At 45.5% G+C, this 72,089-nt stretch overlaps 2 protein-coding genes and 3 pseudogenes across 2 annotated transcripts in view; 1 reads left to right on the top strand and 4 right to left on the bottom strand.

The window, feature by feature from the left end:
* Window positions 1-11,271: 11,271 nt before the first annotated feature.
* On the bottom strand, window positions 11,272-12,639 carry LOC123087725 (glutathione S-transferase 4). The gene is made up of 3 exons (XM_044509823.1): window positions 12,456-12,639; window positions 12,244-12,292; window positions 11,272-11,968 (listed from the first exon to the last, which is right to left on the bottom strand). Exons 1-3 carry the CDS (start codon window positions 12,603-12,605, stop codon window positions 11,499-11,501), a joined length of 669 nt encoding a protein of 222 aa, XP_044365758.1. The 5' UTR covers window positions 12,606-12,639; the 3' UTR covers window positions 11,272-11,498.
* Window positions 12,640-25,636: 12,997 nt separating this feature from the next.
* LOC123084129 (disease resistance protein RPM1-like) lies at window positions 25,637-34,954 on the bottom strand (annotated as a pseudogene).
* Window positions 33,950-55,166, bottom strand: LOC123087724 (uncharacterized; annotated as a pseudogene).
* An 8,888-nt stretch (window positions 55,167-64,054) lies between these two features.
* On the top strand, window positions 64,055-68,340 carry LOC123087726 (disease resistance protein RGA4-like; annotated as a pseudogene).
* A 784-nt stretch (window positions 68,341-69,124) lies between these two features.
* LOC123087727 (trafficking protein particle complex subunit 5) overlaps window positions 69,125-72,089 on the bottom strand; it is a 5,379-nt gene continuing 2,414 nt past the window's right edge. The window contains exons 3-9 of the mRNA XM_044509824.1: window positions 72,051-72,089; window positions 71,360-71,423; window positions 70,780-70,857; window positions 69,800-69,876; window positions 69,648-69,714; window positions 69,455-69,562; window positions 69,125-69,368 (exon numbers count right to left, since the gene is read on the bottom strand). The exon at window positions 72,051-72,089 is cut by the window's right edge and continues 50 nt beyond it. Coding sequence (XP_044365759.1) covers window positions 69,339-69,368; window positions 69,455-69,562; window positions 69,648-69,714; window positions 69,800-69,876; window positions 70,780-70,857; window positions 71,360-71,423; window positions 72,051-72,089 — 463 coding nt within the window. The 3' untranslated portion in view covers window positions 69,125-69,338. The remainder of the gene's footprint in view (window positions 69,369-69,454; window positions 69,563-69,647; window positions 69,715-69,799; window positions 69,877-70,779; window positions 70,858-71,359; window positions 71,424-72,050) is intronic.

The following is a 72,089-nucleotide window of genomic DNA, read 5'->3' on the forward strand; positions in this document are numbered from 1 at the left end:
CTAAAATTTCTATTTGAACATTATTTAAAGAAAACAAGCAATACTACTTCATGTATTTTTAAGAAGGAAGAAGAAGAAAAAGAATGAGAGGAAAAAGGAAATAAGAAGAGGAAGAAAGGAGAAGAAGAGGAGAGGTAGAAGAGGAGAAATAAATAAGAATAAGAAAAAAGAAGAAAAAGAAGAGGAGAAGGAGAAAGGAATAGAGGAGAAGAAGAGAAAATAGAATTTATCGGGTCTGTCGTCGTCGATATACCCCTCCCGATAACTTCAACACGAGGGGGGGTCGATATACCCCCTCCCCGATAATATTATTTTCCCATGTACGTATGTCGTGTCGATATAAACTCCCGATAACTTCAACACGTGGGGGGGGTCGATATACCCCCTCCTCGATAATATTATTTTCCCATGTACGTATGTCGTGTCGATATAAACTCTCGATAACTTCAACACGTGGGGGGGGGGTCGATATACCCCCTCCCGATAACTTCAACACGAGGAGGGGTCGATATACCCCCTCCCGATAACTTCAACACGTGGGGGGTCGATATACCCCCTCCCCGATAACTTCAACACATGGGGGGGGTCGATTTACCCCCTCCCCGATAACATTATTTTCCCGTGTATGTATCTCGTCGTTGTCGATATTACCCCCTCCTTGAAGCGTTCTCGAGGCCACCCCAAACCCTTGCAGCATTGTCGAGGCCACCCCAAACCCTAAAGAAGCAGCATCGACGCCACTAATTAATATGATTCCTTACTGTGATTAGCTAGCTAGTTCTATGTTTGCCACTAATATATCCATCTGTCATGTTTGAATAATAATTGCCATGTTGTAAATATTTGTAGAAACTATGGACTCCCCCAACCGAGACGAAGCACAAGAAGCGTTGTTGGGGGACATAATCGCACAAGGAAGTGAATCCGTCTGCTCGTTGTTTCTAAACGACACCGATGGTCTGGAAGGAGAGGGTGAAGAACCACCTGGCTATGATTATGATGGCTCCGGTGACCCAATGCCGGTGCAAGAAGGAGACTGTGAGGACGTCTCCGGTGACCCAATGTCGGTGCAAGAAGGAGACCGTGATGATGGCTCCGGTGACCGAACCGAGTCCGGCCAGGTATATATATTAGTTAAGCCTGTGCTGACTAGCTAATTGATGCATTCATTATTTTGGTATGTACACATATTAATTAACTCTCGTCTTTGTTCTTTTTTCTAGCCCTCCGGATCGAGCACAACTTCGGTAAAGAGACGAGGCCGAAGAAAAAGTTGAGCTCGGATGAATGGTTTGAGATCATAGCAATCGCGCGCGACAGCCAACCGATTGAACCCATCCGGACAAAGAACGCATTTGTTGCTCAGTGCGGGGTTCTGGTTAGGGACAAGATCCCGATCAGCATCCAGTAATGGTTAAAGCCGGCTAAAGAAGACCCTGAGGTGTCTTATGTCAATGATATGCAGAAAAATGATCTTTAGACTGAGCTGAAGTCAAATTTCACCCTACCGCCAGAGGATGATCCGGAGAAGCCAGTTAAAGAGCAATTAATCAAGTCTTTTGCTCTTAAGAAGATGGCAGACCTATTTAGGAAGTGGAAGAATGACCTGAAAAGGTTTGTCGACAAAGAAGAGACACCAGAATTCAAGGGAAAATATGAGAAGGTCAGAGATCACTGGCCCGCATTTGTGGCCCACAAGACATCGGAAAAGAGTAAGAAGATGTCGGTGACAAACAAGCAAAATGCTGCGAAGAAGAAGCATCACCATCGCACGGGGTCAGGTAGCTACCTCAAAGCCCGGCCTAAGTGGGCCAAGGCTAAGAATGATCTGCTTGATAAAGGGATCGAACCAGAGAAAATGAACTGGCCAGACCGTTCCGGACTTGGTTCTTCGGGGCTGGCGGAACCTTGGACCCTGTATCAGGGAAGTGCATTTGGACAGACAAGAAAATGGGAATACCGGTCAAGAGGCTTCAGCACTATATCGATGCAGCGCAGAAAGGGATGTTCGTTTCAGACAGAGAGAACGACGAGCTCACAATGGCCCTCGGGAATCCTGAGCACCCTGGACGGACACGAGGCACGCCAGGCTCCGTTTCGTGGAAGGCTGGTTTTCCGGACGCAGGCGGTTACAAATGTCAGGAGAGGAGGAAAAAAGTGCAGCAGACCCAACTGCAGGCGCTGCACGCAAGGGTACAAGCGATAGATGAACAAGAAGCAAATCGCAGCAAACGAACTGCTAAAGCTTCCCCCGAAGCTACCCCGCTATCTCAGCGGAGAAGCAGCGTGGCTTCCACCGAGCTGCTTCAGCCGGAGCATGTCTTGATGGCTCCTGCCAGCTATCCCGTGGATGCTATCACGGAGTCTCAAAATTGCCACCTTATGACGCAATGGATGAATTTGAAGGTCAAGGCGGCTGTTGGCTCTGTTTTTTCTATTGAACCCGGCGCAACTTTCCACTGCCGGCCGATTCCAGAAAGATATGCTAGGGTGATGGTGGATGAAATAACGGAGGGATTTGAGGACCTCCAGCTTGACCACCCTACCGGTGAAGGGGAGACTCGGCTGGGTTCTGCTCTGAAGACTCCATGGCTATGGCGGAAGGAGCTCATCATCCTTCCGAACTGGACGCCTCCGCCTCCTCCTCCTCCTCCGGCGAGTCAAGGCACTCCACCTCCTCCACCGCCTCCTCCTCCGGCGAGTGACGATCAGGCCACTCGGCCGGCTCCTTCTCCGGCGCGTGGCGGCACTCTGCCTCCTTCTCTGCCTGCGCCGGTGCACCCGAGCAGCCAGCCTCCTCCTTCTCCGCCTCATCAGCAAGGGCGGAAGAGACCCGCCGCTGCTCCGGCTGCTCCGGCGTGTCGTAGTCCTTCTCCTCCGCCTCGTAAGCAAGGAAAGAAGACAGCCGCTTCGTCTGCTCTGCCGACGTCTAGTAGTACAGCCAGAGGCGGGAGCAAATACAGATTCGGTCCTTCTCTGAAGACTCCAGAGAAGTTACCATACGAGATGACCCCGGAGGAGAACGCGAAGATCGCGTGAACCGAAGTGAAGGACTGGTTTCAAGGGTTGAAAGCACAAAGGCATCCACCTCCGGAGGATAAGGTAGATCCGGTGAAAGCGAAGCACACTCTGGCTGCCCTGAGAAAACCACCAAAGTCTCTGCCGAAAGGCAACTATGAGTGCATTATTGGTAAGACATTTGTCGAAGCGGAGCGGTCGGGAAGTACTGTCAGTGATCAAAGGATAAAAGAACGATGAGCTGGGAAACAAATTGCCCAGCTCGACGAACAAGCAAACCAATCGTTCCCCCCACTCAAGGTGCCTAGCGACATCGTCGCTAATGATTCGACGATGGTGCCCGGTTATAGCAATCTTGGAGATACTATATGATTCACGCTCGACCTTTCGGTCTCCGTGTTCCGGGGCCATATCTATTATATGCTAGGCTCGTCAAGTTTAACCTGAGTATTCCGCGTATGCAACTGTTTTGCACCCGTTGTATTTGAACGTAGAGCCTATCACACCCGATCATCACGTGGTGTCTCAACACGAAGAACTTTCGCAACGGTGCATACTCATGGAGAACACTTATACTTTGATAATTTAGTGAGGGATCATCTTATAATGCTACCGTCAATCAAAGCAAGATAAGATGCATAAAAGATAAACATCACATGCAATCAATATAAGTGATATGATATGGCCATCATCATCTTGTGCTTGTGATCTCCATCTCCGAAGCACCTCCATGATCACCATCGTCACCGGCGCGACACCTTGATCTCCATCGTAGCATCGTTGTCGTCTCGCCAATCTTATGCTTCTACGACTATCGCTACCGCTTAGTGATAAAGTAAAGCATTACAGGGCGATTGCATTGCATACAATAAAGCGACAATCATATGGCTCCTGCCAGTTGCCGATAACTCGGTTACAAAACAAGATCATCTCATACAATAAAATTTAGCATCATGTCTTGACCATATCACATCACAACATGCCCTGCAAAAACAAGTTAGACATCCTCTACTTTGTTGTTGCAAGTTTTACGTGGCTGCTACGGGCTTAGCAAGAACCGTTCTTACCTACGCATCAAAAAACCACAACGATAGTTTGTCAAGTTGGTGATGTTTTAACCTTCGCAAGGACCGGGCGTAGCCACACTCGATTCAACTAAAGTTGGAGAAACTGACACCCGCCAGCCACCTGTGTGTAAAGCACGTCGGTAGAACCAGTCTCGCGTAAGCGTACGCGTAATATCGGTCTGAGATGCTTCATCCAACAATACCGCCGAACCAAAGTATGACATGCTGGTAAGCAGTATGACTTATATCGCCCACAACTCACTTGTGTTCTACTCGTGCATATGACATCTACGCACAAAACCAGGCTCGGATGCCACTGTTGGGGAACGTAGTAATTTCAAGAAATTTCCTACGCACATGCAAGATCATGGTGATGCATAGCAATGAGAGGGGAGAGTGTTGTCCACGTACCCTCGTAGACCGAAAGCGGAAGCGTTAGCACAATGCGGTTGATGTAGTCGTACGTCTTCACGATCCGGCCGATCAAGTACCGAACGCACGGCACCTCCGAGTTCAGCACACGTTCAGTCCGATGACGTCCCTCGAAATCCGATCCAGCCGAGTGTTGAGGGAGAGTTTCGTCAGCACGACGGCGTGGTGACGATGTTGATGTTCTACCAACGCAAGGCTTCGCCTAAGCACCGCTACAGTATTATCGAGGTGGACTATGGTGGAGGGGGGCACCGCACACGGCTAAGAGATCAATGATCAATTGTTGTGTCTATGGGGTGCCTCCTGCCCCCGTATATAAAGGAGCAAGGGGGGAGAGGTGTGGCCAGCCTTGGGGTGCGCCAGGAGGAGTCCTACTCCCACCGGGAGTAGGATTCCCCCCTTTCCTAGTTGGATTAGGACTTGGGAGGGGGAAGGAGTGGAGGAGAAGGAAGGAAGGGGAGCGCCGCCCCCTTCTCCTTGTCCTATTCGGACTAGGGGGAGGGGCGCGCGGCCAGCCCTTGCCTCCTCTCCTCTCTTCCACCTAGGCCCACTTAGGCCCATTAAGTTACCGGGGGGTTCCGGTAACCTCCCGGTACTCCGGTAAAATCCCGATTTCACCCGGAACACTTCCGATATCCAAACATAGGCTTCCAATATATCAATCTTCATGTCTCGACCATTTCGAGACTCCTCGTCATGTCCGTGATCACATCCGGGAATCCGAACAACCTTTGGTACATCAAAACATATAAACTCATAATATAACTGTCATCACAACGTTAAGCGTGCGGACCCTACGGGTTCGAGAACTATGTAGACATGACCGAGACACGTCTCCGGTCAATAACCAATAGCGGAACCTGGATGCTCATATTGGCTCCCACATATTCTACGAAGATCTTTATCGGTCAGACCGCATAACAACATACGTTGTTCCCTTTGTCATCGGTATGTTACTTGCCCGAGATTCGATCGTCGGTATCTCAATACCTAGTTCAATCTCGTTACCGGCAAGTCTCTTTACTCGTTCTGTAATACATCATTCCGCAACTAACTCATTAGTTGCAATGCTTGCAAGGCTTAAGTGATGTGCATTACCGAGTGAGCCCAGAGATACCTCTCCGACAATCGGTGTCACTCGGTGTGACAAATCCTAATCTCGAAATACGCCAACCCAACAAGTACCTTTGGAGACACCCGTAGAGCACCTTTATAATCACCTAGTTACGTTGTGATGTTTGATAGCACAGAAAGTGTTCCTCCGGTAAACGGGAGTTGCATAATCTCATAGTCATAGGAACATGTATAAGTCATGAAGAAAGCAATAGCAACATACTAAACAATCGAGTGCTAAGCTAACGGAATGGGTCAAGTCAATCACATCATTCTCCTAATGATGTGATCCCGTTAATCAAATGACAACTCATGTCCATGGCTAGGAAACTTAACAATCTTTGATCAACGAGCTAGTCAAGTAAAGGCATACTAGTGACACTCTGTTTGCCTATGTATTCACACATGTATTATGTTTCTGGTTAATACAATTCTAGCATGAATAATAAACATTTATCATGAAATAAGGAAATAAATAATAACTTTATTATTGCCTCTAGGGCATATTTCCTTCACCTTCTTGATACATTAACACACATGAGCAGTTCATGAGGATGGCAGTCACACTTTGGGCCATTTGGACTTTGCGATGAAAAGCTATTCATGAAGGGATATTCCAAACTCCGGTGGCATTGCATGCTTTTGTGGCCAAATTCATATAGGAACTCAATACAGAAGAAAACACCTAGGACAGCTACTGCAGGTCCGGAACCGGTGCGCGTGGAATCTCAACGGCCGAAGGCGCCACCCTCGGGCCATGCTAAAATTCACGTTGATGCGGCTGTTAGGCCAGGCAAGGGTGGATTGGCGTCGGCTGTGTGTAGAGAGAATGACGGAAACAATCTAGGGAGCTCTTCCCTTATACTAGTACTAGGAGTTTGTGACCCTGTGGTGCTGGAGGCAATGGCATGCCGAGAAGAGTGCTGCTATGCACACGATACTCTTGGACGATTCTTGGACGATAGTGCAAATCAGACCATCTATATAAAGGACTAGGTGCAACACAGCCAGTGGATTAAACATGTCGTCTCTGAATCGTCCAGCAGTATCGTCTGTGAAGTAATTACGTGCCGAGAAGCTCTTCCATTAGCACAAGACCTTCATCTATACGATCTTGTCAGAGCATCTGACTCAAAACAAGTGGTAGGAGAGATCAACCAAGGAAGTTAGGGAAAAGCTGGAGCAATACTCATTGAGATCAAAATCAGAGAAACGGTGTTTAATTGTATCTTTAATGTTGAAGGTCGCGCGGTCAATGTTAACGCACATAGTTTAGCTAGATTTTCGCTTTCTTTAGCTTCGGGTCGTCATGTCTGGTTTGGCCAACCACATGACCCAAATTATATCTGACTGTTTGTGGACTTTGATTAATAAAGTACGGCCTTACCCCTAAAAAAATAAAACTCGTGACTTCCTGAAAAACAAAAATCAACTCGTGTCGGGTACATAGACGATGTACCCGGGCGGCAGTTAGCCCTAGGAGTACCAATCGATCTGCTGCTCGGCCTCCAATCGCACACGGATCGAAAGAAACATGGCCGAGGAGACGGCGGCGTCCCTCCCGTACGCAGTGGCGTAGCTAGGGGTGGCCACCCTGGAATTTCCCCATAGCTTATGTATAGTGTAGTAAAAAACATTTTGTTTAAAATAAAACAAAACTTGCGTAAATATTTCTATTACCGGACCACCCTGACAAATCGGGCTGGCTACGCCACTGCCCGTACGACGTGGTCCTCCGGATCCTCGAACGCGTCAAGGACGTGGCCACTCTCTTCCGCTGCGCCACGGCGTGCAAGGGGTGGCGCAGCCTCGTATTGGCCGACCCCTTCTTCCTCCGCCGCTGTCTGCCGGAGGACGCGTGCCGCTCGGCCCCTTTCCCCGGCTGCTTTGTCCAGCGACGGCCCCGTAGAGGGTCCCCGATGCCGTGTCTCGTCCCAGCGCCACCACCCGTTTGGGGCTCTCAATGCCGCTCTCTGAACTCCTTCTTCCCCAACCTAGACAATCCTGGCTTCTTTGACCATGCGGTGCCCCTTGTCTCGCGCCACGGCCTCCTCCTCGTGCGCCTTGACGTGCACAGCGTCGGCGTCCGCTCTGTTGTGTTCAACAGAGAACTCCTGGCCGTGTGCAACCTGGTAACTGGTACGTTTGATGTGCTCCCCTGGCTAATTCATAGCTTTGGTGTCAACTTGGACGAGACCGGCTATGCCATACTGACCGCCATGGACTGTTCGAGCTTCAATGACGATGCCGACGACGACGAACAAGACCAGCAGTTGTCCCTCTTCAAGGTGCTAGTAATCAGCATCTGCCAGTTCACAAGGTCGTACCATCTCCACACGTTTTCTTCGGGCGGTGAGCTAAGATGGAACACGTCAACACGTGCTCCGGTTATGTGGGGGGCGGCATCACCTCCAAGGCGCTCAAGCAGCACAATGTGGTTGTGTGTCGCGGCATGGCACACTGGCTCTTTGAGAAAGCTTCAAGCTTCTACACGCTTGACGTGGGCGCCAAGACAGGCCAAGCCTTCTTTACCGAGGTCTCAATCCAACTCTGCGGCGCTGAATATGATGGATTATATCTTAGTGCTAACAAGGAGGGAAGGCTCACGTTGCTCCAACTGCGAAGGGACGGTCTCCAGCTGAAGACGTGGAGGTTGCACGATAACGGGGGGTTGATTGATATGAACCCTCAGGTGTTCTCGCTAAAACATCCGAACCAGCAGGAGATTCATGGCGTGGTATACACTTACTTGGGAGAAACGAGTGGCACACTGCTCATGAAAGACAACTATGGACATGTCTATGCTGCCGATGTCAAGACCGGGGTGATGCATGAGGTGACAGGTTGGCCACGCAGGTCCAACATGAGCCGTAAGAAAACAGTGCCCTTGGAGATGGATTGGCTCTCGGCTTGGTATTGCTAAGTAACCGGTGGCTGATACAAAAAAGAACAACATCAAACCACCCGAGAAAACTGCCCTCCCGAGTCGCCCCCGCGAGGCGACCGGGAGGCGCCCCCAAATCCCCGCCGGCAGGCTTCCCGTCTCCCGTCCCTTCCCTCGCCGCCGCCACAGGGCGCGACCGGGCGAAGCCCGGCCGGCGCCGGCGGCGGCGGGGCCCCCTTTGCCTCCTCGTGCAGCAGTTTTTCGCGGGCGGACGTGGCTGCTCCGAGGTGTGGTGCGGTGGCGACGGGGCACCACAGCGCGGCGCACGCCGGCGGTTCGAGGCGGCGGCAGATCGGCCGCGCGGTAGGCTGTGGATGGCGGCGCATCGGCGACCTCGCTTCCCCGCGGCAGGAGGTCTCGCGATCTGGTGCGTCACGGCCGCCAAGGACGGCGGCGGCGTGACCGGATCGGTTCGCGGCGGTGCGGCCGGATCTATGCCCATGCGTGGGCCTTGATCGCTGGTCTGCCGTCGGCACGGTGGTGGGTGCGACTCATCGGCAGCTGGGCAGATCCGCGGGATTCTACCCTTGTCTGGTCCTTGACAGCGTGGGCAACTCCGGGGGAAACCCTAGATCTCTTTGGGATCGAACGATGGCGGCGCTTTTGCGTCGTAGTCCCTCTTTAGGGCATTGTTTTGGAGTTTGCTCCGGTTGAAGGGACCAGCGACGTCGGCAGCGCACGTCTGGTGGAGCAATTGCCGATGAAAATCGCGCCGACTACGGTCATGGCAGACGATGGCGGCGTCTTAGATGTTGTTCCCTTGTCGAGGCATCGTCATTGCAGTCTGCGTCATCAGGTTCGGGATGCTCCGGGGGAAACCCTAGATCTGGGTCTTCCGGATCAGACGATGATGGCGTTTTATCGCTTTCCCTCCTGGGGGCATCGTTTTGGAGTAAGTGCTGGCTAGGAGATGGTGGAGCGGTGCTTCATCTCACACATTGATGGCGGCGGATATCGGCGGCATGGCGCTATGGAGGCTCGGCGTCCGATGCACGGAGATGGACTCGCGCAGGAGGAGGTTGCTGTCCGGCGTCATGGTGACGTCGATGGCAGAGTGGCCAGACAAGGTAGAAGCCTCAATATGATCTGAAGACGGACCTGTGAAAGATGGCGGCGACGACACACAAGTGCGTCTGCCCGGATTGTGTCCCAGACCCGGTATGTGGCTCGGCTGGGGCTTCCGAATGAGTTTCGGCTTCCGGCTTTTGATGTTAGGCTTATGTGAGTGGTTTGGGTAGTGGCCCAACTAGCACCCCTTCATCATTTTAAATAGGAGTAGTGGCATATGCTGCCAAGATGATGGATTCAGGCACATTGTTGTAATACTTTATAAGGTCCTTGAGAATAATCAATAAAATGGCCGTATGCATCTTCCAGATGCAGAGGCCGGGGGTCATCCTCCTTTTCTAAAAAAAAGTAACCGGTAGCAAATGGACTTACTGCGCGGCGTGGATCCTTTAGATTTTCTATCTTTACTTTTGGAGATATCCAGCTGATGCGCATACGATGGTGCATGAACGGGTCGTATACGTATTAGGGTTATCACGATCAAGTGTTTCTATGTTACCCTCCATCTTTGATGCCAAGTTAGCTGCATAGTCGTTGATACGTTTAATGATAAGGTTTTCTTTAGCCTCGTTTCGGTACACACCATTCATATGAAATTATCATACCTCATACACATCAGTGATCGACATTAGAACTTACCACTTCAGATGTGAGGAGCGAAATAATCTACTCCCTCTGTCTCATAATATAAAAACGGTTTTGACACTACACTAATGTAAAAAACGCTTTTATATTATGAGACGGAGGGAGTATTATGTAAGAGTAGAGAGAAAAGAGTCGATGAAACATACTGCGCTCGGGGGTCTTTGGAGGGTATAACATTCATACTATGTCCATTTCGATGAATAAGATGCATGTGTATTTTAAAATTGAAACTTCGACCATCAATTTTATCGACAAAACATAACTTATGCAACCTAAAACAAATGAGATGGTGGCGGTCATGGCGTGTCTGAATAAGGTCTTTCTAATCTTTGCCTACCTCGATAACGTCCGATCCGGCGTAGACAAAGGGTCTGTGATAGTTTGTGTACCGGATCAGTTTGTTCGCTTCAAATCTTGGTAGTTGGTTTGTCTTTCAAGAAGAGCTATTGGTTGGCTATTGGTGCGGCACCTTCAACACCATTTCCCGTGTTGTTATGTGGCATTGTCTGGTTTCTCCAAACCCCTAAGTTGGTGGTGATGGATTGCAAGCCTGCACTGCGTGAGGTGATGCTCCAACCAACGTTGCTCCAGCGATTTGTAAATCTCGTCTCAAGGGGCAAGTGATTATTGCGGTCTCTAAAATCTGGCATGGTGAGGGTATTTGTAGGTTTCCCTTTCGTTTACTATTGGTTCGGCGCAATTTTCAATCTCCAGTGGACGGCATACAATTGGAGAAAGAACACTGGTTATTTTGCGTCCAATTACCTGTCTATTGGACTGGCTATTATTTTCCTTGATATTTATCAGATCTAAGATGTCTTTGGGTGTCTTTTAAAAAAAATACCATTGAAAACTGTTTTTAATACAAAATCAATGTATAACTTTTATCACAAATAACCCACTTTTGGTTTAATTGATTATTAAAGTTAAATTTGAAATGCATGCACATCTTATTCATTGGAACGGAGTGAGTAGCTATATTCATGATAGCAACATTGCACGAAATTATAATGTATTACCAGTCATACAACTGACATTACGTGGACAATTTAGTTACTGGATATGTTTTTTTTAGGATTGGATGTGATTACGATAAGCACTTTGCTGATGTATATGATAAATTTATTGTATAAGTGATTTGAAATTATGCCCGCCTTTTTGTCTAAACAAATAGTCATTGCAATAATATACTCTTACACAAGAAGGCCTTATTATGGTATGTTCCCACTCCCAAACCCAAAATCGGGAGGCATGCCAGCCATCACCTTCTTGACCGAAGGCCTTGCAAGCAACGCGGCCCACCATGCCTTGACGTGTGGGTAAGTGTCGAGCTGGTCTGCATACTCCGTCGCCATGAAGTAGCGCATGAAGGAGAAATGGCTAAGGTCGGCGAGGCTGATGAAATCCCCGGCCAAATACTTGCTGCAGGATAACCTTGACTCGTAGACCTCCAACAGCTTCTTCAACTTCTCGATTTTTTCCTCAACGATCTTTTGGTCGCGGTAGCACCCTTCGAGCGGGTAGAGGATGCAGTTAGCCACAATTGGCCGCACTATAGGCTCGAGCTGGAGGGCTTCCACGTCGAGCCATACATCCACCATCGCCGACTCGGCGAGGTTGCCTGCTCGCAGAAGCTCGGGTTTGCACTTACGAAGAATGTACCTTGCGACGCCACGAGATTCTGGAAAGAAATATTGCATCAGCGGCACAAACGTAATTTAACCCTATAATATAAATGAATTCTTTTTTTTTGCGGGTGAATATAAATGAATTCATGTCTAGAAAAAATTAGTTAGATGAAATCGCGTAAAACATAGTTAGCCGTACATTTTATGCCTGACTTCGAGATTATTAACAGGCATCACCATATAATAATATCAGGTCCACAGAGTTGCTTAATTCGTACAATAGCTATCTAGAAAAACATAGCTCAAAAATAAATAAATAAAGGCTTACGGTAAAGCGTCAAGTCGCCATCCTCCAACACCGGGATCTCACCGAAGGGCTGCACACACACGAAATTGTTGGACGGAATATGGTGTTAGTTGACCTTGACCGCGCAAAGTAACGCAGTTGACAATATTTCTTTCTTGCTTCGAAACGACTGAGTATCTCAATCATATAAGCAGTAGCTCAACCGGATCCGGAGAAGCTAGTAACATACGTACGTTTCTGGCGAGGTGGTCCGGCTGCCGGTGATCGCCGCCGCTCCTGCTCATGGGCACGATCTCGTACTCGGCGCCGGCCTCCTCCAAGCAGACGAGGACCCGGGCCATCCATGGCGACACCGCCCACCCGTACACCTTCATGGGCGCCATCCCTTGTAGCTCCCTTCGTACGTGAGCTGTGTTTGCAATTGCAGCACTGTGTTTATGTACCAGTTTATCTGGCAGTCCGATGCAACTTTTAGGAAGTAGTAGGTAGGCAGTGGTAGTAGGTAAGTAGGAATCCCCTACTAGTCTATATTATCCCATGGGTTCCCTGTAAACAGTCAAACTTCAATCTGTTACAACTGTAGAGTGGATCGTCACTGCTTGCGTTAGCGCTAAAAAATGCAGACCAGGTCACTGCGGTGGTGAAAAATGACAAAACTGGCCCTTTGGCCAAAGTTCAGCATAAGATGACCCTATTTTCAAAACATTTCACAAAATGGCCCTACCTGCATGACGCCCGCAGTCGGGGCGCCATGCTAAACATCACGACACCCTGGTCAACGGCGCCATACGGGTCGCCGATGACTTACCACGCTGGCAGGGCAGGACACCATGGCGCCCCCGTCAAGGGCGCCATGCTCGGCACCATGACGCCCCTGCCCAGGGCTCCATGCCCCTTGCATAAAACAGAGCACTTCCTCTGTTTTCCACCACAATCCCTCTCTTTTCCCCTTCTCCACCCCGGCCGCCCCACTCATGCCCCTCCCTAATGCCCATAAAATTTCATGGATCGGAGCTCCAAATCGGTGATTTATCCTCCCCTTCGACCCCTCAAGGTGTTCTCCATCATTCCTCCTCTTTTTCTTGGTTGAAATCTCCGCATTGTGGCGATTTGAAGAAACCCTAGGTCATCCAATTATGCTATTTTTGTTAATGCATTTTGGTGTTTATGATTGTAGATGGCGAGGATCGTGAATGTGCATCATGTGGACTTTGTCTCCTTTGAGAAGGGAGACGCGGAGTATGGCGGCGTTCACGCCAGTGCCGTCAGAGAAAAGAGTCCGCTTGACTACATACCACAAGTATGCCCTGGTATACCGCTGCACCGTTTCATCGTCCGCATCAGCCGGGCATTCCACAAAGTTTTCAGCAATCCAATGATAACTTGCACCGGCGGACTTCCCTTGTACCCCTTGCTCCCTCCCTATGAGTCCAACCATAATCTCACGCCATCCATCAGAATATGTGCTAAAACGAATATGCTCTCTTTTGATGGGAAGTCCAATGATCAGAGAAACATCCTGCAAAGTGACCTTCATATCCCCAGCATAGGAGTGAAAAGTATGTGTCTCAGGGCGCCATTGGTCAACGAGTGTCGTGATCGCACAAGGGTTCATCTTCGGCATCGAGCGAGACACGAGTGAGATGAAAGGGAGAAGCCCGGTCTTCCGGATATACTCCGTGTATCGCTCGTCATACTCCATCTTGTCATGAACCGAACCGGACCTCAAGTGAAGCTGATCAAAAACACTTCCTTCATCTGCCATGAACCGTCCAAGATGCAATTGATCGTACAATGGATGGATAAGAGAAGTCATCCTACAAATTACAAATGTATATGGTAAGCCCCGTTGTCATTTGCAAATATCGGCACTAGTGCACAAACATACATACATGTGCAAAATTTCTACACTAATTCATCTTCCATACACCATATATGTGCATATAATTTTCTACAATATCGTACTCCATATATTTGCAAATATCCATCCATCCGCCTTCCTAATTTTACACTAATTCTTCCATGCACCATATATGTGTGTGCATATCCTAACCAAATTCATAGCACTTTCATAAAAATCCTATATCATACATATCCTAAGCCATACATATCCTAAATCACACTAATCCCTATATTATCACACCAAAAATCCAATGATAACTTGTAGAAAAGGATGAACTAGGGTTTCACCCAAATCAATCAAATGCAGAGATTTCAACCAATAGAAAGAGGGGAAAGGGAAGAGAATACCTTCGGGATTGGAAGGACAACCGGATCCACCGATTTTTGGCTCAGATCCGCAACACTTGAGTGGTGAGAGGGAGGGGCGAATTGAGCGACGCCATGGTGGGGGAAAGAAACGGAGAGGAGGAAAGAACGAAGCGGAGAGGAGAGGATGATGGCAGGGATAAGTGAAGGGGTAAGGCGCCCCAGGGCAGGGCGTCGTGCTACAGAGCATGCCGCCCTAGGCCGCGGTGTCATGCACCCAAGTCCAGGCCGACATGACAGTCAGTGCTGACGTGTATGGCTCCCTTGATCGGGGCGTTATGTAATCTTGCATGGCGCCTCGGTCGCGGGCGTCATGCAGGTAGGGCCATTTTGTGAAACATTTTGAAAACGGGGTCATTTTGTGCTGAACTTTGGCCTAAGGGCCAATTTTGTCGTTTTTCACCATGCATGACGCGCGTCCATTACATTTAAGGGCATGCACTGTGCAGGCATCACTGAGTCAAGATTTTCGGAAGGTGACTATTTTGTCGAGTTCTGTGGGTCGGTTGGTTTGAATTAAGGGTTTGGCTAGGTCTTGATCGACTGAAACTTAAGTGACATAGTATATAAAAAGAAAAGGAAAAAACTAAAGAGAGAAAAAAATGCACAAATCTCCATGCAAGATCAAATGAATATAGCATCAATTTAGACATAACCAATTCTCAGTCAACCGAGACTAAGACTTAGCAAAACTATTGAATGCATGTCCTCCACCTCCCCCGCCAGATCTTGGCCGGATCCGGCGAGTCCCACCGCACGCAAGCCAGATCCGGCGCCCCTTCCCCCGCTCCTCCCTCCCCTCCCCTTTTCCGCCCTCACGCCGCCTCCCCAGGGGGCGGCCGGGGGCGACCAACGCGCCTGCTCCCTCGTTCTTCCCACGCCTCGTCCCTCCCCGCCGCCGCCGGCGGGCGCCCCCGGCTCTGGCCCGGGTGGTGTCGGCGGCGGCGGGATCTTCCCTCCCCGCGCGTGCGTCCTTCCTGCCCAGGGCGGGGGGGGCGGCGGTGTTGCTCGGCTTGGCGGCGGTGGCCAGCGGCAGACGTGGTGGAGGTGCTTCTCCTTGGCGGCGGGGCAGCTTGGTTGCGCGGGGTGGCCGGCGGCGCGCCCCGGCCCAGATCTGGGCCCTCGGGCCCCATCTTGGTCCTAGCGGGCTGGCCCCCCTGCGTTTCCTCGTTGTCTGCGGCGCGGTGAGGAGGATGAGCAGCTCGGATATGGGGCGACGGCGCCGCCGGTGTGCCGGCAGCAGCGCGAGGGCGGGAGCTTTAGGGGCCCACGAGGGCTCGCCCGGGCCTGTGGACCCACGGGCCTAGTGTGCTCCTGCTATTACGTCCGGACGGCTACCGTCGCTGACGGTGGAGGTGGAGCCCTCCCGCGTCCCGATGGTGCTGATGCCCTAGTCCCGGCTCCGATTCTTCGACGTGCTGTCCTCACTTCGTGGTGCCGTGGTGAGATGGCGTGGGGGCCTCACGACCGCGTTGGCGCAGGGGGGTGGTTGGTTTAGTGGCAGGCTCCAGAGCGCCCGAGGAGCGGGTTGGGATCGGGGGAAACCCTTGTCGGCATGGCCGACACCGGCGCGGTGGCGCCTGAGGGTGCCACCTGACCTTCCGGGAGGGCGTCAGGGCTACCCTTCCTCTCGCCTCATCGTGTACCAGGGGAAACCCTTGGCAGCAGCGTCGTTATCGTCGCGTTCCTTCTTGGAGGTGTTGATAGGTGCCGGTGTTGGGGATCGTAGCAGAAATTAAAAAATTTCTACCCATCACCAAGATCAATCTATGGAGTATTCTAGCAACGAGGGGAATAGGAGTGCATCTACATACCCTTGTAGATCGCGAGCGGAAGCGTTCAAGTGAACGGGGATGATGCAGTCGTACTCGCCGTGATCCAAATCACCGATGACCAAGTGCCGAACGGATAGCACCTCCGCGTTCAACACACGCACGGTCGGGAAGACGTCTCCTCCTTCTTGATCCAGCAAGGGGGGAGGAGAGGTTGATGAAGATCCAGCAGCACGACGGCGTGGTGGTGGATGCAACAGAGTCTCGGCAGGGCTTCGCCAAGCACCAACAAGCGGGAGAGGTGTTACAGGAGGGAGAGGGAGGCGCCAGGGGCTACGGTGCGGCTGCCCTCCCTCCCCTCCACTATATATAGGGGCTAGGGGGCGCATGCCCCCTTGGAGATCCCATCTACAGGGGGGCGGCGGCCCCTGGGGGGCAACGGCCCCCCTTAGGCCATGTTCGGTTAATCCTCTTGCCACAGGGATTGAAGGGGATTGAGGAGGTTTGAGAAGGATTTTGACTTGCAAGGGATTTAATCCCCTTCAATCCCTTTCAAACCTCTTCAAACCCTGCCAAACTGAACAATGTCTTAGGGTTTCCAACCAGGGGGCGCATGCCCCCTCGGGGGGCAACGGCCCCCTAGGGTTTCCAACCCTAGGCGCCTTGGGCCCTTGGGTGGGGCGCACCAGCCCACCAGGGGCTGGTTCCCACGCCACTTCAGCCCATGGGGCCCTCCGGGATAGGTGGCCCCATCCGGTGGACCCTCGGGACCCTTCCGGTGGCCCCGGTACAATACCGGTGACCCCCGAAACTTTCCCGATTGCCGAAACTGGACTTCCTATATATAAATCTTTACCTCCGGACCATTCCGGAACTCCTCGTGATGTCCGGGATCTCATCCGGGACTCCGAACAACTTTCGGGTTACTGCATACTAATATCTCTACAACCCTAGCGTCACCGAACCTTAAGTGTGTAGACCCTACGGGTTCGGGAGACATGCAGACATGACCGAGACGCCTCTCCGGTCAATAACCAACAGCGGGATCTGGATACCCATGTTGGCTCCCACATGCTCCTCGATGATCTCATCGGATGAACCACGATGTCGAGGACTTAATCAATCCCGTATTCAATTCCCTTTGTCAATCGGTACGTTACTTGTCCGAGACTCGATCGTCGTTATCCCAATACCTTGTTCAATCTCGTTACCGGGAAGTCACTTTACTCGTACCGTAATGCATGATCCCGTGACCAACCCCTTGGTCACATTGAGCTCATTATGATGATGCATTACCGAGTGGGCCCAGAGATACCTCTCCGTCATACGGAGTGACAAATCCCAGTCTCGATTCGTGCCAACCCAACAGACACTTTCGGAGATACCCGTAGTGCACCTTTATAGCCACCCAGTTACGTTGTGACGTTTGATACACCCAAAGCAATCCTACGGTATTCGGGAGTTGCACAATCTCATGGTCTAAGGAAATGATACTTGACATTAGAAAAGCTCTAGCAAACGAACTACACGATCTTTGTGCTATGCTTAGGTTTGGGTCTTGTCCATCACATCATTCTCGTAATGACGTGATCCTGTTATCAATGACATCCCCATGTCCATAGTCAGGAAACCATGACTATCTGTTGATCAACGAGCTAGTCAACTAGAGGCTCACTAGGGACACATTGTGGTCTATGTATTCACACATGTATCACGATTTCCGGATAATACAATTATAGCATGAATAATAGACAATTATCATGAACAAGGAAATATAATAATCTTTTATTATTGCCTCTAGGGCATATTTCCAACAGTCTCCCACTTGCACTAGAGACAATAGTCTAGTTACATTGTGATGAATCGAACACCCATGGAATTTTGGTGTTGATCATGTTTTTCTCTAGGGAGACGTTTAGTCAACGGATCTGCCACATTCAGGTCCGTATGTACTTTACAAATCTCTATGTCTCCATTTTGAACATTTTCACGAATGGAGTTGAAGCGACGCTTGATATGCCTTGTCTTCCTGTGAAACCTGGGCTCCTTCGCAAGGGCAATAGCTCCAGTGTTGTCACAGAAGAGAGTCATCGGGTCCGACGCATTGGGTATGACTCCTAGGTCGGTAATGAACTCCTTCACCCAGACTGTTCTTGTGCTGCCTCCAAGGCTGCCATATACTCTGCTTCACATGTAGATCCCGCCACGACGCTTTGCTTGCAACTGCACCAGCTTACTGCCCCACCATTCAAAATATACACGTATCCGGTTTGTGACTTAGAGTCATCCAGATCTGTGTCGAAGCTAGCGTCGACGTAACCCTTTACGACGAGCTCTTTGGCACCTCCATAAACGAGAAACATATCCTTGGTCCTTTTCAGGTACTTTAGGATGTTTTTGACCACTGTCAAGTGTTCCTTGCCGGGATTACTTTGGTACCTACCTACCAAACTTACGGCAAGGTTTACATCAGGTCTGGTACACAGCATGGCATACATAATAGACCCTATGGCTGAGGCATAGGGGATGACACTCATCTCTTCTATATCTTCTGCCGTGGTCGGGCATTGAGCCGTGCTCAATCGCACACCTTGCAATACAGGCAAGAACCCCTTCTTGGACTGATCCATATTGAACTTCTTCAATATCTTGTCAAGGTACGTACTTTGTGAAAGACCGATGAGGCGTCTCGATCTATCTCTATAGATCTTGATGCCTAATATATAAGCAGCTTCTCCAAGGTCCTTCATTGAAAAACACTTGTTCAAATAGGCCTTTATGCTTTCCAAGAATTCTATATCATTTCCCATCAACAGTATGTCATCCACATATAATATGAGAAATGCTACAGAGCTCCCACTCACTTTCTTGTAAACGCAGGCTTCTCCATAAGTCTGCATAAACCCAAACGCTTTGATCATCTCATCAAAGCGAATGTTCCAACTCCGAGATGCTTGCACCAGCCCATAGATTGAGCGCTGGAGCTTGCACACCTTGTTAGCATTCTTAGGATCGACAAAACCTTCCGGCTGCATCATATACAATTCTTCCTTAAGAAAGCCGTTAAGGAATGCCGTTTTGACATCCATTTGCCATATCTCATAATCATAGAATGCGGCAATTGCTAACATGATTCGGACGGACTTCAGCTTCGCTACGGGTGAGAAAGTCTCATCATAGTCAACCCCTTGAACTTGTCGATAACCCTTAGCGATAAGTCGAGCCTTATAGATGGTCACATTACCATCCGCGTCTGTCTTCTTAAAGATCCATTTATTTTCTATGGCTCGCCGATCATCGGGCAAGTCAGTCAAAGTCCATACTTCGTTTTCATACATGGATTCTATCTCGGATTTCATGGCTTCCAGCCATTTGTTGGAATCTGGGCCCGCCATCGCTTCTTCATAATTCGAAGGTTCACCGTTGTCCAACAACATGATCTCCAGGACAGGGTTGCCGTACCACTCTGGTGCAGAACGTGTCCTTGTGGACCTACGAAGTCCAGTAGGAGCTTGATCCGAAGTATCTTGATCATCATCATTAACCTCCTCTCTAATTGGTGTAGGCACCACAGGAACATTTTCCTGAGCTGCGCTACTCTCCGTTTCAAGAGGCAGTACTTCATCAAGCTCCACTTTCCTCCCACTTACTTCTTTCGAGAGAAACTCTTTCTCTAGAAAGGATCCATTCCTGGCAACAAAGATCTTGCCTTCGAATCTAAGGTAGAAGGTATACCCAATGGTTTCCTTAGGGTATCCTATGAAGACGCATTTTTCCGACTTGGGTTCAAGCTTTTCAGGTTGAAGTTTCTTGACATAAGCATCGCATCCCCAAACTTTTAGAAACGACAGTTTAGGTTTCTTCCCAAACCATATTTCAAACGGTGTCGTCTCAACGGATTTAGACGGAGCCCTATTTAAAGTGAATGCGGCAGTCTCCAAAGCATAGCCCCAAAATGAGAGCGGTAGATCGGTAAGAGACATCATAGATCGCACCATATCCAATAGAGTGCGATTACGACGTTCGGACACACCGTTACGCTGAGGTGTTCCAGGCGGCGTGAGTTGTGAAATGATTCCACATTTACTTAAGTGTGTGCCAAATTCGTGACTTAAATATTCTCCCCCACGATCTGATCGTAAGAACTTTATTTTTCTGTCACGTTGATTCTCAACCTCACTCTGAAATTCCTTGAACTTTTCAAAGGTCTCAAACTTGTGTTTCATTAAGTAGACATACCCATATCTACTTAAGTCATCGGTGAGAGTGAGAACATAACGATAGCCACCGCGAGCCTCAACACTCATTGGACCGCACACATCAGTATGTATAATTTCCAATAAGTTGGTTGCTCGCTCCATTGTTCCGGAGAATGGAGTCTTGGTCATTTTACCCATGAGGCATGGTTCGCACGTGTCAAATGATTCGTAATCAAGAGACTCTAAAAGTCCATCTGCATGGAGCTTCTTCATGCGTTTGACACCTATGTGACCAAGGCGGCAGTGCCACAAGTATGTGGGACTATCATTATCAACTTTACATCTTTTGGTATTCACACTATGAACATGTGTTACATTACACTCGAGATTCATTAAGAATAAACCATTCACCAACAGGGCATGACCATAAAACATATCTCTCATATAAATAAAACAACCATTATTCTCGGATTTAAATGAGTAGCCATCTCGAATTAAACGAGATCCTGATACAATGTTCATGCTCAAAGCTGGAACTAAATAACAATTATTGAGGTTTAAAACTAATCCCGTAGGTAAATGTAGAGGTAGCGTGCCGACGGCGATCACATCGACCTTGGAACCATTCCCGACGCGCATCGTCACCTCGTCCTTCGCCAGTCTCCGCTTATTCCGCAGCTCCTGCTTTGAGTTACAAATATGAGCAACCGCACCGGTATCAAATACCCAGGAGCTACTACGAGTGCTGGTAAGGTACACATCAATAACATGTATATCACATATACCTTTGGTGTTGCCGGCCTTCTTGTCCGCTAAGTATTTGGGGCAGTTCCGCTTCCAGTGACCACTTCCCTTGCAATAAAAGCACTCAGTTTCAGGCTTGGGTCCATTCTTTGACTTCTTCCTGGCAACTGATTTACCAGGCGCGGCAACTTCCTTGCCGTCCTTCTTGAAGTTCTTCTTACCCTTGCCTTTCTTGAACTTAGTGGTTTTATTCACCATCAACACTTGATGTTCCTTTTTGATCTCCACCTCCGCTGATTTCAGCATTGAATATACCTCGGGAATGGTCTTTTCCATCCCCTGCATATTGAAGTTCATCACAAAGCTCTTGTAGCTTGGTGGAAGCGACTGAAGGATTCTGTCAATGACCGCGTCATCCGGGAGATTAACTCCCAGCTGAGTCAAGCGGTTGTGCAACCCAGACATCTTGAGTATGTGTTCACTGACAGAGCTATTTTCCTCCATCTTACAACTAAAGAACTTGTCGGAGACTTCATATCTCTCGACCCGGGCATGAGCTTGGAAAACCATTTTCAGCTCCTCGAACATCTCATATGCTCCGTGTTGCTCAAAACGCTTTTGGAGCCCCGGTTCTAAGCTGTAAAGCATGCCGCACTGAACGAGGGAGTAATCATCAGCACGTGACTGATAGGTGTTCATAATGTCTTGGTTTGCTGGGAATGGTGCTTCACCTAGCGGTGCTTCTAGGACATAATCTTTCTTGGCAGCTATGAGGATAATCCTCAGGTTCCGGACCCAGTCCGTATAGTTGCTGCCATCATCTTTCAGCTTGGTTTTCTCTAGGAATGCGTTGAAGTTGAGGGCAACATATGCGTGGGCCATTTGATCTACAAGACACATTGTAAAGATTTTAGACTAAGTTCATGATAATTAAGTTCATCTAATCAAATTATTCAATGAACTCCCACTCAGATAGACATCCCTCTAGTCATCTAAGTGAAACATGATCCGAGGCAACTAGGCCGTGTCCGATCATCACGTGAGACGGACTAGTCAACATCGGTGAACATCTCCATGTTGATCGTATCTTCTATACGACTCATGCTCGACCTTTCGGGCCTCCATGTTCCGAGGCCATGTCTGTACATGCTAGGCTCGTCAAGTCAACCTAAGTGTATTGCGTGTGTAAATCTGGCTTACACCCGTTGTATTCGAACGTTAGAATCTATCACACCCGATCATCACGTGGTGCTTCAAAACAACGAACCTTCGCAATGGTGCACAGTTAGGGGGAACACTTTCTTGAAATTAATTCGAGGGATCATCTTATTTAAGCTACCATCGTTCTAAGCAAATAAGATGTAAAACATGATAAACATCACATGCAATCAAATAGTGACATGATATGGCCAATATCATTTCGCTCCTTTGATCTCCATCTTCGGGGCGCCATGATCATCGTCGTCACCGGCATGACACCATGATCTCCATCATCATGATCTCCATCATCATGTCTTCATGAAGTTGTCACGTCAACTATTACTTCTACTACTATGGCTAACGCTTTAGCAATAAAGTAAAGTAATTACATGACGTTTATGTTGACACGCAGGTCATAAATAAATTAAGACAACTCCTATGGCTCCTGCCGGTTGTCATACTCATCGACATGCAAGTCGTGATTCCTATTACAAGAACATGATCATCTCATACATCACATATATCATTCATCACAACTTTTGGCCATATCACATCACAAAGCACTTGCTGCAAAAACAAGTTAGACGTCCTCTAATTGTTGTTGCAAGTTTTTACGTGGCTGCTATAGGTTTCTAGCAAGAACGTTTCTTACCTACGCCAAAACCACAACGTGAATTGCCAATTTCTATTTACCCTTCATAAGGACCCTGTTCATCGAATCCGATCTGACTAAAGTGGGAGAGACAGATACCCGCCATCCACCTTATGCAACTAGTGCATGTCAGTCGGTGGAACCGGTCTCACGTAAGCGTACGTGTAAGGTTGGTCCGGGCCGCTTCATCCCACAATACCGCTGAATCAAGATAAGACTAGTAACGGCAAGATAATTGACAATATCAACGCCCACAACTACTTTGTATTCTACTCGTGCATAGAAACTACGCATAGACCTAGCTCATGATGCCACTGTTGGGGATCGTAGCAGAAATTAAAAAAATTCTACGCATCACCAAGATCAATCTATGGAGTATTCTAGCAACGAGGGGAATAGGAGTGCATCTACATACCCTTGTAGATCGCGAGCGGAAGCGTTCAAGTGAACGGGGATGATGGAGTCGTACTCACCGTGATCCAAATCACCAATGACCAAGTGCCGAACGGACAGCACCTCCGCGTTCAACACACGTACGGTCGGGAAGACGTCTCCTCCTTCTTGATCCAGCAAGGGGGAGGAGAGGTTGATGAAGATCCAGCAGCACGACGGTGTGGTGGTGGATGCAGCAGAGTCTCGGCAGGGCTTCGCCAAGCACCAACGAGCGGGAGAGGTGTTACAGGAGGGAGAGGGAGGCGCCAGGGGCTAGGGTGCGGCTGCCCTCCCTCCCCTCCACTATATATAGGGGCTAGGGGGGCGCATGCCCCCTTGGAGATCCCATCTACAGGGGGGCGGCGGCCCCTGGGGGCAACGGCCCCCCTTAGGGTTTCCAACTAGGGGGGCGCATGCCCCCTCGGGGGGCAACGGCCCCCTAGGGTTTCCATCCCTAGGCGCCTTGGGCCCTTGGGTGGGGCGCACCAGCCCACCAGGGGCTGGTTCCCACGCCACTTCAGCCCATGGGGCCCTCCGGGATAGGTGGCCCCATCCGATGGACCCCCGGGACCCTTCCGGTGGCCCCGGTACAATACCGGTGACCCCCGAAACTTTCCCGATTGCCGAAACTGGACTTCCTATATATAAATCTTTACCTCCGGACCATTCCAGAACTCCTCGTGACGTCCGGGATCTCATCCGGGACTCCAAACAACTTTCGGGTTACTGCATACTAATATCTCTACAACCCTAGCGTCACTGAACCTTAAGTGTGTAGACCCTACGGGTTCGGGAGACATGCAGACATGACCGAGACGTCTCTCCGGTCAATAACCAACAGCGGGATCTGGATACCCATGTTGGCTACCACATGCTCCTCGATGATCTCATCGGATGAACCACGATGTCGAGGACTTAATCAATCCCGTATTCAATTCCCTTTGTCAATCGGTACATTACTTGCCCGAGACTCGATCGTCGGTATCCCAATACCTTGTTCAATCTCGTTACCGGCAAGTCACTTTACTCGTACCGTAATGCATGATCCCGTGGCCAACCCCTTGGTCACATTGAGCTCATTATGATGATGCATTACCGAGTGGGCCCAAGAGATACCTCTCCGTCATACGGAGTGACAAATCCCAGTCTCGATTCGTGCCAACCCAACAGACACTTTCGGAGATACCCGTAATGCACCTTTATAGCCACCCAGTTACGTTGTGACGTTTGATACACCCAAAGCACTCCTACGGTATCCGGGAGTTGCACAATCTCATGGTCTAAGGAAATGATACTTGACATTAGAAAAGCTCAAGCAAACGAACTACACGATCTTTGTGCTATGCTTAGGTTTGGGTCTTGTCCATCACATCATTCTCCTAATGACGTGATCCCGTTATCAATGACATCCTCATGTCCATAGTCAGGAAACCATGACTATCTGTTGATCAACGAGCTAGTCAACTAGAGGCTCACTGGGGACACATTGTGGTCTATGTATTCACACATGTATCACGATTTCTGGATAATACAATTATAGCATGAATAATAGACAATTATCATGAACACGGAGATATAATAATCTTTTATTATTGCCTCTAGGGCATATTTCCAACAGCCGGCGCTTCGGAGTCTTGGAGCCTAGTGGAAGATCCCGGTGGGCGCAGCGATCGCGAGGCTTCTTCGTTTTTGTTGATCCGCCGTTGTCGGCATTTGTTTCTTTTGCTCTTTCTTTGTCGTTTCTTTTGGGCGTGACTGTGCTGCTTCCGCCCCAGCACCTATCCCTGTATGGTTCGGTTGGTTGCTTTGTATACAAAGCGGGGGGAACCCTTTTTCGGCAAAGTTGACTCGAGAGGGCCTAAATATCCGCAGAACACACATAAATGCTACTGAAATGACAAAAAAATGGAATCTATCACATGGAGATCTTGTTGATTTGAAATTTGAGGACCTAAACACCTGGAAAAAAATCAAAAAACACACACAAACAAGCTACTCAGAAGACAGTGTGACCATGTGTGAATGATCATGGGATGATATACCGACATAGTCAAGATACATCAAGATATACAATGAAATGTTTGGCAGGATTATTCGCAGAGATGTTCGATAGAAAAAAGGATACATACTGTTACACGACATCAATTCTAAAGCAAATAATTTAACAACACAAAGGTGCAGTGGCCTCCGAAGGCAATAATGGACACATGCATGTCTTTGAGAAAGAAATATAAAACAGTGTAGAGAATTATTTTAACAATACCTCGTGGTAGCTTCTCTATTTTAGTTTGCTTGATGTCCTGAGTGTGGAGATTGGACAGATTCTTAATAGAATCTGAGAGTGATTTGACCTTAGTGCGTCCTAAGCCGATGTAACATAGACTGAACAGATCCCTATCAATGCTGGCACTTCAGTGACTTGAGAATCTTGAAGCTCGAGAACTGTATGGTAGCTGGAGTCACCCAAAATTGAAGATAGCACAATTGGAGAGAATGAAATTACTCCCATTGACACAAAAGTTCGAAGGTGTGGAGGTTTATCTTTCACCGCAGTTTCATGATTTCTCTCTTTCCATCCACATAATGACAGCCGACGAACATTTTTTTCTTTTGCGGGTGACGAACATTCTTATCCAGCTATGTCATTTCGCTGTAGCCAAATCTCTCTTCTATTGCAACAGAAATTGCCAGTTCACGAACAATATCATGCATCTTGCAGGTTCCAACCCTACGAAGCTCATCATTCTCCAAAATTTCAAGCATATTGCGGTGGATCAATTCCATGAGATTTCCCTCAGCCACCAGCTTTGCTGTGTTATTTCCTTTATTCACCACAAACCCTTCTGCAACCCACAGTCGCACAAGGCTGTCACGTGACATGGGGTAGCCTTCCGGGAACAGACTGCAGTACAATAAGCAGTTTTTGAGGTCTCCTGATAGGTCATGGTAGCTCAGAGTTAAGATTGCTCGGACAAAAACATTGGTTGATAAGATGGTCCGAAATTGATTGTACGCTTGCTTCCATATGTTTAATCCTTGTCTCAAAGATAACATTCTGCCAATGGTAACAATTGCGAGCGGCAGCCGATGACACCTGTCAACTATAGAACTAACATCTTTCTCAAGCTCCTCGGGGCACATGTTTTTTTTTTTAAAAAAAGAAGGATGACCCCCGGCCTCTGCATCTAGAAGATGCATACGGTCACTTTATTGATTATTCTCGAGGACCTTATAAAGTATTACAACAATGTGCCTAAATCCACCATCTTGGCAACATATGCCGCTACTCCTATCCAAAATGATGTAGGGATGCTAACTGGGCCACTCACCTAAGCCTAACATCAAAAGCCGGAAGCCGAAACACATTCGGAAGCCCCAGCCGAGCCACATACCGGGTCTGGGGCACAATCCGGTCAGACGCACTCGTGTGTCGTCGCCGCCATCTTTCACAGGTCCGTCTTCAGATCATATTGAGGCTTCTACCTTGTCTGGCCACTCTGCAATCGACGTCACCATGACGCCAGACAGCAACCTCCTCCTGCGCGAGTCCATCTTCGTGCATCGGACGCCGAGCCTCCACAGCGCCATGCCGCCGATATCCGCCGCCATCAATGTGTGAGATGAAGCACCGCTCCACCATCCCCCCAGCCAGCACTTACTCCAAAACGATGCCCCCAAGAGTGACAGCGATAAAACGCCATCATCGTCTGATCCGGAAGACCCAGATCTAGGGTTTCCCCCGGAGCATCCCGAGTCTGATGACGCAGACTGCAACGACGATGCCTCGACAAGGGAACGACATCTAAGACGCCGCCATCGTCCGCCATGATCGTAGTCGGCGCGATTTTCATCGGCAGTTGCTCCACCAGACGTGCGCCGTCGACGTCGCTAGTCCCTTCAACCGGAGCAAACTCCAAAACAATGCCCTAAAAAGGGACTACGACGCAAGAGCGCCGCCATCGCTCGATCCCAAGGAGATCTAGGGTTTTCCCCGGAGTTGTGCGCGCTGTCAAGGGCCAGACAAGGGTAGAATCCCGCGGATCTACCCAGCTGCCGACGAGTCGCACCCACCATCGTGCCGACGGCAGAGCAGCGATCAATCCGGCCGCGCCGCCGCCAGGCCTCCTGCCGCGGGGAAGCGAAGTCGCCGTGGCGTCCGGCCCGCCCGCCACGCTCCGGCCCGGGGGCGCCGGCCCGCGCCAGCCCCACCCGAGCGAGAGGGCCCGAGTCCCCGCCGCCGCCGGCGACGACAAGGCTTCGCCTGGCCGCGCCCTTGGGCGGCGGCGAGGGAGGAGGAGTGGGGGAGGTCCGGCCGGCGGGATCTGGGGGCCTTCCGGTCGCCCACGCGGGGGGGGGGGGGGGGGGGCTCGGGAAGGGGGGGAGGGGGGGAACACGGAGATAATTCGGAGGGTTTGGGCTTTCTGTGTATGCCAACGCCTCCTCGGGGCACATGTGGCCCTTCTTGTTATAAAAAGCCCTTCTGCAGAAGAGGTCATAACAATCCGACTTCCTTCGAGATTCTGGAAAGCATCGTGTATTTGGAAGCATATACCCCTTGGTCCCAGACATCATCCAGTACAATCAAATATTTTCCAACTGTCCCCTGTATTTCCTTTTTCAAGTCACGCGTGTCCATTTTGTCAATGTCTGCTGGCAATGGTTGTTCAATGTATCCAATCTGCAGTAGTAGGTCTCATCAGGGCATCAACAGTGTGACTCTGTGACACGACGATCCATGCATGTGCAGGGAAGTTTATCTTTTCACGTTCATAAACTTTTGAAACCAGGGTAGATTTTCCTAATTAACCCACCCACGCCTAATACTGTTATCACGGTGCTCTCTGGCTCTTTGGAGTACAGCCATCTGGTCAGCAATATCCTGTTGTTTTCAATTCCTACTAGATCTCCATCTTTCACAAGTTCTGGGAAGATGTCTTGGGACTACTGCCTTTCCATCTCAGTAAGTGGGTTAGCGACAAGTTGGGAGGGCTGCAACCACTGGTTTTCCATCTGTATAGCTAGTTGAATCTCCTTCTCTACCTCGGCTATATCATCTGCAATTTCGTTGACAACTATGACATAACGTGTTCCTCTGATGAAGAGTTTCTTCAGGAACCCTTCTTCTAGAAGCTGATGAACATTGTATGAGACTATGAGTATTTACTATTTATCCATTACATCTTCAACATGGTACGCCACCTTGTGGACCTCACCAATCCAACTATTCACAACTTTGTCTGTCAGGTATAACATGCCTATCTCATCATGGCCAGTTGATACCTTATTTTCTCAACTTTATCAAGGAATTCCTTCAGATTAGTAACTTCTTGAGATATCTTAGCTATGATCTCCTTGGAGGCTGTATCTCCCAAAATGGCACCAATCTTGATGATAGCGAGGAATACGGCCTCAGGCACATTTGCTGCACAATAAAGACAAGGAAGATATTACATGGTAGAATACTAACAAATTTCATCAAAATATAATGGCCCCACTTACACGGATGCTAAGGTAATCAATTCTGGACGATTGACTTTTGTAGATTAATTATCTAGTCAAGATTGGTTTTCTGGAAGAATTGTTTCATTAAAAATGGATTTCTGGTTTGTACAAAATACATTTTCCTAGAGTGCAAAATTCCCCTAGCTACAGTGCAGTGCAATAACTGACACAATGCCAGTGGATAGCGGGAAGCAACAGGACTTGATCTTGATGATTGTATCGCACGAACTAGCAGAAGAGATCGATGAATTCAGATGGAAGAAGAGTTAGTAATGTCTCGTGGTAGGAGAGATCGACCACCTAATGAACTGGCGATAAACTACATGAACCGGCATGAAGTATGACCACCTGTATCATTATCATGAGCGAGCCACTATTTCTAAATGCAAGAAGCAACCAGATTGGGAAGACGACAATTTAAGCTGAATTAGCATCTCTCAACAAAAGAGAGATGTTTGGCTGGATCAGGGTGTGTCTGATCTTTCTAGTCAGAGTCAGGGGAGCGGATTGCGGGGCCGTGATAGGGATGATCCTGGCCGTCCGATCACGGTTGGTGGTGCCCGCACCGCATGAGTAGGAGTACACACGACACGAACGAACGACTTGTGGCGCGGTAGGTGGAAGGCGCCAAACCTGTCAGCTTTGCGTGTATACTATAATACTCCGGTCTAGTGCCCCCTTGCTGGTGGCCCTACATGCTAAGTTTTTACACGTGCCTACGAGGCAATCTTCAGCCATGTGTTACAACTTTTTTTAGAACCATGTGTTAGAATTTAGAACTGTTGTGTTCAGGTAAAGAAGTAATGTTATCGATTTATACAAATCGTCTTATCCATTTTGCTGTGGACCGGCGTAACCAGCATCAGCTGGCAATTGCGGATGATTTGCATGACAACTTACGTTTGCCGAGGATGACAAGTTTAGTTAGGCCCTGTTTGGTTACAAGGACTAGACTAGAAAAAGTCTTTTTTAGTCTCTATGTAACCCTGTTTGGTTACAGGGACTAGACTAGACTAGACTAGAAAAAGTCTTTTTTAGTCCCTATGTAACCAAACAGAAGAGACTTTTTTTAGAGACTAGAAAAAGACTATTGAAGGGTCTTTTTTTTAGTCCCTGGGACTAAAAAAAGTCTAATCCCTTGCAACCAAACACCCCCTTAGAGCATCTTCAACGTTGACCCGTAAATTTCCTCCCGCATTTGTTCACAGACAGAGGGACCAATCCACAAACACGGATGCGGAAGCCGGCCATCTAACGTTATCCACATACATTTCAAGCCGGGTTTTAACAAATCGGACGAAATTTATCAAACGCGATGAAATTCATCAAAGTTCGAATAGAAAATATCACAAATCATCTATACATAGCATGCATAAAAAATTAGTACAACAGTTCAAATTTAACAAGTTTTTCATGAACGGATCATCTCGTCCCACAGATACTGCCCCTTCAGCTTCATCCAACAGTGTATGTTATGACCTTCCCTCTATCATGTGATACATCACGGCATCGCGTACTCAATGTGTAGAGCAAGATTGAGTGAATAAATGATTCAATTAACAAGTTGAACCAAAAGAAGCAAAACTTACGATCTCCTCTGTTGCCGCGCGCAATGGCCAGCTTGCCTCCAGTCGAGCAATCACGTCACAAAACTTGGTGACGATAGTCTGGATGGCGTACCATCGATATGATAACGACTTCACATTGCGATCGTAGATGATGTGCATATTGTAGGGCGTAATGTGCTTTCGTGCGTGAAATGAATCGTGCACGCGCTACCAGAAGAGCCCCCTTCTACTCCTACCTACGAAATCCACGGGTACGGCCAACCTCGCATCACACAACAACTCATCCTCCATGGTCAAGTACCCGCCATCCTTCATGCTCTAGAAAAACGACATGGCTTTCAAAAGTAAGCTCAATGGCATTTGATCGGACACCTGTCGGGTGTGGTGTCCACCATGGACGTCGTCGACAGGGGGGCAGAGTGTACCTGGTTGCGGATGGGTCCTAGGTGGATAGCGTCGTCATAAAAGGCAAGTGGGCGCGTCGGTGCTAGTTGCAGACGTCCAACAATGCATCTGTGGCGGTCGGAGAGGTACAACAGTGGCATTGAAGGGTGCAGATGTAAAGCAAGGGGAAGGGAAGATTGAAAGAGAATGGGACCGTGAGGCGGGGTTTTAATGGGCCGGGGGTGTGGGAGTCCTACGTGGTTGATGTCCAGACTCCCACAAAGCCCCCCAACTTTGTTTCCAATTTACGGGAAAAGTGCGTCTGGACCAGTCGGCGGACCGATACAAACCCACGTTGAATGGAAAAACACGTCCAAACCATGCGGTCCGGACATATGCGGGCGGTTTGAGGGTCCGTGTTGGAGATGCCCTTAGCAAGCATAGTTGATGCATCTAGTTCATTTTTTTGCCATAATTTGCCATGCTTCCTAACCTTTTTTTAAATATGCTTCCTAACCAAATTTGTAATCCTTGTGGCAATATAGATTGCCATAAAAAACATTCATCTTGCCATTCTAGGGAATGTCAACACAATAAGAGCATCTACAGTCGGGCGCCCCAAACACCCTTCAAACGTCCGGGCGCCCCAAAACATCTGGCGCTAGGTGTGCCATCAATGCCTCAATGAAGGCAGTGCGCCCGTCTGGCGTCCAAACGCGGTGGCGGACACACAACCCCTCTGTTGGCGCGCCGAGGTCATGGACGCACCATGGCTGTCGTTAGACGCAAATATGGTGTGGCGTGCCCGCCGTGCGAGGCAGCGGGCGTGGGATGAGGCGGGTAGTCAGAATCCCAACTCGACTCCTATAGAATCCTATGACTTCACGACCATACGGAAGCATGTCGATCCAAGTCTCACTCTGAATCCAGGTCAGGTAGAATCCATGTTGAGTCACGATCCAATAATAGAATCACGTACAAAACTTTAGAATCATGACTATGTAATGGAGTATGTCCGATTCTACTAATTAATCTAAACCATTTGTCTAGTTGTAGTAGAATGGTATGCCATCATCCAAACTCTTTCTGACATACCTCATGGCCCTTTATTCTCCTCCCAAACCCAAATGCTCAGCCACTGACACCTTTGATCTGGCTATGAGAAACCCTAGATCAAACTGAGGATCAGGCTTGTCAACGGACAGAATTGGCATGAAAAGAAGGATGCATCAAGATTGATCAGAGAAGGAGATCAAGGCATCAACATTGATCAGAGAAGGAGATCAAGACCCTTCAAGGTTTAGCACTGCAGGTCAGCTATACAAGTGATCGGCTATTCACATACTTTAAAAAATCCTCCTACGTAAATTTTGTACGTTGAAGATTTAAATGTTATATATATTTCCCTCCCATATGTGTTTCATACATGCAAGCTAGCATATATGTGTACGTTTTTTGCTCTATATTTTGTGTTAAACTCTATAGAATACATATAAATTTCTGACGTGGATACAAAATATCTTATTTGGGTAAATCTAATAGAATCCTCGATTTCATGACTCGATTCTGTTTAAGAAAAATCGATTCGACTCCAAATCCCAACTCTGACTACCTTGGCGGCAGCCCTCGCGGTGATGGATGTTGGTGAGGCAGAGTCTCGTTCTCTGGCGCCCCATAGGGTCAGATCCCGAAATTTTATGAAAGCAGCGTCAGGTCTTGCTCAACTTTCGCCAAAGGATCAAAACAACGAATTTTGACACCAGGCGTGACCCATTTGACACAGCTAGCCCTGCGCTGCATCTGCAGGACAAGGCAACTGCTTCATCCGCTGGATCTGCACGCGCTCCGGCCATCACTGGTTTAAGACTGCGCATACTACACATGATTGATCAGGGGGGTGCTTGATTATGGTGCCAGATGCCAAATACGTAGTCGTTGGATGGATGATCATTGGTGGGGTCTCTCATGATGAAACCAAAAAGTAAGAGTTTAAATATATTTTTTTCAAAAAAATCAGCCTCCATGGAGGCAGGTTTTTTGAAAAATTCAACAAAAATCATGATTTTACATTTCAAAAAATTCTTAAAAAATACAGACATACATGAAGGCATAACACACACATGTGTAAATTTTCAGGACGAAATAAGTTGAAATGAGGGTTGTGCCAAAAAGACAAATATGCGACTTTTCAACATATGATACTATTCATCCCAGTCCATGAATTTGTTCTTTTTGCATAGATCGGATCTCAAGGTATTCCATTTTGAAATTGTACACACATATACATACATCACATCCTTATGTACTTATACAAAAAATTCGGATTTTTTTAACCCAAAAAGTATGAATTTTGAAGAAAAAAAACCTCAAAAAGCCGGCCTCCAAAATGCCGTTCTCCTGGTTATTGCTCATCATCTGAGCAGGCAACTCTGTCATAGTCTTTACATCACAGCTTCAATCTCTTGAAATAAGCGGACAGTGACAGTGAAAAATCAACACACATAGCACCCACATGGCCGGCGAGAGGCAACAAACCCCGGTCTGGTCATCACATCACTCACTCGGAGCGAGCGAGCGAGTGACTGGCATGCAGAGTTATGCACGCAACAGCCGACACGTCCATGTCCAACCCAGTAACCGCTGGCAAGTGGCAACTGGCAACCTTGGTGGACCGCGCGTTGATCCTTTCCATGCGATGTGCGATGGTTCGGGACAGCAAACTGATCGCGCAGAGGACCCAAAGATGCTCTGGAACGTGACAACTTTCTTTATGTGCTCCTTCTACTTACCCATTTGGACACTTGTAACTGGACGGCCCGGCCGAAAGTTAATTTGGTTGGGTGTTTGGCCGTCTTCGTACTTACCAAAGCATCAAAACAGCTTATCCTAAAAAAAACAAATCTAATTGTCGCATACAAATTATATATCCCAAAACATAAATGAACGAACCTGCTGCAATCTTAATACGCTGGAACCAAAGGTTGGCATGAAGAAGAAACTCAATGCTTAACTAGTTTATAACTTCAGGCAACTAACTGAACGCTTTTAATTTCATAATCCAGCTACATTTTCCCCCAGGATATACTACTATACAAGGAGCTGGAGCTAGACAACCAAGAGACCAACAAAAACTCAAAACCATAATGGATAAGGTAATTTAGTGACCATCATCTATCTGGTGAGACTAACAAACAAATCAGAGCTACTCCCTCTGTAAACTGATATAAGAGCGTTTATAGATCACTAAAGTAGTAATCTAAACGCTTTTATATTTCTTTACAAAGGGAGAAATTTACAAGAACAAAGACCGCTTCGTTAGGACCTAAAAATAACCAGGCAACGGCATGTCATCATCCCAGAGCTCTTTGAATTCACTCATCAAAAAGCCTTCATCCGTCTCCATCGACTCCTCAAGCATACTTTCCTCCACAAGCTGTCACATTATTAGCAACAAAGAATTACGTAAGCATCCCATTAAGAAAATAGAGCAAAACTCTCATTTCCCTTCTTTCAACCCCAGGAACTACCTCCACCACGCGGGGTTTCTGAGGTGGCTTTGGAAATAAACTCCACGCCATCCAAAACTACTGTGCAATAGCCTCCAGTTTTGATAGTTGTGGGTCCAATTTGTCTGGTTTTACAGTTGAGGGGTAAACTATAACTCTGGCAGAAAAGCATGCCTTTTTTTTGCGAGTAAAAGAGCTTTATTGCTAACTAATCAGGCATACAATCACGATACAACATGTTTGTTAGGAATACTGGAATGCAATTAAGCCATAAGCATCTCCTCCTAACATTTGTCGCCTGCTTCGCAGATAAGTGAGCCGCCTCATTAGCGCCTCTTCGTACGAATATTAGCCTAAAACTCTCAAAGTGTGCACTCAACTCTTTGTTCTCATGAAGAACACCGGCAATCTCAGCACGATCAAAATCTTCTGTCTCCCACAGCTTTATGATTGCTTGAGCGTCGCTCTCGACGACAACTCTACGGAAGTCTCTCTCCAGGGCCATTCGCACCCCATCCCGAATCGCTTCCGCTTCCATTGCCATCGAGCTTGCTGCAAACTCATACCAGAGGGCCTGTGCACGTAGGAGAGTGCCAAAACTATCACTGATCACCAGGCCGGAAGATCCTTGATTGGTATTCTCATCAAAGGAGGCATCAACATTCACCTTGACCACTCCATTTTCAGGTGGTGACTATTTAGCTTTCACCTTCGGCGCCTTAACTATGGTTTCTTTTCCTGCCATAACCAAATCCATCTGTATCAGTAACCCATGCCTAATTTTGAGCCGAAACATAATGCCTAATTGTTCAGCATCACCCTAAAACTTTTGTATTAGTGCTAAAAGGGCGGGAAAACATAATGCTACCTGGGATTCCTGCATTTTTGTTACGACAGTCACAATCCTCTGATACTGGTCCCGGGCTTCGGGGTACTGAACCATGGACTTCACTCTGGCAAGAGCTCTCTGCAGTCTTTCTTCAGTTTGCTTCCGTCCTTGCAAGAAGTTATAATCATCCTCTGCAGGTTTAACTGGGATTACATCGACACTGCTGCTACTAGTGCTGCTGCCTGTTGCACCTTCTGTAGACCGAAACCCGCGTAACCCAGCTCCTCGCCGCCTCCATCGCAATATAACCTTCTCCACTATCCCGACAGACCAAATTATTTTGCGATAATGCTTTCTCACTTGGTGACCTCGCACATGAGCCTAGCCAGTACACAATATAGCATCGTTGAGAAAATTTGTTCATTATAATAATAGCATCAGAAGAAGAGATACTTGACAAAGCATTATACTACTGTTAAAACATCATGGTATGATATCCTGTCCTAGACACTAGATTAGTCGAAGAAAAATATATATAGCTCATGTTTCACTCTTTACCTTTACATAAATTTGTGAATGATATGGTCATAGTTGATTTTAGTATTGCAAAATTCAGTAGAAAAAAATATGAAGTGTGTTCGCGTACTCATTCAGTATTAATCTGGAGCGTTCAGAATTGAAACAAAATCATTTGATTAATTGTCATACACTTCATATACATACCTGGATCTCGACAATTCGCTATCTAATAATCAGAAATTCTTTTCTTCCCTTCCATCCACGGAATTTATTTTGTATTCGAGTTGCAGCAGCATGCATGGGATCGAATTGTCCTGGTTTAGATGGTTTATAAGACAAGAGTGACATGGCACGTTCATCTGATATCACAACATTGTCATCCTCATACTGAACTGCTTGCTTTCTCTGGAAGGACTGCACCCTGAAAACTTTATATATCCGAGCAGCAGCATGGACAGCATTCCGCACAGCACCTAGTGAATCTCCAATCGATCCAGCCTGAAGACCTTGACCTGCCGACGGTGAGGCAATTCTTCCGGTAACATCTCCAAGACCAGGTAGACCAGATATCTCTGATGCATTGCTCCCCATGACTTCCTCCAGGTTGAGGGTTTGAAGATAGCTTGTTAAAGAAAACTCTGCCAGGAAACCAGAAATTCCCTTGTGCCCATTGAACGACGCAAGATCAGCTGGTGTGCGTCCTGAAGGGAAATCAGGCCTTGGATCTGTCAAAGCTCTAGGAGCCGCACCTAATGCTATAAGAGCAACAACTGTCCGCTCTCTGCAGAACATGGCAAACAAGTTTAGTACTACATATATATGTATGTACAAACGAAAAACTATCATCCTCAGAAGAACTTACCTGCCACAAAATGCTGCCCAGTGCAGTGCAGTCCATCCATGAACATCTCTGGAATTTATGCTTACACCAGCAGTTATTGTTGGCCTTATCACCCAATCATATCCTAGAGCAGCTGCCAGATGAAGAACGCCCTGCCCTTCCTCATCTAACACACTGGGAACTTTGCCACCACCTCCTGCTTTATGGAGAAGCCAGATATGCAGCTTTTCTTTGATACCGCTTTCAACAAACTGATCCTGCCTATCATCAGGGGCTAGCTGATTATCATCAACCAACTTTAGCAATTCAGACCACAGATCATTGTTTGTCATCAATGAGGTTATCTTCTTGTTCAAATCAATCAACTCCTTTGTGGGGTTAGATAGAGCTGCCTGGAGCTCGTCTTGCTCATCTTGTCCCAAAGACAATAATTCATCAAGACACGCCTGGAGATATATTTTGTTTGTACCACCATGTGGACTTGGAGCATCCATGTATTGAGAATCACTTGGTCGATATTCAAACTCTCGTACTTCACTGCAGGCTAACCTGTTGGAGCAAGTCACATAAAAAGGGACCCTGCCAGGTTTGTGCGGGGGAGAATAACACCTGAGAGTCCCGTCTGCTAAAATATCTGCTGGAACTTCGACTTCTCCAAACATACACGACCACTTGAGCTTTATATCTTTGTCAGAAGTTAGGAATCTACCAGTAACAAGAACCTGCAGGACACAAGAAATTTTGTAAGCAGTTAAAGAACACTAATTCACTCAGACACCAGGACAGTTCTATTTCGTATGGCACTCCTAAGACTTTCAAGCTTTAGAAGCGTAAAGGATAAGTGTAAGAAGACATACCCTAGTCTTTGAACCTGCATATGTCCAGCTTGGAAAAAATTGAGTTATACTAAACAGCTGATCTTGTGCCACCCTTGGGTCCAGAGTAAACCAATCCAACTGATCACGCCTCGATGCTCCAATGATATTGTCAGCATCTTCACTGTTCCAGTACAATCCAGAACTGGACTTAACTTGGGAATCATCTACTTCAGCAAATTCTTTGCTCATCCATCTAGTAAAACTATCACTTTTCTTACAGCTGTCCTTCAGGATAACAGAAAGATTAGATGACTGAGTTTTCAGGACGGGGAAATTAATGGCTTCCTCCAAACGTTTATTGTTTTGTTCAAAACTGTCCATTGTAGCAAATGTACTATCAGTAGCACTTGGAAGCTGAAATTCAGTAGTTGTGCCATCAATAGCACTTGGAAGCTGAAGAAATTCAGTAGTCGCACCATCATTAGCACTTGGAAACTGAAATTCAGTAGTTTCACAAGTGAGTACCGTAACCAAATTGAAGTCGGACAATAATAGTATATATTTTAGGGGGAAGACAATAATAGTATAATATCAGTAGCATGGAAGTTAAGCAGATGCAATTAATCACAGTGTGCAAAATAACATACAAGATAAGTCTGCTGGGATGGCAAGAACCAGCAAGGAAATCATCTTTTAAACAATGTAATAGGTGTTAAGGAGTATTAGTATTGGTCTAGGAGTCCTTATTAGTCTATGTTTAGTTTCCTTGCACCTCAAGTCATGTGTAATATATATATGCCCCTTGGGCCTTCAATAAAGATAAGTTGCTTTCCTAACATGGTATTAGAGCCTAGGTTTAGGTCTCCGGACGCCGCAACTCGTCCTTGCGATCCACTATTTTTTTTCTCGATCGATCTGTTTTTCTCTGGATCGATCTCGTCTTCCATGGCACCACCAGCCCCGCGATCCGCCTGGCGCCTTGACTGCTCGCCCAGCTGCTTCGGCGTGGGCACCTCGTGGGCCGCTACCTGCCCCTGGATCGATGGTGGCTGCCTCAGATCGGGACCATCGCCTCCTGTGCGCTCGGCTGGGGCGCTCGGCTGGAAGCACCTCCAGGAAGGCTCCGCTCCACGTGCAGGCCCGCCCGTACAGCTCCAGCATCCTGCGTGTTGCTCTCCTGCAGCTGCAGGCTTCTGTCCGCACACGTTTGCCTGCAGCTGGATCTCATCTTGGCCAACGCTGCTGCTTCCTGTCGACCGCATGTGCCCCTGCTGGCTGGCTGCTGCTCTGCTCCCGCACGTCCATCTGCGTGCTGCTGTTGTTCCGCTGCCCTTTGCTGCTCTACTCAGCTGATGCGTTCTGCTAGCCTACTTGCTAGTTGATGCGTTCCTGCTAGCCTATTTGCTAGCTGCTGTTGCTGATCTTTTAGTCATTGCATTAGTCTGGCATGTGCTTTTTCTATATTTTTCGCTGCGTCCACCAAATTCGTTGATATTTTGTGTTTTCTCATGTCATGTGAGTCCACCATACCTATGTCTGTCAGCCTTTTTCTGGTCATTGTCCTCTCTATAGGATTTCTGTGGCCTCTCTTTGCATTGTTGATCTAAGCCCATTCCCTTGCCGCCGAGCTTCTTTCGCCGTTGGTTTTCATGGGCCATGATTCTTTAAGCAATGCTTTATTCTCTCGATGGACCATCTTCTTTCGACAACCCATCTTCTCTTGATACTTCTTTTGTATCTTCTATCGATGCGGTGTCTTCCTCTGATGTGCCATCTCTTCATTATCCCCTTTGGCGACTCGACAGGTTTTGAAGACTCTTCATGCTACGACGACACTCTCAAGATACGGATTTGGATTATCATTTTTTTTAGTATTACACTTCTTCAAATGCAATGCTATTGCATACGCTTTGCATTTGAGGGGGGGTGTTAAGGAGTATTAGTATTGGTCTAGGAGTCCTTATTAGTCTATGTTTAGTTTCCTTGCACCTCAAGTCATGTGTAATATATATATGCCCCTTGGGCCTTCAATAAAGATAAGTTGCTTTCCTAACAATAGGAAACACTATTACTACGACTAATCAAAGAAAATAAATACACGCCATCCTGAAAAAATAACTATAACTTGTTATGGATCGGAGGGAGTATGCAAGCATAAACGCACAATATTCTAACAAACATGGAGTCCAATTTCTTAACCCTTTTAGTTAATTTCACTCCAAGTTATGCACTTATTTTACATTTTTATCCTGTAATCAACAGCATTATTAACAATTTCTGACAAGGCTACCTAATCAAGGATCGATCACTTAACGTATCACAACGCTGAAACAGTTTCTTATGTACAATTGCCTAATTCCTGGTTTATCATAAGAATCAAACTCATCAACCACCAGGGCTAGTAACAATCAAATCAGTGCTCCTTATAGGCGGTATAGCAACTATGATCCCGAACTAAAACTACAAGTGTGATTACTAATGTAGTATCACAAAAGGAACAGTATATGAAGACCATTCATGTCATCGAAGCAACATAATTTACATGGAGCACCTAAGGTGCTGTCCAGACATAAGGATAAGGTAAACAAGTAGCTAACAGCGTTGCAACCATAGAAGGATTAGGTGTAACCTTGACTTCGAGATAATGTACAAGGGCAATGTGCATATAGTCCCTGCAAAAGCAAAGGTAGGATAGCTTAAATACAAATGTAGTGTGGTATTTCTAAGTTCACGTGCAGACATATACGATGCACATGCCACGAGTTATTCAGCAACTGCGAACTTTGCAATATTACAAAAGCAGAATGGATCACTAAAAGTATTTCACTTACTCCTCCAGCATCCAATAGGTCCTCCTCTGGAAGTTTATATTGTCTTCCCCATGAGCATAGTAGCAATGAAGCACATCGATGCTTCCAGACTAGATTTATAAGGAAATATCAGTTAATTTGCCTCTGTAGACAAGCAATGCAGTATGACTAGGAACCCTTAGAAAAAATACTGCAAGATGTCACAGAAATAAGTACTAGTAACATTCAACTCTACTTACTTTTAATCTTTCATGGGCTTCTATGACAGTCTTTCCATCCTTTTTCTTCCTCCAATTATGGCCATCCTTCCTAAACAATCTCAATACCTTCCGATCAAACAAGAAAAGTGAACCACCTACAATCAGAGATACAAATATTAGTGAGATACAATTGGACCTTAACATGACTACTTGGAGACACTTTGTCAGCTCATGTGCATCTTTACTTTCATAATATATAGGCTCCAAACAGTACGTGTCATTACAAGCGTGGAGGTATTAGTAAAATAGAATGTTCAAATCAATGCCATGGCTGATCCAAAGGAAATATGGCATCAATGTAAAAGCACTAATAAGGTATAACCAAAATCTTAAAGAATACCGTTGCGCAAGGGCACAAGACATGGCCCTTGGCATAAGAAGGTGCATGATCACATAGCAACTGTTCAATCCTGATACCAGGAGAAAGATCATGGTGGATCTAGAGGCTTAACCATGTGGTTCAAACTAAGTACAGTAAGGATTGCAGCATAATTTTGTATTGCTATATGGCATTTAAATGTATGCAGGGCTACCAGGATGTGCTAAGTTTACACCTGACATCAATATTTGACTAGATTAAAATGGAAAAAACATCATAAAACCTTATTTTCTGTTCTCGCAATTTCAATGGAACTTCTATTCTCAGTGTTGTGCAAGTTATCAAATCAATGCCAGTTCCCAAGTTACACAATATTGCTTTGGTATATATTTGCCCAAAACGTAAGTTAATTTTGAAAACTAAAAACAAATAATCAAATAACAAGAGTGTTGAACAGCAAATAGGGGTCATACTTGCAGGCATAATTGGTGGCTCTGGAGCTATACGGAAATTCCTGTAATTCTTAAGTATTTCGCAAATCTCAGTAGGGCGTAACCATCGGATTTGAGCCTCCTTCAGTATCTGCTCCATGTCTGTTCAGAAGTCAATGAAATGTAGAGTTAGACAATTCAACAAAGTTGAGAATTAGTCATATAAAAGTGGAATTTAAAAACATTCAAAAGAAAATGTCATCATTGTTGCTTCCCAATCTACACAGAATAAAGCATGTGTCGTCATCAAAATTCACTTGCAAAATTCAATTTCATATTTCAGGTTCATGCGGAGACATCACTAGAGCCCCGATTTCCCCCAGAAAACCTCGTAACTATTAATGTTTCCAAACACCTAAGTGACTAGCACTCCAACTTTTAAAAATCAGAAACTGATTTCAGTCCACACCCAAACACAGAAAGATCATGTATGGGGTATGTTCACACAGATAAAGGAAGCGTGGCTCCTAGAACCGCAGGGTGGCCGAGATTCATCTCCAGAACACTGAAACCCAAAGCAAGTTGCCGGTTACTTCAGCTCCGGCCACCGGGTGGTTCCACTCTCAGGACAGTCACATGCCCAGCCACCAAACTGAGATCTCCACCTTTTCCGCAGCACCCCAAACGACCAAAATCTCCGCCGCGGAAACACAGAATTATGGTGGCGAATCACTTAGCGCGAAACAAATCCACGGCCTCCAAATTCTGCGACAGCCAAACGCCATCTTCGACGCCACTAAACCCAGATCCCCACATGCAAGGAAGGTGTTGGGCGGAAACAAATCGAAACAAAGACCGAGAGGCATTGACCAGCGCCAGGTACCGGGCGGATCAAACCAAACCAACCAAAAAAAAACCAAAAAATCCGGAGGCGGCTCTCACCTAGCTGCGGCACGATCCCGTAGCGCCGGCCCTCGACCATCTGCGGAGCCCCGCGTCAGCCGGTCACTGCCGCAAGTCCGACAAGCCACGAGCAGGCCTCCGAGGGCTTCGTTCTCCCGGCGGTCCGGGCAAATTTCGCGGTAGGGTTTTGGGAGATTCAGTCTGGGGGAGAGATGGCAGGTGGTGGCGATGGGTATTTTAGCCGACAGATGAGGCGAGGCGGGGAAAGGGAAACAACTGGACAGCTTCGCGATGGCTACAATGGAAGGGAGGGAGGAAAGGGGGGCCATGGAGGGGGAAATGCCCGTTCTGCCCCTCACGTTGGAGGGAGCTACACGCCTACACTCCATTTTCCAAGCAAAAGCAACAGGTCTTTGTTCAGAAACCTAATGAGAAAAATGAAGTTTGAGGATATCCCGTAGCTCCAGGTTCACCCAACACATTAACAAGATACCACTCACTGGTCATGTGTACTTGTACATGACATTTAGCTATTTCGCGGCAATGGAAGAAAACCTTGACTAAAACTGTCTCGGCCCCATCTCGTCCTCCTAGGTGGCACGGGAGGTGAACCCCGCCGCCACCACTTGATCTCCACCCTCCACCCCTCCCATCACCGCTGCCAGTCGGCAAAGCCCCCGGCAGCAGTAGGCGGCGGCGGGCCCCCCTCTCCCATCTCATATCTTTCCCTTCTTCCTCTCCCTCTCCCCAAATCACCAGTGATGGTTCCCCTCATTTGAGCGGAAGGGGGTACTTGGCGCGGTATGGTGCCCTAAAGAGCTAGCGGCGCCGCCATGGGGAAGCTCCTCGTGGATCCGTCCTAGAAGAGAGCTTCGGCTTGGAGAACGCCACAATGAGGTTGCTTCTATGGGATGAGGCTGAGAGGTGCTCACCCTCCTCCCCCTTGGTGATCCGAAGGCTAGGCCCGGCAAATCCGCCCCGGCGAGGAGTCGCCTACTCAGTGATGAAAGGTGTCCAAATGCGAGCGTAGTGGTGCTGCTCCCAACATTCCTGGATGCAAGGTGGTGACCCCGACCGCTTCATGGTGGCATGGGTGCTCTCCTTGGCAGTTTGGGGAGCAGCGGCAGGGCAGCAAAACTGTTGTCATCGGCGACGGCCAAGCCCTAATCCTGATATGGAGTCCTCAGTTCGTCATGGTGGGTCTGTTGGCTGAGTACCTTGACGAGGTGCGCGGGAGGGGCCACGCGACAACTTAGTGCCTCAGCACCGGCGTTGGCGATGTCTACGAGTGTCGTGTCCCTCTTGAGGGCGCCGCCTTGGCTCCCAGGGAGCCGGTAAAAACCCATGGACGCTAGGCTGGACATGGCGGCGGCAGCGCTTTGCGTTGTGACCCTCTTGGGGGTGTCACTCATGAGTGTAGGTCTCTTTCAGTCACCATGGCGTGTTTGAGATGGTTTGGACCTCCAATTGGCACCACCCCTGTTCTGGCGTCTAGTGTTCTTGTTTGCACCTATCTTTTACACGTGATGGTGTCTTCTCTTTGTCCTATCTACTTGCCGGTAGAGTCTGCGCTCCTCGATCCGGAGCGAGAGGGCAGAGGGTCCTGTCCGATGGCCGTTTGGTAGGGATGGTACGATGAACACCGATGGTTCAGGTCACACATGTTTTCTTGTCATCGGCGGCCTTGGTAGCGTCTTGTCGTGGTTCGGCCTCTCATGTGCTTCTTCTCGATGGCTTGCTGGAGGTGTCTAGTAGTGCAGTCATGGTGCTTGTTAGCATGATCGGCTTGTTTTGTCGTGTCTTTCTGCCGATAATAAGTCAAATTATCTACGGCCTGGCCCTCATCGCCACTCCGATGCCCCCCATCCCGTTCCAAGGTCCAAGGATAGCACACCCACCTAAGGAGAAGTGCCACCGCCGGAGGAGACTTTCCATCACATTACACCAATGGTAAGGAAAACACTCCAAGAAACATAGGAATGAATGATACATGTTATAAACAAGCACCAGGTCTGACTTCTATCCTTGTACACACTCATGCACCGACATAGAATTTTCCATAACCGAAGCTATATAAGAGGCACAGGAGCACCATAGAGGGGGATCTGATCCTCCGCTTAGCTTAGACTACACCATGTAGATGATTTCAGCGCTTCCCGTCGAAATCAACTCGATCATCATTAGAACTCAGCGAGTAAGCTATATAAGGGGCACTAGCGACACCATAAAGGGGGGTCCGCTCCTTCCGCCTAGCTTAACCTACAAAACGTAGACGATTTCCAGCACTTCCTGTCGAAATCACCTCCATCATCATTAGAACTCCCCGAGTTTCCTTGACTCGGCGAGTACCCCTCAATATTGCAATCCTCTATTTCTCCACATATATAAGGAAGAAGCAAGTCAAGAAGTAGTGGTTGTATCCATCTTGGAGGCCTGAAATTGGGTATATCGTGCACCTTTGTGTTATGTGTCCAAGACCCCTTGGACTCCTCACATGACATCCCCTCGACTACAAATTGCACGGACTCCTAGTACACTATTAAGATCAAGGTAAATCCCTCGACAGATGGCGTCGGCCGTGGGGACATTAAGAGATCAGGGTGAATCTATGGGTCCGAAAAGTTCATTAGCTGGTGAAACGGGATATCTCATCGGTAGATCGAAGTCATATGGTTCGCCGACAAGCCAAGGGAAGGAAGCCCACATAGACGGTCCGCGTGTGAGCCACCTGTGGGGAGGATCCATGAGTTACAATTATTCCACGAAAAAGCAAAAATTATCGCAAGGAATATGACAGCACTAGGAGAAGTCCCCCCTCCCCTCTCCCTTGGGAGTCTAGATCTGCACATCTTAAGGGACAAACCTCAACTCTTTTCTGCTAAAGAAACGACTCTTATTCAAACACCATGCAAATCTAATATGAAAGTAGGGGCAGGGCTATGCCCATGGTACACACAACTCCATGATGAGAATCAAATTAGTAAAGGGTAGAGAAACACCCTATACATTTTTTCTTTGTGTGTACTTTTACTTTATGCCTTGTATGTTTGGCCCTTGTCCACATCGAGATACCCGAAGTCTCTAAACATGAAGATTTATAAAGGCGACTACCACTATTGGCAGCTTCACTTCTATAACTTCTTTTATGATGGTGTGATTGCCATCAAAACAAGATTCAAGCAATCAAGGGCAATGTTAATTTATTTATTGCATTCACCCGTATGATTCTCATTTCAATGTGGTATTGCCAAAATTTCAGTCATTTGAGTAGGTATCAATATATTTGCCTTTTTTGTGAATTCAAATAATATTCTTTTTTTATATAAAATTCCTCAAACCTTGGTTGGATCTGAATCCAACTCAGGTGAAAATTTGATGATTTGACTACATTGAAAACTTTAGTAACCAAAATTTCAAACTTCTAATGATCTTAGTGTTGCCAAAATACCGGAACCGGATTTGAAACTAACTCGCCTTGAAATTCCCCACATCTAGTATATGGCTTAAATGTCCAATATTGAATAATTTTGGTTCTTATTTTTAAGGAAAATTCTAAGTGGGGTCTATACCCCACATCATCTTATAGGGTTTTTTTAACTTGTAGTTTCTATTTTATACTCCCTCCGTCCGGTGAAGAGTGTACGTTTGGCTTTAAAATGTTTCCACAAAAGAGTGTACTTCTATCTTTTCAATGCACTTTAAAGTAGAAAAAACTGCTTCTCTCTCATCACACAGTAACCAAGACCAATAACATTCTACACATGCTCTTCTTAATTCTACATGCACTTAGCTCATTGGGGGTTGGGTAATTAAAGAGGAGAGAGATGGTGGCTTGCACCTTTCCAATGCATTTTTTTATTCCACTCCATAATTTATCCTAAAATTTCTATATTTACAATTTTCACCGGACAGGAGGGAGTAGTTTGGTGCCTCCCAACAGGAACCCCCCCCCCCCTTTAGGGAGAGCAATTGTATGCATGCATGAACCTTCCAGCTCATACATGAACCTTCGTCGCCATCAGTTGCCGGATTAAGTACGTGGTTGACTTTTTTTTCTTGACAGGTACGTGGTTGACATATTAGCAGCAAACAATTGTCACAATAAATACTGTATGGGTACCAGACAATTATTTACATGTTTAAGCATTCCAATGATATGTAGAGCTAAAAAGTGATTTTCTAAGTGCTAGAAACACGTACATAAAGATGATACCATATCAAGAGAGGCGTTTTGGCACATGGGAGCATATGCTCTTGGTTTTTAAAATGTGTTTTAAACATATTTTTAAATATCACAAAATTCTGACAAAATGATTCCCGAGTACATCTCGACATTCTACATGCACACAAATTCGTTTCGCGGAAAACCGACAACTTTTGTGTCATACGTAAAAAAGACAAAAATTAGTATTAAAATAGGCTTTTCCTGAGACATTTTTTGTCTTGTTTACACAAGGCGTATAAAATGTCGGATTTTCACGAAACTTGGCGTGCGAACATACAATGACGGGATGTACGCGTCAAATTTGTGTTCGGAATTTTTTGACATTTTGAAATATATTTTTGAATGGCAAGAGCATATGCTCCCATGTGCCAAAGTGAATAAGTACTATAATGCAACTTTTACATAGGTGTAGAATGACATTCTGGTTACCAAGGTTATAATAATCTAATAACCTAAGTGACTAATGTAGCAAGTAAGTGATATTAATCTGGCAATCACTGACAAAAGGTAGTCGTCAACATGGGATCGCAATGTATGAAGCCAAAGGTAAAAAATGGATCGTCAATCAGATTATCAGTTCCAAGAGATAAAAGCTAGTTTTAAGAATCGAGAGAATCCTGATGACGCCATGCTTAGGTACCACATGAACCTCTTTCTTTCAATTCGCTCCATGTTGCATCTGCTAGTTGGGCACCGCAGTGTAAGACACCATGGGGCAGGACCCCACATAGTCCAGTCTTTTTATATATATTTGCTAACTGCTATAATTATTAAACTTCTTTTACAAATGAATATGCTTTTCTAGGAGAAAATAGTTTTCAGAGCAGAACGGAGATGTATAGGAATACCTGACTTCATTTGATCGAAGATAATTGATTCTGTGGCGGGAAAGTAAAAACTCCTGACAGCAAGAATTAAGTTTCAGTTAAAACAGTACAAGACAAAAGGAAACTAAAAATAATATGTCATGTGCGCCGCTATGTTGGCCAAATTAATTGTGATACATTTTAATGTGTGCCAAAAATGGCTATGAAGAAGCCCATCTTTGTTTATTCTGAAATAAAATGGTACAATAGTTCTTGCAAACGAGTGAATAGCCGACTAGGTGGAAAGAGTAGTTTACGTACCAGCTATTGGTGCATTGCTTTGTTTCTTCCCCGGTTTCTTTCAGTAAAATTCTAGTCTGTTCATGTAACGAGTCTCCCTCTTTTCTTCCATGCTGCTTTTCCAGTGTTTCATATTTTCCCCTTGATGAGTCTTTCGCTTGGGTTCTAAGCTGGGATTCTTCATGAACCCAGTCTACTCTTTTTACGTGGTCATAACTAGGAAACCTTGGATGTTTGCGAATGGCGTCTGTGAAAGCAGACTCTGCAACCCTCCTCTCAGATTCCTCAGCACCTGTGGCTGCCCCAATCGTTCCAGCAATTTCCTTGAGATTTAACAGGTAACCAATGCCCGAAAGAAAATCATAATACTGTTCTCCTCTGTGAGCATTGAAACTTAGCTCGAGCCTCTGAAGATTGGGAAATGCTTCTTCCTGAAAGGTGAGGGACAGTACACCACATGTGTATTTGAAACACTTGAGCCCTAGGAATGCCCTTTTTTTGAAAATAATACTTTCTAACGTGGGTTGCCGGACATAGAGTGAGAAAACAGTGAGGGCGGGCAATCCTGTCACTATATCCATATCTTCCATCAGCAGCTCGCTAACAACAACTGTCAGAATACAGAGTTTGCGGAGTTGCCCAAGGCACTGCGGAAGCCTGGAGAAGATGCAAATGGGGGGCAACAACTCAAGTCTCTGAAGAAAGAAAGGAAGAGAGGACACGCTGCTCCACACATCATGGTAGATTGCTGTTCCTGAAGCACCAGGAGCCAGAGTGACAGATTTGAGATTCACAAGTTTCCCAAGAGAAGAGGCTAGAGCTGCCAGGTTTCTCTTCAGATGGTCATCTGACTCTTCTGTACAGTAAGTGAGGTTAAGATCTTGCAGGTTCAACAGATCACCAAGGCTCAGTACATTGTCTTCAGAGTTACTGCTAAGGTTAAAACAATGTAGCACACGCAAAGATCTGATGCGACCAACCTCATCAGGTATATCTGTCTTATCTCCAAGAGAGAGATGCAACAAGCCTGGGAGATGAATAATATCTGATGGAACTGCAGACACTGCTGCATCAATTATTAGTGTTTCCAAGTACCGCAGCATTCGCATCTGGGTTGGTAGTTCTACCTCTACACTGGCATCACATGAAATCTTCAAATATCTCAGCTGAAAAAATCTACAAATTCTTGTGAGGTCAAAACTCGTGATCCCCCATTGATCACCCCAAAACTCCAGGATTAGAACTCGGAGATGCTTAAATCCCACAATTGTAGGCACACACTTGAGGATTCCAAAAAAGCCAATTGATCGAACTTTTGACAGTGTTAGACCAGTTGGTTTCTTTGCATATCTGGGATTGCTGAAGTGGAGCGATAGCCGACGAGCCTTGCTATAATGTCCTCTGATGGTCTGTGAGTAATCTAATGCAGTGATAAATCTCTCTTCGGTGGACTCAAGTGTAACAAGATCAAGCACAACGTGGTGCAGTGTGCAGGACAATACCTCACCACTGTAGTTGATATCTACAGGTTGGATCATTCCCCTGTTGACAAGCTCTTCAAAATAGCTATCTGCAACTTCCGCTGTGTCTGTTCCTTCTATCGCACAGATGAAATCTTCTGCTATCCACTGCTTAACCAAATCAAACTTCCACATTGTGCAGCCCTCCGGATACACACTCAGGTACATCAAGCATGTCTTCAAATAGTGAGGAAGACTATTGTAACTAAGCTTTAGTATTTCCTGCAGTGTCTCGTTCAAAGTAGAATCTGTACTCAAAGTGGAACATAAAAATTCCTGCACATGCTGCCATAGCTTAGGGTTGTCCGGTTGGGTTGTTAAAAGACCAGATACACAAATGGTTGCTAGTGGCAAACCAGCACATTTTGTTATAATTATGTCTGAAGCCCCCTTTAATTGTTCAGGGCACAGACATTCAGGACCGAAAACCAGGTTGAGTAACAGTTTCCCAGAGTCCTCCCCACCAAGAGGTTTCATCTTCAGAATATTATCAGATTGATAATCACAGCATTCCAGAGCTACTCCCTCAATTTCTGTGGTGGTTATTATTCTACTGCAGTTATTACCTTCCGGAAAAGCACTGGCAACAATATCCCATGATATTGTTTCCCACAAATCATCAATTACAATAACATATCTGGAAAAGAGACTATCCATAGTTATAATTATATCGTGTCTACAGAAACAATCATTATAGAAGCACTAAGGTAATTACAAATGAATTATAGAAACAAACAATAAAGTAAAATGCAGTACCTCTTATTCTGGAGATGTTTGGTGAGATTGTCAACGAGGTTTTGCACTGTGTAGGAATTAGAAGGGCATCGATGCTGCTGAACTTGAGAGAGGATGCCCTCAAGCAGTCGTCTCATGTCAGGTTTCCGAGATGCCCGCACGAAAGCACGGCACTCAAATTGGTGCCCAACTTCACGGTACAGCTGTTTTGCAAGCGTGGTCTTGCCAACCCCTGCATGTCCAGTTATGGCCACCATTTTCAGCTGTTGTTCCTTCTCATCGGTGAGCCACTTGATAAGCTTTGTCTTGGCGTCGTCGACACCAACAAGGTAGTTTGCAGCCTCTGCATACATCAATGGAATATGGCCGTACACAGTGAACAGAGATCTAGAACTTGAGGTGCAACCATCAAGATACCTTCCATGTCGTTCAATCGCCTCCCGCACCAGGGCCCTGAGTTCTGCGATCTTGGCCGCCCTTGTGCACGGCCTCACCGTCTTGGGAAGCCAAGGGATCTTGACACGGCCAACCTTGAAGCTCTGCACCGATCTCATCTTGGCATCGGCGTGCGTCAACATCATGTCGTCGATGAAATCCTCGATGTCGTAACAAAGTTCACGCACCTCATTCATCCAGTATTTTGCCATTTCATTGGGGGAATCTACCATTGACTGCTCCACAAGGGCGACGCTGATTTCTTCCAGATCTGCCTTGAGGAGCGCAACTCTGTCCTTGAGTGGCCCTCGCAGCCGGTAATCGAGAGGCAGCAGCGAATCTAGCTTCCTGAGAAGGGGGCCCATGACACCAAGGGAATAACTCATTGGAGCATTCATGGCGCTCATGTCGGCCAGCGAACAACTCACCGGAGCATCCATGGTGCCCATGACGGCCAGCGAAGAACCCATCTCTACCTGGAGAGAGAAATCAAATCACAGAGAAAGTGTATTATGCTTCCATCTATTCTATTATATACTAAAAACACACTATATGATGTTCTTTTCGAGACAACGCATTAATCCACATCATCAAAATTATTTTCATTGTCGGATCTTTAATTTCTGGCAAGGATTGAGCGACAGATCGGAAATCTTTAAAGCTGGAGTCTATGTTAGATACGTCCGTTCAAAAAAATCCAATAGTTGGTTCAACTCATACGTACATACCAAATCGGATATACATACCTACATATCTTTTCAAAATTAATGACAGAATAAACATACAAATATAGTGCATAACTGCATATTCAGCTTAACATCGATTCAAAATAACACAACTAACAAACCTGAATCCTTCTATGATATTGTATACCAGGGAAGCTAGCGAGACATCCGTGAACACACAAATCAATCAAAAAGGCCATTGATGCCAGCATGACTCATTATAAACAATGCTAACAGAAGCTCAACGAACAGACTAACTACACATACATCTGGCACTCAAAGGAATCGAGGAAACAAGAAATATGCACCCAAGAAGGGTTCTAAAAAATGCCCGTGTAGGCGCCCTTCAATCAATCCAGCCAGTGGCAAAGAAAAAAAACGCATGTATCAAACTGATAGACACAACTCAAATGAGGAATCCAGTTGTATGATATGGATCAGGGATTGAGACTATTTGGAAAAGATTAGATCTTATATTCTAAATGGCAAGACGTGAGATGTGGCCACGTGGGTGCATTACGATTTAGGGAGGAAGGAATACAACATGGGAGAGAAAGAAATTTCAGAGAGAGTTTTCTTTTTTTGTGAAGAAAGACTTCAGAGAGAGTTAAGTACTAAGTGACAATGCTCTATAGGCCATGATTAAATTCTAGGGCGCAATGATTATGGATTTTCATAAAACATAACAGAAAAAAGTAGAGAAAATTGCACACGAACAAAAGAACAGATGAAACAATAAGAAAAACTACACGGCCTAAAACATACTAAGCTTATTCCAGAAAAAAATGTTTGACCGACTAATAATATAGAAATTCTCAAACGTCTGAGCAATAGCAAATTAATACACAATAAATTTAAAGAGTTACTCAGTGACAGAAGACTAGAACGAACAAGAGTGACACATACATTGCTACAGAAAATACTTAGAAAAAAACATAGTCAAAGTTGTACGTTCGAGACTATCCAAAATCCAAAGCATCATACATTTTTGAACCGGGGGGGGGGGGGGGGGGGGGGGGTATTTCAAACAAAAATTAACTAAATGTTCCGAAAATATATCTTGTAACAGATCTAGTATTATTAATTTGTATTACATTTTTTTGCTACAGGCGTATTTTCTATATTGATGGTCAAACATAAAAGATGGGTCCATTCGCAAATAAATAAATAAAAGATAGGTCTAATGGCCCTGTTCCTCGAGCACCAAAGCCCATATTCTATCAGCTCAAGCGGTTCTATAGAAAGGTAGAAATTTATTATCTCTCAAAATTTGAACATACCTGGATACCCTCCATTTCACGAAGCCTGTCAACTATATCACGTGCACTAGCTGGTCTCTTCTTTGGACTAAAGTCTCTGCACTCTAAAGCTATCTCATAGCATACTCGTATTTGTTCCAATAGTGTGTCTCGTTGTGATCTCTCCATCCTATCACTCCAACTTTCAAGTACCTAAAACACATTCAAGCATCAAACTGAGAACAAAAACTCTCTAAAAAGTAGATCGCGTCCCAGTAAATTCGAGTCAGATTTATCACAATGTAAATTGCACTTTCATAAATGAAGCAAACTGAGAAGAAAATTTCTCTAAAGGAAATCTGTTGTGTTGATTCTTTTGTGGCCAAAACTGTGCTTTCCACTACTAGATGTGCTTGAAATGGATCAACAACATGTTTCTATATATGAATCATATGTATAGTATATAGCAACCACACACATTCAAGCATCAAATTGAGAACAAAAACTCTCTAAAAAGTAGACCGTGTCCCAATAAATTCAAGTCAGATCTATCACAATGTAAATTGCACTTTCATAAATGAAGCATCAAACTGAGAAGAAAATTTATTCTTTTGCCGCCAAAATTATACTTTCCACTACTAGATGTGCATCCACAAAAGATATTGTGCTACATCTCAAACTAAATCTAATAACAATATGCAGAGTAAAAGAGTGATTTATTTAAGACCATCCTTCTTAGCCAAAAAGGAAATTGAGTTTTTAGCATTGTCAAAATGGCATATATTGTTCTTACTTCCTCAGTAGCTTGATACCCCTTCTGCCCGGTCAGTATTTCTGTGATAATAACACCAAGACTATACAAGTCAGCGCTACATGTGATTGCATCCCCTTCCAAAAGTTCTGGTGCCAAATATCCCCTGTATGAAAATAGAAAAGACCTGACAGATTAATGGACAAAGAGAGTACAATGAAAATCACATAGCACAAACGATTGAGCTTTCAAGAGGAGCTAGCAAGCTTACATTGATCCTAATATAGTTTTGGTAATATACCGTCTTTGATTTTCATTAAAGCATCTGGACAGTGCAAAATCAGTAATTTTCGGTACCATGCTATCATCGAGCAGTATATTGGAAGGTTTCAGATCCAAGTGAATGATATGATTCTCATGAAGGAACTGCAGGCCCTCAGAAATCCCTTTAATTATTTTGTAGCACGTTTGCCACTCACGATATGCATCTATAAAGGGGATAGGAGAAACCGGGCTTATAAATTGGGACACATTACACAATTTCTAGTATATGGAATAATAGTAACAAAAGTTAGAGGCCGCATGGTCGTACCGGTGATATATTTATCAAGACTCCCATTAGGTATATACTCGAAGCAAAGCAAACTTTGATGGACATCTATCATGACATACTTTCCATCGTAACTTGCCATAGTTCCTTGTCTATCAACACAATATCCGAGAAATCTTACTACATTCTTGTGCTTTACCCGCATCAGGCATTGAAGCCCTCGGTGAATCTCCACTTGATGCATATAAGTGTTGGTCAACTTCTTCACAGCAACCGACTTGTCGCCAAGTATTCCCTATCACTCACAAGTGCTAGCATGGGTTTGAGTTCTCAAAAGTCAAAACAAGTGTGATTAAGATTAGAAAACTCATGCCATGTATACTACCTTATAAACTACAGCAAATGCCCCACTTCCAATCTCCTGGTCATCGGAGAAATCATTTGTGATGTCCTCCAAGAGTGATAATGGCAGGGCCATGGGCTCCGCTGTTTCATCAACTAACATCTGCTCTAGCTCACTTCGTGCGGTATAAGCTTTGCGTTCCATTTGCAGTCAGTATGTAATTACCTGGAAACAAGAGCAAACTCATTATATATGTATGACCTAGATACTAGACCCAAATCCCCACTCACTCCGAAGCTAATTAATGAAGTAATATAGATCGATATGGTACCTACTCCCTACGTTCCTAAATATAAGTTTTTTTAGAGATTCCACTACAAACTACATACGGATATGTATATAGACATATTCTAGAGTGTAGATTCACCCATTTTACTCCGTATGTAGTCCATAGTGGAATCTCCCAAAAGGCTTATACTATTTAGGAACAGAGGGAGTAACAAACAAATTAAGATCACGCTCCTATTATGCAGAAAATAGAAAGCACGAATTTTTTATTTTGGCCCTCCCTTTTTCTTTTCTGTTTGGAGAACAGGACTAGCCACCGTAATCATTACATGACATAAAGACGATATTGGTGGTACATGCGATTGTCTTCACTCTTCAAAACAGTGTTTTTTTCCAGATGAACTCATGGACAGATTCCACTATCATTACGATGACGGAACAAAACACAGTTGAAGCATCCCGGTGGAACGAAAAGGAGAGCTACAGCGAAGGCTAGAAGTTCAGGCCGAGGCTGCACTAAGCAAGCCCCCAGATCGACTGCAAGGTAGTATAACGAACAATCAGATCATTTTTTTTACAACCAATGCAGAGTCCCCTTGAGGAAGGTAGCATCAGCAGCAAACCATCATATCAAGCAAAACTAGCCGCACCAAACTTTTTCCCGACCATTTGAGCGCTCGGATTGGCAGTCGTTTTGAGCAGTACAGTAAACCAGAAAAACAGAGTATTTCTTATAGACTGCGCCCCCTTGAGAAAGGAACAAGATTACAAGACACAGCCACTTCAGAATGGTGGTAAATAAATGCGCAGACATCAGCGATGAATGATTGATCCGCAGACGGCAGATCCCCCAAAACGACTGCATATATACTCCCTCCATTACACTCGGATGAATGATGAATGATGAATCCGCAGACGGCAGATCCCCGCGAACGGAGGGAGTACATCCCAGGGAAGATCTACTACTTTACCTGGACAGATTTACCTGATTGCCTCCAGTAATGGCGACGGAGCTTCAGATTTACTTGCCTTGTGAAGGAGAAGAAGGGGATGAGGCTATCAGGTCAACGGTCACTTTGGGAGAAGGGATGCAATAATTAACTAGCTGCCTCCAGATTTTTTATTTTTTTGAGGATCAGCTGCCTCCAGATGTGGGTGGGGGTGCCACATCCATCTGCAAGGAATCAAACCATTGTGAGGCCCCGCGGCCAAACGGCCCAAGGGGGCGGAACGGCCCGCCCCTCAGCTAAACGTTGCTCGCACCGCATTACACGCAAAACCCTATTTGACGCGCACAGGGAAAAATCCCGGAAGCACCTATACCGAAATCACTAATCAAGGAGTACTCGTTGCAAAGAACACTTCACTTACTCAGGTCGCGACAATTGATGCACATGCAGTGTGCCAGTTGTCGTAATATGGAAGTTTTCTCTTTTTTCATAGATCCGTTTATGCAAAACGTTTTATCTTTTAAATCGTGTGTCCAAATCTCGAACCGCTTTTACCATTTAATTCCTCGCGTTGAGATCTTTAAAACTAGATCCCATGTTGATAGGTTTTGACGAACTTTTTTTTTAAAAACCGGATGAAAAAACTGGGCGAAAAAACTGAAACGGGAGCACGATTTTTTTTTCCTTTCCGAAATCACACCCGTGCCTCTCGTGGAAGCAAAACCGTGACTCTGGTAAAAGAAAAAACATAAAAAGCGTTTTTTTTCATTTTCGAAAGGCATGGTCGTGACTCTCGCGAAAGCATAACCGTGCCTCTTGCGGAAGCAAAACCGTGACTCTTGTGAAAGAAAAAAAACAGAAAACGCGTTTTGTTTTTCCCTTTCTGAGAGGCACGGCCGTGACTCTCGCGGAATCAAAACCGTGACTCTCGTGAAAGAAAAAAACAGAAAACACGTATTTTTTCCCTTTCTGAGAGGCACGGCCGTGACTCTCGTGAAAGCACAACCGTGCCTCTCGCGGAAGCAAAACCACGACTCTCGCGAAAGAAAAAAATAGAAAACACGTTTTGTTTTTCCCTTTCCGAAAGGCACGGGCGTGACTCTCGTGAAAGCACAATCGTGTCTCTCGCGGAAGCAAAGCCGTGACTCTCGCGAAATAAAAAAATAAAAAACGCGTTTTGTTTTTCCCTTTCCGAAAGGCACGGCCGTGACTCTCGTGAAAGCACAACCGTGCCTTTCGCGGAAGCAAAACCGTGACTCTTGCAAAAGAAAAAAAAGCAGAAAACGCGTCTTGTTTTTCCCTTTCTGAGAGGCATGGCCGTGACTCTCGCGAAAGCACAACCTTGCCTCTCGCGAAAGCAAAACCGTGACTCTCGCGGAAGAAAAAAAACAGAAAACGCGTATTTTTTTTCTTTTTCTGAGAGGCACGGCTATGACTCTCGCGAAAGCACAACCGTTTCTCTCGCGGAAGCAAAACTGTAACTCTCATGAGAGAAAAAAAACAAAAAACGCGTATATTTTTCTTTTCTTAGAGGCACGGCCGTGACTCTCGCGAAAGCATAACCGTGCCTCTCGCAGAAGCAAAACCGTGACTCTCGCGAAAGAAAAAACAGAAAACGCGTTTTGTTTTTCCCTTTCCGAAAGGCACGGCCGTGACTCTCGCGAAAGCACAACCTTGCCTCTCGCGGAAGCAAAACCGTGACTCTCGCGAAAGAAAAAAAACCAGAAAACGTGTTTTGTTTTTCCCTTTCCGAAAGGCACGGCCGTGACTCTCGCGAAAGAAAAAAAACAAAAAACGCTTTTTGTTTTTCCCTTTTCGAAAGGCACGGCCGTGACTCTCGTGAAAGCACAACCATGCCTCTCGCGGAATCAAACCCGTGACTCTCGCAAAAGAAAAAAAACACAGAAAACGCGTTTTGGTTTTCCCTTTCCGAGAGGCACGGCCGTGACTCTCACGAAAGCACAACCGTGCCTCTCGTGGAAACAAAATCATGACTCTCGCGAAAGAAAAAAAAACAAAAATGCGTTTTTTTTTCGTTTCCGAAAGGCACGGCCGTGACTCTCGCTAAAGCACAACCGTGCCTCTCGTGGAAGCAAAACGGTGACTCTCGCGAAAGAAAAAAAAAATAAAAAACGTGTTTTTTCCGTTTCCGAAAGTCACAGCCGTGACTCTCGCGGAAAAAAATCATGACTTTCGCGAAAGAAAGAAAAAACGCATTTTTTTCGCGCAAACATCGAAAAACCGGGGGAAAACCAAAACGTCGAAAAACCCCGAAAAAAACCGTTTAAAAGCCGAAAAGGCGTGCACAAAAATAAAAATATATATAATCCAGAGCGCGACACGTGACGAATGTCTGAGAGCGCGCCAAGTGGCACTGATCATTGCGAGGCTCCCGAAGGAGCGCTCGTTAACTAGTTGCTCCCCACCTATATGACTCAAATCCTATTTGGCGCCTTATGCGCCCGCTACAGTATAACTCGCAATCGGGCGCATACCCCCACCTCTCTGCTGGGCCGGCCCATCTAGCTTTTTTCCTCTCTTTTTCAAAACGCGAAAAAAAATCTGCTCGTGCTTTCATTCGAACCTGGGAGCTCCTGCTAGTAAGCTGCATAACCACCCCGCCACCCCCAAATGCACGTGCTACTTACATCTTTCTACGCCTTTTACTTCGTTCTTTTTTTCTTCTGTTTTTCTTTTTCTGTTTTTCTTTTTTTCTTTTACTATTTTTATTTTTCGTTTTTTCTTTTCTCTTTTTCTTCTTCCTTAACTTTTTTTGAAATTCCTGAACTTCTTATTAACATCGATGAACTTTTATCAAATGCGTTGAACTTTTTTCATATTTGATTAAAAATTTACCAAATTTGATAAACTATTTTTCAAATCCGAATATTTTTTTTTAAAATTGATGAACTTTTTTAAAATTAGATGAACCTTTTCAAAATTCGGTAAACTTTTTCCAAATTTTGTTGAATTTTTTTTCTAAATTCACGAACCTTTTTTCAAAATTGGTGAACTTTTTTGTAATTTGTGAACTTTTTTAAAGTTGGGTGAACTTTTTTTTTGAAATTTCAAAAAAAATCTCAAAAGTCAATGGTCAATGGTTCACCAGTCTCCCATGAAACAATCGAGCGTCTTTTTCTTTCGAGTAAACCAAACGATCGAGCGGGATAGCGCCGGTTTCGAGTTGTGGCGCTCGCAGCGTCACGATACTGGGCCGGCCTAGGAGGGTTTCGATCGATCACTGCGAAGCACGTCCCGAAAAAAACGTGAGAAAAAGCGGGAATGCCTGGTTTCGAACCAAGGATCGCACGTCCTTCTTGCTCTGAAGCAAGTACCGCTACACCACAAAAGCTCTGTTGTTCTACAGGTAGGAAAAAGTGCTACTTAACCATTCGTTTAGTGAAACATTTAACGTAAAAAATCTGAAAATTAGTTGAAAAGTTGATTGATTTTGAAAAACAAGTTCAGCGATTTTGAAAACTAGTTCATCAAATTTTTAAAAAGTTCCCTAAAATTTAAAAAAGTTCATCGGTTTTGAAAAAAATCATCAAATTTGAAAAAAGTTCGCCGATTTAAAAAAATGTTCATTGAATTTGAAAAATGTTCATCGATTTAGAAAACTAGTTCATAAGTTTTTAAAACGGTTCACAAAAAGTAAAAAAAGTTCATAGGTTTGGAAAAAAGTTCATCAAATTAGATAACAGTTCAACAAATTTGAAAAAAGTTCGTCTATTTCAAAAAAATGTTCATTGAATTTGAGAAAATTTCATCAAATTTGAAACATGTTTATCGATTTTGAAAACTAGTTTATAAGTTTCTAAAATAGTTCACAAAAATTTAAAAAAGTTCATCGAATTTGAAAAAAGTTCATCGATTTTTATAAAATTTCACTGAATTTGAGAAAAGTTCATCGATTTTGATAAAAAGTTCGCGCATTTAAGGAAAGAAAAAAAAGAAAGGTAAATGAGAAAAGAAAAGTGAAAAAGGAACAAGAAAAAAAACAACCCAGAAGTTGACCAGGGAACGACCTAGAAAAAGAATAAAAAGAGAAGAAGGAAGTCCATAATTACAAGTGCGTCGTTATCATAGTGGTGAATGCGCTGCTCTGTTAGTTGATCGATACCGTGTTCGTTCGATCCCTCGCTTGCGCACATTATTTTTTCCTGCAATTTCAAGCCGGGGATGTGCGCCTGTTTGACGAAAATGAAGGAAAGGGCGCAGCGGGCGCCGTTTAGGAAATGGTGGATCCTATATGACGCTCGTTAGCGTCCAAACGTCGTGCCTTCGCTGAGTCTAGCGTCTGGTTGGGCCGGCCCACGTGCGGGATTCGCCTGTTTATCCGTTCCCTGCTGCTTTCCCTCGCTGTTTCGTGTTTTTTTTTCGTTTTTCTTCTGTGCTGTTTTTTGCTTCCGGTTTTTTCACTATTTTGTCCGGTTTTCAGTGGTTTTGTTATGGTTTTTTTGTTCCCTTTTACCTTTTCATTTATTTTCTTTTTTCTTCTCATTTTTTGGTATTATATAAAAAGTTCACTGTGTATTACAAAAAATGTTCATAGTATATTAAGGAAATGTTCAACGTATATTGCAAAAATGTTCACCTTGCATTTATAAAAATGTTCATTGTGTATTAAAAAAAACATTAATCACACATTTGACAAAATGTTCACCATATACTGGAAAATGTTCAATGTATTTATAACAATGTTCATTGTGTACTTACAAAATGTTCAGTGTATATCAAAAAAATGTTCAATGTGTTTTTAAGAATTGTTCAGCATATATCACAAAAATGTTTAATGATCAAAACTTTTGATTTTTTTTCTTCCGCTGCTCTTAGTTCTTATAAATTCGTGCAGCGTATTTAGCTAACATTGAGCAGGTCAAGTGGTATTAGACACTTGCCCACTACCGTGGGGTGTCGAGTTCGATTCCTCGATGCCGCATCCTTTTTTTGGGATTAATAGCAGCTCGTTTTGACGCCACTGAATGGGCCGGCCCATTCTGATCGTGCGCCTGCGCGGAAGCTCGTGTGGTTGACGCTCGCGAGCGTCAGCTAGGAGCTCTCTTAGGAAATGCCCTAGGGAGCAGGCGCCGCGCGAGCTTGTCAGCTTGTTCATGGGCCGGCCCACTTAGCCAGGCGCGTGGGCGCTGGTTTCCTCTTGTGGCGCATAAGGCGCCGGGGAGGAGTACTCCTATACGATGCTCGCTGCGTCAAACGGTCGCCCCTTCGCACAGGGTGCGCCGCGACCTGGCCGACCCATTTCTGACGCAGCGAGTGAAGTGGGAGCACGCGCCTGTAGCGATCGACACTGTAGCAGACCGCACTGTAACAATCGCCCTTCTATAAAAAAAGGCTGGCACCTGGGCCTGCAGAGATCTGTACTGTAGCTAACCAGCTTGCACAGTTGTAAACTGATACTATAGCGAACATTTTCATATAAATAGTTTTAAAAAATGTGAACAAATTTTGTGATTTCAAAAAAAAATCGAAAAGCATAAAGAAAGTGAACAATTTTTAAAATTCTGCACATTTTTTAAAATGGCAACAAGATAAAATTCCACACATTTTTTGAAAAAACAAGATAAATTTTGAAAAAACAAGAACAAATTTTGAAAAAACAAAAAAAATTATGAAAAAGAGAGAAAATTTCTTAAAATAACAAAATAATGAAAATATGAATAATTTTTAAAATCCACAACATTTTTTAAATAAGTGGACAAATTTCCAAGTTTTTGAACTTTTTTGAAAAATATGAACAAATTTTGGAAACACGAACGTTTTTTTGAATATAAGAACAAAGTTTGTAATCGTGAACATTTTTTTAAATTCTGAACAAAATTTCAAAAACATGAACATTTTTAGAAAAACTGATTTTTTTCTAATTTATAATTGTTTGGAAAAGAAACAAAAAAGAGAAGAGAAAGAAAAAAAAGAACATTTTCATGATAAATCAAAAAAAATTATATTTAAGAACATTTTTCCAAAATCACAAAAAAGGAAAAAAGAACGTGAAAAAAGAGAGAATAGAATAAACAAACAGGAAAAAGAAAGGAAAAACGGAAAAAGAAAAGAAAAAAGAAGGTTCCGAAAACCGGGAAAAGCCGGCTGGAACCTTCCAGCAGGTTCCTAAAACCGGAATCGGTGGAACGCTTCTAAGGGCGGCCCAAGCCGATCAATCGCTGGATATCCCTGTGCTAAACCCCGACAGTTCGACGATGTGAGCGTCAACTAGGGAATTCCCCGGGAGAAATGAGCCCGCCCACTTTACCACAACGACCAGCAGGTCTTGGGTTTCTTTTACCATTTTCTTGGTTTCGTTTCGATATTTTTTCCTTTTTTGGTTTTTTTCATTTTTTTTCCTTTTTCATGCATACATGCAGCAACCTTGTATCATATACCGCACTATCATTCATCCTCACTTCAATTATCAAATGTAACTAAAGGTTTTCTTATGGACGCAGATAAGGCAGTGTCTGTTTATCCCTATTGCAATCCAGAAAGGAGGGATATAAGTAGTGTCATTATCTACCTCCGCATCCCACTTGCACTGTAATAATAATGACTTTTCATCCAAAAGAGGCATATGTTTGATGGTAGATTTTACCCAACATCAAGAAAATCATTATATTCCTGTAAAGGATGTTGGGGTACCCGCCTTCTTGGGGCTTCGCAGACGAGAATGCCCTTCGCCCGTCCATTTTGCAGGGGCATGCTGTGGGGGGTCTCAGGAGATCTCCGAGCTGTCCAATCTGCCCAAACAACTCAGACCCGAGCGACTGCCTTCACAGTCCATGACATGTGGATCGCAGGGCGCGCCCGGTGCTACCGTTATTGGACGATCGCCGTCACGGGGTGCTGTTGACCGGGAGGGGTGTGGCGTATCGCAAAACGGAGGAAACAGACTTGTGTTGGAGCGCTACGGTCGAAACGGGGTCCTGTTCATCGGGAGGGGTGTGGCGTACCGCAAAACAGGATTCCACGGGCTACTGTTCACGCACCGTCGACTTCTTTCAGTCTCCATCTGCACCGTTCATCCATCGCGTCTTCCTCCTACCTCCACCAGCTACTGTTCATCCACAGCCTACTGTTCATCCAGCCATCCACCTGCTGCTGTTCAACCAGCCCTCCACAGGGGTCATGTTCATCCACCCCCAACCAGCTTGGTTGTAGCGGCCTCCTCTCGAGGTCATGTTCATCCAGCGGCAACGGCCTACTACCCGGGGTCCTGTTCATCCAACCCCCACCAGAACTATTCATCCAACCCCAACCACGTACGTCTCGACTCGTTCAACCAACACCCACGTTCACTATTTATCAAGAGGTAGTAGATTCGATTGGCTTCAGGTAGCAGTAGTAGCGAAGGAATCGCTCGGATTCAGTTAACAGCTAAGGGATCGACCGTTCGAGTTCAGTAACGTAGTTAGTGCGATTGCTCGGGTTCAGTAAGCGAACGCCTCGCTCGTGTTCAGTTAGAGCCCAATGCCTCGCACAGACGCGCGTACGTATACAGATAAACGCGCAAACCTCCGTGCATCATTCGGCCCCGACCTTCCACCGTAACTGAGAACTCCCTGAATTTTTCCTCGCCTTTGCTTCTACCACGATTTTTTCCGTCATGGGCGACCCAAAGAATGTCATGCAGGTGTGTCTCCGACTCGCCCAGGATGAAAAGCCTATTTTCTGTCATATTTTTTTGTCATAGAAGTAGGAGCCCACCACATCTATGGTAATACCGGGTTTTGTCACAATTATCGTCATAAAAGTGTCATAAGCATGGCAGGAAAAAAAATTGTTCGGGCCAAAATGTCACGGTTGTGTCTTTTTTTTTGTAGTGGGCACAACATTTTCACCCTGATACTCAAACCCTTGGTCCTGGATGCTGTTATCGCACTCATCCTCCACGATCATATTGCGCATGATTACACAAGCAGTCATCACCTCCCAAAGCTTCTCGGTGCTCCATGTCAGTGTAGGGTGCCTGACAATATGGTCATTGATGACCAATGTAGCAACCACAAGCTCTTCGTCGTGCGGCGATGAGTCATCCGATGAACAAATGAAATTGTTGAAAAATAATAATCGACCCCACTATCCATGATACCTTGCGACCAAAGTCTCAAACACCTTGTGGGCGTGGTAGAGATGTGGCCGGTGAAGAGCACCTAGGCCTCCCTGTATAGGCAGTCGGCCTGTAGTAGCAGAGATGAGTGCAGCAGGCGGCCTTGCAGCATGAGGTGGACGGTGTTGGGTTCGATGGGTGTCGCCGGCGGCCGTGGTTTCTCTAGTACCGGAGGCAACAAAGAAAGCTCACAAACACCGGCAAGAATCCTCCAAAAGCAGGCGAGGGGCGGGGGATTTGTGTCGATGCGGCGGGGCTTTTGGGTGGTCGGCCTGGACAACAAGGAGCGGCCGAATACTTTGCCGAGGGGCAGGGGAGAGGTGCAGGCCAGGGAAGGGGGTATTTTCCACCGATGGGCGGCCCATGGGAGGACAAAGAGAGTACTCGCGTGCGTTCGCGTCCTGTCCATTTCGACGCAAACGCAACCCAATTTTAGACCGAAAATAGGTTAGACAAAAAACGAACACTCATTTCCGGACACTCATTTAAGCACAACCGTGCCTCTCGCGGAAGCAAAACCGTGACTCTCACGAAAAAAACAAAAAACGTGTTTTTTTCGTTTCCGAAAGGCACGGTCGTGACTCTTGCGGAAAAAAATCGTGACTTTCGTGAAAGGAAAAAAAAGAAAATATGTTTTTTCACGTAAAAGAAATTATATATATATTTTCTGATCGAAAAGCTAAGGAAGCCCGGGGAAAACCAAAATGATAAAAAAAACTGAAAAAAAACCGTTTAAAAAGCCGAAAATGCGTGTGAAAAAGAAAACAAAATTCGAAGGGAGCGTCCAGAGCGCGACATGTGACGAATGTCTGAGAGCGTTGATCGTTGCGAGGCTTCCGAAGGAGCGCTCGTTAACTAGTTACTCCCCTGATTTGTGTCCGTTTCTCTCCTGACGCGAGCGGACCAAACGGAGTCGCCCGTTGGGGTTGGCCTAACAGATATCCTCTTCTTCGGTCAACCACGGGACGATACAAGAGGCATACTAGATAGTACTACTGGAGAGCCGCGGATCGATCGAGCAGCCGAGAGCGCAAAGCTAGGAAACGGAGATGGAGGCCGCCATCTTGAGCGGCTCCATCAAAATTATGCTGCCGAAGCTCTTGTCGCTGGTTGAGAAGAGTTGGAATCTGAGCAAGGACATCATGAGGGACATCAAATTCCTCGAGAAGGAGCTCGGCATGATTGTCCGTTCCATCGACATGGAGCTCAACGCTCCGAGACAGGATCATGGAGCAGCCCTGCTGCTCCTGTCGATCGAAGATCTGCGCGAGCTGGCTCACGGGATAGAGGACTGCATCGACAGCCTCATGTATCGCGCGAGCTGGAAGCAGCAGTCTTCTCTGTTCCGCCGGCGCGTACAGTCCCCCAAGACGCTCCTCACTGGGCTGCAGTTTGCCCATAAGCTTCAGAGGATGAAGCAGATGGTGGTGGAGGCGCACGACCGGAGGCAGAGGTACCCCGTCCCCGCCCAGACCTCCGGTGATGTCCCGTCGCCCTCCTCTGCTTCGGATCCGCGCCTCGTGGACGCGGATCTCGTCGGCGTCGATGAGCACCGGGCGAAGCTCCTGGAGCAGCTGGCGGAAGCGGCCGAGGGGCAGCCGATGCAGCTCAAGGTGGTCTCTATCGTAGGGTGCTGGGGGTTGGGGAAGACCGCTCTTGCCGCCGATGTGTACAAAACACAAGCCGGCGGCGAGAGGTTCGACAAGCGCGCGTGGGTCTGTGCCGCGCTCAAGAGCCCAGGGGAGGTGCTGGCCGACATGCTCCGGGAATTCGGATCTGATTGCCAGGAAAGTGTGATGCTGGACACCTCCAATGTCTCCCAGATGTGCGTACAAGTCAGAAATCAGTTGGCCAAGAAGAGGTACTGTATTTAGAACTCTCTGCTTTACTTCTCGGATTCATTTCGCACTAATGTATTAATTTGGCATCACCTTGCTAGTACTAAGAGTGCTGAGTCAAAACTCAAAAGAGTCAACGGTAATATCTCAGTTTCCTTAATTACTCTGTGCTGTTGTAAGCAAGCCCTGAAAAATAAGCAGACTATGTGTTCTTCTGTTATCATGATTAAAATGAGTCACTCTCTAATGTTTCTCTTTTTCTGCTATGAGTTTTCATCTCTTAAAAACGAAAGATGTACTTGAACCTGATAATTTCTCTAGCTAGTTTGAGAAATTGCGGCCCTGCGACCACAGGTGTAATTGGTAGCAAAGTCATTATGTATAGCTGGCTTCAGAAAGGATGCAGATTAAATCATTTTCTCTTGTTGATTTGTTTTTCAGATATTTCATTGTAATCGATGACATTCAGACGCAAGTTCAGTGGAAAAAAAATCAAATCAGCTTTCCCAGATGACAACGATGGAAGCAGCAGAGTTGTGGTGACGACAACTATTCAGTCAGTTGCTACTGCCTGCAGCTCTGAGAACGGCTATGTGCACAGAATGAGTAGACTCGATGAAAAATGCTCGAAGCGGTTATTCTCAGAGAAAGCTTGCCCGAAGAAATATTTGCATTACGACCAGCCTGATACAACAGCAATTCTGAACAAATGTTATGGCCAGCCCCTTGCCCTGATTACCATGGGTGAATTCTTGAAATCAATTGGTTGGCCGATTGGACATACCTGTGAAGATGCATGCAACAACATTCGTTACCATATGGAGAACGGAGAGACCTTTGGTGATATGCGACGCGCTCTGATGCGTAGCTACGCCAGTCTGGGCGGCCATGCTCTCAAAGCCTGCTTGTTATATTTTGCCATGTTCCCGAGTGATCATCCCATGAGAAAGAAAAGCTTGTTGAGGCGATGGTCAGCTGAGGGGATTGTAGAAACCCAAGCTTCATGTGATGCCATGAAACTTGCAGCTGAAAATTTTGACGAGCTTATGGACCGAAACCTCATCGAACCCATCGGTGTAAGCAACAATGGTAACGTTAAGACTTGCCAAACTTATGGCATGATGCGTGAGTTCATTTTGCAGTTGTCAATCTCTCAGAACTTTGTAACTTTGTTTTGTGATGACAAGAAAGAGGCTGGCAAATATGCCCGGCGGCTTTCTCTCCATCATAAAAATGCTAAAGATGATGACAGGTTCAAGAATATTGATTTATCACTTGTCCGATCCCTGACAATCTTCGGGGAGGCATGTAAAACTGTACTCAACTTCGGCAAGTATGAACTGCTGCGGGTCCTTGATCTTGAAAAATGTGATGACTTGAAGGATGATCATATCAAAGGCATATGCAACCTGCTGCTGCTGAAGTATCTGAGCCTTGGGGGTAGTGTTACCGAACTTCCAGAGGATATTGCAAAACTGGAGCATTTGGAGGCACTTGATGTGAGGAAAACAAAGGTGAATATACTGCCGGTGGAAGTTTTCTTGTTGCCCTGTTTAATGCACATATTGGGAGAGTTTAGGATTTCAGGAAAAGTCTATAAAGAGTGTTTTCCTCAAAAAGAAGACAGGCAATGAAGTACAGAAGTTTCTTTCCGAAGGAAAAAGTAACATCGAAACTCTAGCAGGATTTATCACCGATGGAAGTGAAGGGTTTCTTCATCTCATGGGCCATATGAATAGATTGAGGAAGGTGAAGATTTGGTGTAAGCCATCTGCAGCTGCTAGTAGCACTGACTGGTCCGATCTTATGAGGGCCATTCAACAGTTCATTCAGGACAGAAAGGACGAAAATAGTGATACTACACGTTCTTTATCGCTTCATTTCGATGAATGCTCTGGAGATTTCCTGGATTCCATACAAGGACCCTGCTACCTCAGCTCTCTGAAATTACATGGCAACTTAACTATATTGCCTCAGTTTGTTGTATCACTTCGGGGTCTCAAGGAGCTTTGCCTTTCGACTACTAAACTTACAACTGGTGTTCTTGAAGCTTTGAGTAGTTTGAGCCACCTGCAGTATTTAAAACTGATTGCTGATGAAATTGAGGAGTTTAGTATAGGAGTCCATGCACTGCCCAGGCTTCTACGCCTCTGTTTTGAGCTGCAATGTCCAACATTGCCCACAATCAAACAAGGAGCTATGCGGTTTCTCGTCACACTCCAGCTTCTTTGCAAAGATATAAATGGCCTTTCTGTCATCAATATTGAATGTTTCAAACACCTTGAGGAGGTCATCCTTCATCCTAGAGTCAGTCAAGAAGCCCAGAAACAATGGGAGAAGGCCGCTGAGGAACACCCGAATGGGCCAAAAGTTTTGTTGTTCAAATCTGGTGATGAAGCAGAGAGTTCAAATGATCAACTGAATCCAGCATTCAGTCGCATGGGGATTTCTGAAGTTTGTCCTCCTTTAAATGAGTCAGCGAGCAGCATCGTGGTGTCTTAAGCAGGATCTCGATTCTTGATTCAGCATGCTGGTCAGTTTTTTGGATTACTTCTCTGTAGTTTTACTTTATGTATCACCTTAATTTCGAACCTTCCTCTGGAGTGTAGACGACCTATTATTGGCGTTAAGTCAATGGAGTGGAACGTCCTTTGTGCTGATTTAACTACCGTGCAGCTTAATAATGAAAGGGATGCCTTTATATGTGATATTTATTGATCTAGGAAATTTTCAGTTAGCTCGATGTATAAGGCGCTTGTTACTGCAGGCTTTAGGTGTTGAAGTAGGCATATATATATGTACTTACGCACTCCTCTCAAAGTCAGTAAAGAAATATAAGAGTGTTTAGTGAGTACTTGTTTTGAGGAGTTCTAGCTAATCAGAACTGGAATAGCAGTATGCTTTGTGCTTTTCGTAATCAGGAGGAGACCATTCATTGTCATTCCTTAACTGACGGCATTAGGATCACTTACTTATGTTGGTGTTAGTGCTTTGCATTCCTCCATATGGCTTTCCACAATGATGATGTGAATGACCAAAAAAAAAACATTATGTCTAATCATCTACAGGCTATGTACATCTATCAACTGGCTACAGTCGTGGGCAATGTTGTCGCGAACGGATCAGCAGGAGGCCATGAGGGAGTGTAGCAACAAGCTGGGTCAACTTATCGGAGGGTTTATGTCTAAAATTGGGTCATGGTTCAATAATACCTGAGTTCTTTATTTTTGTAACGTACGACTTTGTAAAAAACTGGTTGTGTGCACCCTTGGGTGCTGAGATCTGCAGAGCTATTCTGCCATTTTTCTGAATAAATAAAAAACTGCGGTGTCTGTTTATTCTTGTTGTGCAGCATATGGTGTCGGTAGAACGAGATCCACTTACTAGATAGGACTGAGCTGCCTGTTACTGCCAACGATGGCTAATGTTGCGAACTCATTTACTGAACCAACATGTACCTACCAGAAAGTTCAAAACAGTCTCATACGTGTCTTGCTTATATTCACTTAAACATTTACTTTGATCCAAATCAAGGCACATTCCCTGTAAAAAGAAGAAAAAAGAAAAGAGAAGAAAGACACAATATTTTGCAAAATGCAACTACCAAAGTAAAATCAGGGCTTACTTTTTGGTTTTGGTTTGAGCAGAGGGTGCCGGCCTAACTGCTGGAGCGCGCAGCGACTGAATACACAGCTTCACAGCCAAGAAGATGCACCCACGGCAGCAGCCGGTGGGGTGTACTCGAAACTGGGATGATCGATGTTGTAAAGGTGGACTGGCCTGGTAAAAATCAGCCAGGGTGGGGAGGGCGGTGCCCTTGGAGATGGATTAGCCGGCCACCTGTGTCTTGATTTCGACCAGGCCGGCGTCACTGAGCTATCTGCCCGTTGTGATCGACATGTACGTTTCCTGGCTTATAGTTTTGGTTGGTTGTTGATGCATCTTATATCTGGGTGTCGCTTGTGTTAATTACTATTGTTTTTTTTTTGAGGAGTGTTAATTACTATTGTTTTTTTTAGGAGTGTTAATTACTATTGTTTTTTTTAGGAGTGTTAATTACTATTGTTGGGTGCTTTTTTTTGCAGCAAGAGCAAAGGCTGCAAATCAAGGCTGTCTTGAACATTCTGAGAGTTTGCGGTTTGTGCACATCACTATATCTTGCTCAATTACACTAACTCATCGCAGGGCAGAGAGTTTTAATAGTTTGCAAACAAGAATGCCGGGACACTCCTTCCATACAATGTAGAAAGAACAAAGCTAACAAATTAAGTTACGGGAGATTAACTTGGTGGATAAAAGCAATCTTCCCCGTTGAGGTGTACGTAGATGACGAGTTTCAGCCAAGCCTTGCTTCCCGTTGTATAACCTGAAAATGGACAATTTGTTCAAACAATGTTACTCGATGCTAAACATTGGCCCCAGAGTCTTGCTACCTTTCATCATCTATTTTACCTCTCCAGCAAATTTAATCAAGATTGTTGTCCTGGGCCTCTGCTGGCCTTCAATTGGCACAAAATGTGCTGTCACCACCGCGGGAAAGCCAGCATTATCCAGTACGCCCTATAAGAAATTCAAAAAGTGTTCAGGCATTCATTGTTCATCCAAACGACATGTTACACTTGGATATTTGAGCTGGAGCTCCCACCCTTACAATCCCTGCAACAAAAGCTCCACAGTTGAATGCCCCCATGTCTTTCGGCACGGAAATGAACCTGATCAAACAAAAAAGGGGCCCACGTTTTAGACTTGTAGCGGAAGGGAGACATTCTGTAGAAAAGAAAAAAGAGTCCATCAAACCGGTTAACAAGAAGCTCCTTCTCACTAATCATGTATTCATCCTCATGTTCTGTTCCTTTCTCAAGCGAGTCAGCCACCTGCAAACAATAAGAAAGCATCTATCAGGATAAGCAATCAAATAAGTGCACTCACTCCAGTGATGAGTAATATAGCCACAGGCTCTCATTAATATCAACACATATTATAAATGGATTCCACAAACAACAGGGAATTGTATAAAATATTAGAATTATAAATCTTCTTGTGTAGGAGTTTCAGGACCAGCCTTCGTCCGCAGACAGTATGTATGACTCTGAAGAACAAGGGTAAGCCAGTCATGTCGCCTGGGATACAGGGCATAGAAGGAAGGGACTGGGGGTTATATCTTTCTAGTTTATTCTTCTCATAGGTTAGGCTAGATGATCAATATGGGGTATATGCTAATGCTATCGAAATGAGTGCATCATTTAAAACCACAGAATATTAGGCCATACTACTACAAAGAGTGGAAATTAGGAGAACACTACTCGAAAGATTCTTCTTTGTGTGAATAATAACATTACAAACAGCACAAAAATGTGAAAATATCATTCATGTTAAGTTTTCCATCCAAGCTCTTCTTTAGTGAGAGAAATTACTGGAAATGGAAATTACTGGAAATATTATCTTTTTGACTTCCATCCTATTTCAACATCCTGACTTATTTCATATTCCAAATCACGAGTCAGAATTCAGAAAGACAGAAACCAAATAACATTTTCCAGATGTTCTTGGTTAGGTAGTCTGGCAGAAATATCAAACACCCTGGCAGCTAGGTATAAGCCTTTTTATCAGGTGTAATACTCAGGCGGGTCAGACCACTAACAGACAAGTTCATCCAGCAATCTTTTGACAGGACATGAGGACAACAAAGAATGTGCACAGTGAAAGGAAAAAACTAAGAAGTTAAGTGCACCCTTTACAAGAAACAGAGTAGGAATAAAATGTACAGAATAGATTACCTTTCCAAACAGTACTTTCCATACTGTGCTGTGAATGAATGATAAAATGCCCAGCAGTCGAGTCTCTCGTCTATTCCCCTGGATTGATTATTACAATCATTAACATGACTATCTCAACAGGATAAAAAATTATAGAAAGCATTAGGTATGTATAGAATAAGACAATAAAGGAGGTCAATGATGTAAATTTGGAGAACGCACGGAACCCTTAGAGAAATGATAGCCTATGAATATTCATATTTATGAAGTCCACACAAAATTGTGAGGTCACACTAAATTGTTATTATTCAATCAGTTCAAAAATCAATTTAACATTACGTTGTCTAAATTACAATTCAAACCGACAACTCTATCCAGATATTGTGCTATGATTTCCTCTTTAAAGAAAGACATGTGATACAAGCAGCAAGTTCGTTATCCAAAATAAGTTATGCAAGTAAAAGGCCATGACTATGGCATGCCACTCACAAGTCATAACAAAGAGCGAGGAAGTATATGAAGCAATAGACAAGTACTCTACTACAGAGCCATATTCTGGACCAAGAAAATCATGGAATAAGGAAATAATTATGCATCAAACCTTCTCCCTGTGACACAGCAGTTCAAGAACTCTTGCACCAACAGCATAACCAGCATCCTCCAGCCTGTATAAATCATAAAAGAAGAGAAACAAATGTTACACTAAGCATCAAAGAATATTAACCATGAAAATGGAGCAATGCATTTCTAGTGAGAAACATTGTCGAACGTCCTTGCATGATTTAGCACAATAACATCACCGTCTCCATTCTCCAATGAGAAGTAACGAGATAGTGTCTTATATGGTAATGTAACAAAGTAGAGAAATGGATACACTGAAACATTAGAGCTGCAGGGAATGGCCCAACCAAATGTTATAGTCGCATCATATGGCATATCAGAGAAACATCTCAACATATGAAAAAGTAATTGTGAACCTTTACATTATCTTAAATTCCGGATGATTTAAGAAACTAGCATACAGTAAGTGGCAAACAACATAGCACCTTAAACTTTATGTGACCTGGATATCAACATATGAAAAAGTAATTGTGAACCTTTACATTATCTGAAACTCCAGATGATTTAAGACACTAGCATACAGTAAGTGGCAAACAACATAGCACCTTAAACTTTATGTGACCTGGATATCAAAGAGTAGCATGTACTGACTAAAAATGGTTGTACCACACCAGGTACCAACCAAGTATTTTCTACCACAAACAGACATGCAAATAAGAAATAGAGACTACCTCCGTTCCAGCTCAGCAATGTTGTCAACTTGTGTCTGG

This window comes from Triticum aestivum, chromosome 4A (assembly GCF_018294505.1).
Source record: "Triticum aestivum cultivar Chinese Spring chromosome 4A, IWGSC CS RefSeq v2.1, whole genome shotgun sequence".
Taxonomy (NCBI): Eukaryota; Viridiplantae; Streptophyta; class Magnoliopsida; order Poales; family Poaceae; genus Triticum; species Triticum aestivum.

Coding starts and splice junctions, on each gene's coding strand:
- LOC123087725 (XM_044509823.1), bottom strand. CDS start 12,605: ATGGCGCCCATGAAGGTGTACGGGTGGGCGGTGTCGCCATGGATGGCC. Junction 12,293..12,455: donor CGGACCACCTCGCCAGAAAC/GTACGTATGTTA, acceptor GTGTGTGTGCAG/CCCTTCGGTGAGATCCCGGT. Junction 11,969..12,243: donor TGGCGACTTGACGCTTTACC/GTAAGCCTTTAT, acceptor ATTTCTTTCCAG/AATCTCGTGGCGTCGCAAGG.